The 72,089-nt window shown below is 29.1% G+C and overlaps 2 protein-coding genes across 3 annotated transcripts; one reads left to right on the top strand and one right to left on the bottom strand.

The window, feature by feature from the left end:
- Positions 1 to 14,091: 14,091 nt before the first annotated feature.
- Positions 14,092 to 34,211, bottom strand: LOC107439984 (twist-related protein). Its single transcript, XM_043043528.2, has 4 exons — positions 33,012 to 34,211; positions 21,957 to 22,182; positions 20,766 to 20,926; positions 14,092 to 17,483 (listed from the first exon to the last, which is right to left on the bottom strand). Exons 1-3 carry the CDS (start codon positions 33,269 to 33,271, stop codon positions 20,792 to 20,794), a joined length of 621 nt encoding a protein of 206 aa, XP_042899462.1. The 5' UTR covers positions 33,272 to 34,211; the 3' UTR covers positions 14,092 to 17,483; positions 20,766 to 20,791.
- Positions 34,134 to 70,944, top strand: LOC107438508 (zinc finger protein 271). Of its 2 annotated transcripts, none has more exons than XM_071186098.1 (2): positions 34,134 to 34,254; positions 68,479 to 70,944. In XM_071186098.1, the coding sequence occupies exon 2, from the start codon at positions 69,287 to 69,289 to the stop codon at positions 70,433 to 70,435; it is 1,149 nt and encodes a 382-aa protein (XP_071042199.1). In that variant the 5' UTR covers positions 34,134 to 34,254; positions 68,479 to 69,286; the 3' UTR covers positions 70,436 to 70,944. The 2 variants fall into 2 exon arrangements, with proteins under 2 accessions (XP_071042199.1, XP_015906303.2); XM_016050817.3 differs by lacking the exon at positions 34,134 to 34,254 and adding an exon at positions 64,165 to 64,341.
- Positions 70,945 to 72,089: the final 1,145 nt, after the last annotated feature.

The raw sequence follows: 72,089 nt of genomic DNA, 5'->3' as shown, positions 1-72,089 counted from the left end.
CATGCTACTGAAACAGAGGTCCCCTCTCCAGATCTGCAGGCCCCCTCTGCATCTACAGATACTCGAGAATCAAAATTGTAATAGTGTGTCTTCGGATCATCTTCAAGGATGTTTCCGTGGGTGACCACTTAGATCAGTCTGCGTAGGGACCGAGGGTGTGCGGTATTGGTCCTCGTTGAACTGTGCTACCGTAAAGTGCTCGACTTCGCGCGCAGGTCGTCGGGCTACCGAAGCGGGGGTGCCATCCCCTCCGCAGAGGATCAAAATTGTTTTGGCATGTCTTCGGATCATCCTCCGGGATGTTTCCCAGACCGTCGCCAATAGCCCATTGTGCAGCTCTAGTGCGACGTAAATTAACAACAACAACAACGATCAAGGATGTTTCCCAGACCGTCGCCAATAGCTCATTGTACAGCTCTAGTGCGACGTAAGTACAGCTACAACATAAGCTGAATTAGTCAACAAATTAAGTCAAAACAAATGAAAAAAATGCTAATTAAGTCAGCTGAATGAATTAAGTCAAAACAAAGACAATAATATTAAATATAGTTTGAGGCACTTCTCTAGACAACAATGCCAAAAGCATGAATGAGTGAAGAATCAAAAATTAAATGATAATATAAGTTCTGAGCTATTGATTCAATTTGGTTTTGATTTAATTAAATAAACAATTGTTAAGGACATCGCTTCTTTATATCGAAACTTCAGACGGTAATAGGTAGTAGTACATATCTGTACTGTTTATATACTTAAAACTATGAGCCCTTTCGACCTTATTGTAGTCTCACGTAATTAAGAGCAAAAAATACGTAGGAAACAGTATTTCTCTGGCCAGGATCTCAATGCCTGATGTGCAAATAAGTATAAGTAAAAATCTGTACTATTCATACATCACAACTATTTTCTGATTTTGGTCTTGTTGGATTCAGAGCTGAAAATACATTGAAAGCATAAGCAATATTTCACTTGTCCATATAGATCCCCCTTTTACCCTCCCACTTCCCCTTCCCTCTCTTTAGTTGCAGGTTCCAGATATCCTTATTTTACAAAAAAAAAAAAAAAAAAAAAAAAAAAAAAAAAAAAAAAAAAAAAAAAAAGAAAAAAGAAAAAAACGTGAGAATTCACTTTTTAACTGAACAATAAATTCTTTAGGATAATGGAAACATCCATACTTTCCAATGAAACTTATTTAAAAAATAACTGGCCTTAGAAATTTTATTTAGCTGCCTTTTGTGTCATTTGTATTCTCAAAATGGGAAATGGGGAAATTTAATGGGAAAATTTTTTTCGTTTAAATTTTCGAAATTATAATTATTTAAATATTAGTTGATTGCTAGGTATCCATGCATTCAAATAAAACCGGTTTGAAAAAATATCTGTCTATTCGAAGTAGATAAAACAAAATTCATTTATCACATTATGCCTCAATTTCTTCAAAACTAAAAATTTTTCAGTTAAGCAATTTACGTGTTAATAAATTTTAAATAAATTCAGAGTTCGAACAATTGAATACTTAACATAATTCAAGCAACAGACAATTGAATAATATTTAAAAAAAATATTCAATTGTCTGTTACTTGAATTATGTGCTTGATAGAACAACAAAAGAGGTATTTTTGATATTTTAGTTTTAGCAACCCCCATTAGATGGCAGCACTAAAACATAAATAATTTCTTTGTAAAAAAAAAACTTTATTTTTCTCACAGGGAAAAAAAAAAAAAATTTAAGAGGAAATAAAATTGTCAATGGACATTCGGCATAATTTCTAATTATTTTCTTGGACAAATGAGTGCATAATTAATTAATAATAAGAAAAATCACTTTCATGACTGTTATGAGAAATAATTTTTGATGTACAAGTTTATTTGTAATTTTTGATTCGTTAGGGAATAGTGTTTTTCTTTCTTTTCTTTTTATTTCTTTTTAAAAATACTTCTAAGGGCACAGAAGATGAGGTATAAAAAATTATAAAAGGTAATAAATACAACTTTGTTCAGAATTAGATTTCTTAAAGCATATTGCACAAATATTTACAATCATTATTGCCTACAGCAAGAATTTATAAGGAAATATTGCTTTCGTAGTAATAGAATCGCTCAGAAAAATACAATGGAACAGATGTTTTAGTTTTTCGTAACATATTAGGGGGACCGGAAAGTAATGTCGTTTCGGCGCATTTAATATTTGTTATCAATATTTTATTTTTAGTCGATGATGTATTCACCCTCATAAGCAACAATCTTTCAATGCCAGATCGAAAATGAATCGAAATGGATAGAAAAAAAGGAATTAGTTTTTAAGACTAAGAATATTTATTGCGCTGAAATGACATTACTTTCCGGTACTAAACTAATAGTCGAACTAATAGTAACAATATTATAAACCAAAAAATCATAAATTAATAGTAAAAATAAAACATTTTTCAATATTCACATTATTTTCCATTTTTCATATGTTAAAGGATATTAGACAAAACGGCAATCATAAGAATATTAAAGTATATTAGACAAATCTGCAATCATTTTATGTAAGGAATAATTACTAAAAAATATTGCTTTTAAATATTGTAATATAATTGAGACGAATATTCCTGTGAAATAATTCGTTAGTTGTTTACTTACAAGTGTTTGTTAGGACACAAAAGATGGAGTATAGAAAAACTTAAAGTAAAAAATGAGAGTATTTTCATCTGTAGATTTTTTCATGTTATCTACTAGACAAATCTTTAATCATTATTTTGTGTGAGAAAGTTTTATAAAAATATTGTTTTTGAATATTTCTATAGAATCAAAAAAAATATTGCTTTTTATTTATTAATTAATTTTATTTTATTTATTTTTGTACTTGAGGTAAATTTTAATTCATTTCCAAAAAACAGTTTTTATTCGAAAATTTGAAAACGAATGATCCAGTCATTTTTCGAAGAGCATGTTAAAAAAAAAAATTTTTTTTCACAATATTTTTAATGAATAATTTAATAGTATTTTTGATAATTCATTATTTCCTATATGAATGGTTAGTCAAACTTTGTTTTAAAATATTGCTAAAAATGGCATTATTATTTATTTTCTCTTTGTTCTTGAGATGAATTTTAATTCATTTCAAAAATTAGTTTTCATTCACAACTTCGAAAACGAAAAAAAAAAAAAAGTTCAGTTTTCGAAGAGTTTGTTCAAAAAATCGTGTTTCTTTTTCACGATTTTTTTTCTTTTTTTCAATTATTAACTTCGCACTGATAATGAAATTATGAACTGAAGACACTTTTAGACAAAAAAAAATTTTGTCACATGAAGTCTGACGTGGCGGTTCCATTTAACATAGGGTTCCACGGGGGGGGGGCGACAAAGGTTCCGAGAGTTAAGATTATTTTTAACCAGATATAACTTTATTTATATCCAATGAATAATTCATAATTTCTTTAACCCTTTGCTTACGCCTGGTACAATAAGCGGGCCAGAATGGCGTCCTCAAATTCATCCAATTCGCTTAAAGAATTCTCCACATATGGTGAAATGCGCAAAAAGTCAAAATAAAATTAAGGCGGCAACTCTCCTGACAAAACTATGGGGACCATATATGCCAAATTTCGGCTACTTCCTATATGTTGAGGGGACAAAATTCTGAATCCCTCGAATAAAAAATATGCTTATTCAGAGATAGTACGTTTTGTGTCTGAATTCGTAACTAAAAATATCGTCAGCACAAATTAATTTGCATATTTGAGGTAATCACCTCAAACCATTAAGATTGAGTCCTAAAACACGAAGATCCGATCATTAGATCACAAGTTATTCCGGTTGGTTCGTTTATTTTCGATTTATTTATTTATTGCGCTTTCTAATATTTTTTCTTACATTTGATCAAGGCAAATCTCATGAATGGCTTATAAGATTTGTTCACGTTCATGAATATAATTCTCAGGACATCGAAATAAGTACAAAAAAAAGTTGTTTATAAAGTATAAGTGTTTTTTAATTCTAGGAAAAAAATAAGACTATTTTGTTGTTTTTTTGTTGTTGAAATAATTGATTTTTTTTTATACCATAAAGAATAATATCTCCCTTAATTCACAAAAAGAAGAAGAAGAAATAGTTTTAAGACATTGTTTTAAATTTGTTAAATCATTCATCTTTCAATTTTTTTTTTTTTTTTTAGACGGGTTTAACAATAAAAAAAACGGCTTTTTGTAGCGATTCAGAAAACCGGAAAAATCAGTTATCCGGAATAGCATTAGTCCCGATCGTTCCGGATAATCGGTTCCCTACTGTATTTCGTGAAACNAAAAAAAAAAAAAAAAAAAAAAAAAAAAAAAAAAAAAAAAAAAAAAAAAAAAAAAAAACATTATAATGAACAGGGTGTAAGTGCCCTCCAAATTTTAACTATGCAATATTGAAGAGTACTTAATTACAATTTTGCCGTCATTTTTGGCAGATAGTCCATAAATTATATTCTTCTTCTGTGGCACGATAGCCGTGGGTGGGCCTTAGCCTTTTCGGGAAGTCTTTTCCAGGCTTTCCTCCGTTTGGGAGACTGGCAAATATATAATAAGGTGGTTATTATGGAGTATCTTGCATATTGTTCTTCCCCTACCCTTATACTCCCCCTACCCCTACAATATCTTCCCTTATATTGTACAGTCTATATAGAATTTATTTCTTATTTTATTACGTAATATGGATAAGATAAGACAAAAATCAATTTGACTGCAGATGGAAACTGAGAGGAAATATTAAGTGCAATCAATCTGTAAATTTTAAGGCAATCAATCTGGAATGGATGTCTTTTATCATGCTTTCCTCAATTGTGATTCGTCAAATTTCATTAAAGTATTAGGTTTCTGACAATGGATGCAGAGAGAAATTTTACCTCCTAAAAATCGTTTAAAAGTTTTAATTAGTAACTTTGGCAAGGATGTTTTGAAAACAAATATTTCTCATAGATGAAGTATTAGTCATTGTTGTAAATTAAACTGCAGGCAAAATCATTTATCGTCCCCCTTCAATTATTTAAAAGAAAACATCAGTTTTGTTTGTTAGCTCTTAGCTCTATTCAATCGAAAATGGAATCAATCGAAATCACCGGGACTTTATTGAATGCTCTTTAAAAATTAGTATTTATTTTTTAATCCTTATATCCGATGAGAAAAAAAATAAAAAAAATCGACGTGTGTGGCATCTGTTGACTACGACCCCGAATCAGTATTCTTAGAGTTATTTGAAACCTCGAGGGTGTTTTGTTTAAAGTTGCACTTTTGAAATGTAATTCTATAAAACTAAATTTAAAACCAATGGTCATTTATATAAAACAAAATTTAAATTTTTCACAAGAAAGGAAAATTGCTTGTTTGTGGTAAATTTTTTTTATCATGTCGAATGATACTTTATTTTGATAAGTAAAACGTCTAACTAAAAACGTGTTTTTGCCTAATTTAATAATATAAAAAACACGTTTTTATTTAGACGTTTTACTTATCAAAATAAAGTCATTTGACATGATAATAAAAATTTGCCACAAGCAAGCAATTTACCTTTTTAGTGGAAAACTTGATTTTTGTTTTATGTGTGCTCAGAAGATAGACTGCTCGCCTCCTAATGAGGTGGCGAACGGGATTCGAATCCCGGCAATGACTGGTGGATTCGAATTCCACTTCAGTTCGCACCGACCACAGTGCTGACGTAAAAATATCCTCAGTGGTAGACGGATCATGGGTTAGAAATCCCTTACCGTCAGCCTAACCGTGGGAGGTTTTCGTGGTTTTCCTCTCCATTTGACGCAATTGCGGGTTAGTTCCATCAAAAAGTCTTCCAAGAAGGAAATTTCTCCCAATACTTGTTACAGGAGTTGGACATTGTGTTTACAGAGTGGAACATTGGTAATAGTAAACTGAAAATTCGATCGGCTGTTTAACGATTGTTATGAAATATAAAATAAAGTATAATAACGTAAAACCACGGCGAAATTCACCAAACTGTAATGATAAATGGAATTAGTTTTTTCCACCTTTTTAATTTTATTGGTTTAAGCCTATTCAAGTTCGTATATAATTGCGTAGCGTTAATTTATGCTGATATATAGCTTATTTAAGTATCCTTTATTTTTTTTCTAACATCCTCCGCATATTTTAACAAGTTATTATTAAAGAATAATAATCGATATCTACGTTGTTTTTTTTTTGTCTTAAAATTAATCACGAAAACAAACGTTTCGAATTCTAGCCATTACCACTGAATAAATTAACAATCGTACAATCATTTTCAAACAGAACGAATTTAAAAGGAATTTTTCTGCATGTAAAAAGACGTTCTATTTACATATTTAAATTGCAATTACACTTTTCAATCCTACGCCTTTGCATATTCTGATCCTTTTTATTTATCATAATTTAAACTAAAAAAAAAATTAAAATTTTTTTTCTTCCTCAATCTTATGACGATTTAAGAATTCAGATTCTGATTCTGAATTTTTAATATCTTCAGACTTTCCCCCTCCTCCCTATTCACGATATCGACTCTGCTGAGTATGTGGCGGCTCAATTAGATGCTATACTACCACTTCCGAGAAATCTAAACTACTATTCTCTCTGAAGAAGCATTCCAATTGCTTTAGTCATGCATTGCGGGGGCAGCAACATGGTGTCATTTTATTGAAAATACGTGCTTTCTAATTATGGCTTACTTACAATTTGTGAGAAGAACTCTCCTAAGTCACATGATGTAAGGTAGACTGCTTTCGGGAAGGTAATATGTTTTATTATTTCACATTGCGTCTTCCGAATGGATCGCGTTTTATGGATGTATTGCTGAATTAAACCCTTATGACTTTAAAGAAGGGGTTATAAAAATATTTTATTTCAATTATCTTTTATTTATAATACTATTTATTTATTTTAATATTTCTTTATAATATTAATTTTTTATTTTGTTCTAATATTATAAAAAGTATTTATACTTACTGGCTTAATTTTTTTTAAATGTTTTTTCTGGTACTGTTGTGATTTTATTAAAAAAGAACTGCTTCATAAACATGAAAAAATCAGTTAACAATATTTTTTATTTATTTATTTTGGCATAGATTCAATAATTAAAAAATAACAGTGAAAGTTTATATTTCTGTCTCAGATATACTTGATTGACTCGACTCGATTCAGAAATTTTAGAACCCAAATTTAGTATGCTGTTGTGCCGTTCGAGCGTTTTCTGCTACTGTTGTGCCGTTTGAGCGATTTTATTAAAAAGCAACTGCTTTATAAACATTAAAAAATTCGGTACACTATATTTATTTATTTTGGAATTGATTCAATAATTAAAAAATAATAGCGAAAGTTTAGATTCTGTTTCAGATATACTTGATTGACGCGACTCGATTCAGAAATTTTGGAACCCAAATTTAGTATGCTGTTGTGCCGTTCGAGCGTTTTCTGCTACTGTTGTGCCGTTTGAAAGATTTTATTAAAAAGCAACTGCTTCATAAACATTAAAAAATTAGGTACACTATATTTTTTTATTTATTTTTGGCATTGATTCAATAATTAAAAAATAATACTGAAAGTTTAGATTCTGTCTCAGATATACTTGATTGACTCGACTCGATTCAAAAATTTTGGTACTCAAATTTTGTACGCTAAAACCTTAATAAGGTATGAACCGTAATAATTATTCCTAAACTTGATTACACCATACTATGGTTTAACTTGTACAGAAAAATGGTTAAATTTAAAATGTTTAGATTAGTAAAGGAGTTAAGATTCAAGATATTAAAATTGAAATAACTTTGCACAGTACTAAGATTCAAGATATTGAGATATAAATAAATTTGTAGAGTATTAAGGTTCAAGATTGAAGTAAACTTGCACACACCATACTATAGTTTAACTTGGACAGAAAAATGGTTAAATTTAAAATGTTAAGATTAGTAAAGGTGTTAAGATTCAAGATATTAAAATTGAAATAACTTTGCACAGTATTAAGATTCAAGATATTGATATATAAATAAATTTGTAGAGTATTAAGGTTCAAGATATTAAGAATGAAGTAAATTTGCACACACCATACTAAGTTTAACTTGGACGGAAAAATGGTTAAATATAAAATGCTAAGATTAGTAAAGGTATTCACCTATATTAAGATTTAAGTAAATTTGAACGACATTAAGGTTCAGGATATTAAGAGTGAAGTAAATTTGCACCATACTAAGGTTTAAACAGTATAATGGATTGATGATTTTTTTTGAGGGTAATAAAACCAATGATTGTTAAAATTAATTTGATCATACCATTTGTATGTTTTGAATACGCTGAAAATATAGTTATATGAATTACGCTTCGCAATAATTTGATTGCATATTGATTCATTTAAATTCAAACCTCCTTCGATGTAAAAGTTTGGTTACTGCTCATAATTTTATAGAAATGATTCGGCATGTAACTTATAAAAAAAAAGTATTGATGAATTGACTTTTTATTTTGTCTCAAATTCAATCATTGAAAAATGCAGTGAAAGTTTAAATTTCTGCCACAAATTGGTCTTGATATAAAACTCTTAAATGGCGCATTAAAGTTGTTGTTTTTTGTTGTTGTTTTACATCCGTCGAAAGGGTAGTTATATTAATTTATAGTTCGCAATTAATTGACCCAGGCTTACTTACAGATATAAATTTAAAACCCTTTACGAAATAAAAGTTTGGATACGACTTGAGATTTCGTAGAAATGATTCTTACGATACGGTTGGGACGCGATTTTCACCAGAGGTACCCTTGCCTCGCCAAACAGGTAAAAGCCCCCTCAATGTCGGACCCCTCTGAACTTTGACCCGGGGAGCGAACAATAGGCCAGGTAGCTTTCTCCATCTATATATTTGATCTTACGTTTTACCTGTAGTGGTCATCATTACCGAGTTGGCAAGGGCACGTCTCTAGTAACCTGAAGATTCGGAGTTCGGTCCCAGAACCAAGACGTTTGTGATACTTTGGCCTGATAAGCCTGCTCTTGCCAGGTCGGGGTGATTGGCAGTATTGTATATGATGCAACTAATATTGCACTCGTCCCGGCCTAACAAGGGAGGCGCATGCGCCTTTTAAAACAATAATTCACATGCAATGCCCCAGCGTCTTTTAAACAATGAATCGGATTTGTAAAAACCGGGACTCTTTAAACAATGAATCAGTTTTAGGAACTGCGTGTTTCTGTACTCTGCCTTGAGAATATATGGCCGTGTAGTGAAAATTATCTTGAGTTAAACAACGTCATTACAATAAATACTTTAACCTTAGTCACGTAAATTATGTAATTTATTTTTTTTTATGTAAAAATCATTCATTAATTTTAAGTTAATAATAACAATTTATTTTTGCATTTCCTTTAAAAATACTACTTTATTATTAATAATATTACTATCTTTACTTATTTTTTTTTATCTTTATTTATTTATTATTTATTCATTTATTTATTATTTATTTATTTGTTTTTCACAATGTCATTACAATAAATACTTTAACCTTAGCCACATAAATTATATAATTTGTTTTTTTTTTTATTTAAAAATCATTCATTAATTTTAAGTTAATAATAACAAATTATTTTTGCATTTCCTTTAAAAAGACTACTTTATTTATTAATAATATTACTATCTTTACTTATTTTTTTTATCTTATTTATTTTTTATTTATTCATTTATTATTTATTTATTTATTTGTTTTTATTAATTTAATTGTTATTATTAAAATTTGCTTTTTTGTCAATTGAATTTTTATGCTTTCATTGTATAAGAATAAAATTATCGCTAATTAAATTAAAGTTATCGTTAAATGAGTAGTAATGAATAATTAAATTTTCTTAGTGTGGTTTTTTTCCCTTCCTTTTTTATTTTCAGAATATCCTAATTAAAAATTTTTAACATATGAATAAAAAATATTTAATCTTGTTTTTTTTATTATTAAATATTACGAAATTTAATGTAGTTTTACTTTTTACTTTTATTAAAATGTTATTTCCTTTTAATATTTTTGTTTTCTGTTTAAAAAAACTGTACGTAGGGGATTTTTTATTGTGAATTTTTAGAAAAAATTTTCTACAAAATTTATTAATACATTCTTAAAATATTTTAGTGCTTTTTAAAATATTTTAATATTTTTTAAAAATATTATAATATTTTTTAAAAAGTATTTTAATAATTTCTTTTAAAAAATATTTTTTTAAACTATTATAATATTGAAATAAATCCATAAAGAATTTTTTTAATGTCATTTTATTTTTAAGAATAGTTTATTATATTTTAAAAATATTTTATTACTATTTTAAAAGTAATAAATACGTTGCTTCCAATATTTTTGTATTAGGATGGTCTTATAATAAGTTCTCATTTGAGATGATGAACCAGCGACACCTTGTGCTATTCAGAGTAACTAAGTCGGATGAACTAGAGACATCTTGTGCGATCCAGAGTAACTAAGCGCTTCCTCATAAGAGTGTTGGTTAAGTGACCCTTGTTGGCTTCTATAATTTTTGGTATTTGGTAAGTGTCGAACAAAAAAATATGCGGTGGAATTAAATTCCTAAAATTAAAAAAAAAAAAAAAAATTAAAGGAAATTGTTTGTGTAAAAACTATTATTTTTTGTGAAAGTGAAAATTTTTTCAGAAATTTTTTTTTATCTTACTTTTCTTCTTTCATACAAGTAAATTTTTAATTTTATTAAATTTTTATTAGAGGAAGAAAAACTCTCCAAAATGTATATTTATAATTATTTTTTAACGAACGTTTAACGCATCGTTTGGCGGAACACAAAATTAATAAATAAAATTAGTAGCTGTGGATATTAACAATAATAATATTAATAAACTGTAAATCATTTTGATTATGGTTAATATGAAGAAGGAAATTTATTCATTCATTGTTTTATAAATAATAGACTGAAAATTGAAGTTTTATTTTAACAGTTAAACTCGTAAGTCTGAAATGGCATCTAGATTAGTTCTAAATTTATTTTTAGTGTAAACATAACCTAACGAATAAAATACGTTGAATTATAGTTTTCAAAGAGGTAACGTTGAGAATGGTTATCAGAGCAGCATAATTCTTTATTCTATCTAAATGAGCATTTGCAATTGAATGCTTAGAAATGCTTATAGTATCTGCTTATAGTAGCAGTTGAATGACTTTAACATGAGAAATAATATACAAGGCATGTTAACTAAGCTATATTTTGAGGTATTATTTGATAGATGAAGGTTGACATGGTCGATAATTATATCTCCATGTTGGTGACCTCCGGTCGAGATATGAACTCGCCAATTTCGATGAATGGTCAACATTGAATAGTTGATTGGCTCACTAAAAATTGCGCTAAAAAATCCGGCAGAGAAAATACAATTTTCCCGGATAATAAATAGATAATGAGCGAAAATACATAAGAATTAAATTAAAGAAACTAAACTAAACTAAACTCAGTGGAAAGAAAAACAGTTCTAATTTACTAGTAGCATTCGTTCGTCGAAATCTATCAAAAATAAAATTCTAGAAAGGGGAGTAATGTGGCGTAACTACCACTATAAATATTTATTACCAATGCACTGTATATAAAACATTTATAACTCCCTGGTTAGAGGGAATAAGCCTCTTAACCCGTTGACGTAGATGAGACACCAGTGACCATTATATATATATATATTTTTTCTACTTCTCTACTTATAAGCAAAAAAATATTTTGGTATTTCTTTTAATTATGAAAAACAGTCTAATAGTTATTTAAAAAATTTGCTAGATTATCGGAATTACATTTGTACTTAAATATAAAATCAAAAAAAAAAAAAAGTTCTATGAAATAATTTTTTTTTATTCATATTCAAAAATTATCAATAATTGATTTTGTAAAAATTAACGAAATTTTAATAATGAATAATTGTTTCTTTTAGATCTAATTTAAAAAAAAAAGTTTTAAAAAAAAGTATCGTTTGGAAGTGAGTCATGTTTGGGAGACCTTTAAATAATAATAATAAAATACCGGTGTTTCATGCTGTATTTCATAACTATAATTTATTAAAATAATTGATTTTGTAAATTAACGATATTTTAATAATGAATAATTGTTTCTTTTAGATCTAAATAAGGGCAAATTTAAAAAAAAAATATCGTTTGGAAGTGAGTCATGTTTGGAAGACCTTTAAATAATAATAAATAAAAAATACTGGTGTTTCATGCTGCATTTCATAACCCTAATTTATTAAAATAATTGATTTTGTAAATTAACGAAATTTTAATAATGAATAATTGTTTCTTTTAGATCTAAATAAGGGCAAATTTTAAAAAAATATATATCGTTTGGAAGTGAGTCATGTTTGGAAGACTTTTAAATAATAATATAAAAAAATACCGGTGTTTCATGCTGCATTTCTTAACCATAATTTATTAAAATGCAAAATATAATATTTTTCGTTTATTTTGATCTAAATTAATACAAAATAATGAAAAAAGTAAGAAAAATATGTTTATTTAAAATTCTACGTCAAGAGGTTAAGAGATCCTTACTCTAATAATTTTTTTTTTGCTTGTGTTTTAAAGCTTTGTTTCGTGTGATTCATTATTAATTTTTTTCTTTTCTTTTTCATCGGAGTAAAACGGTAGCGCTCTGGGGAGACGTGTCGCCACAGAAAGTGACAGTATTATTTGACCTTCTTGACTGAAGTGGAAGGGGGGTGAGGGTTCCCTCTAGGGAAAAAGATGATGAGCTGCTCGAATTCCCTCTTGGAGTGCTTTCTGAGGCAGAAAGATGAGGAAAGGGGGGAGGGAAGGCAAGAAGGAAAATAAAAGTGAAAAATAATGAGACCAAAGGAAGTGTCTTTTTTTTTTTTTTAACTTCATTTATGAATTTTTGTGGTCTACTCGAGAATGTTATCTGAAGGGTATGAGCAACCAAAAGTATATAACTTGATGAATCAAAATCGCCTTTTAATTTTATTTATTTATATTGTTCATGTACAGCATTCACCTCAGATTCTCGATTCTCAAAGAGGGCCTAATCCTGGCTCTCATACAACTGACCTTCATGCATCTGTATTGAGAAAAAATAATAAAAAAAATTATTAAATAAATAATGAAAATAGAAGTCGCGATTGTATTTGTTCTAATCTCAATGTAAGAAATTGATAAATCCAAATCATCTCACATATATTTTTATTTACAATATTTCCAAAAGGCTGAGATATCTAACTCGATTCTCTAAGAAGGTTGAACCATGTTCCTAGTACAGGTTACAATTTAGATATTTAATAATTATCCAGGTAAGTCAGGAGTGATTATCCAGTAATGTGTTTCTAATTAGATTATAAAGAAAAACTAAAATGATTTTATATTTCGTAATTATCCTAACTGACAGCAATGGACGATTTTGTAGTCCCCGATTTTGAACAACGTGTTTCTTATTAGATTATAAAGAAAAACTGAAACATTTTACAACTAAAATTTTATATTTGCACTAATTAACAGTAATGTTAACTAGAGTGTTTCCATCTAGATCGAAGTCACCAAATTTGGACTATGTGTTCCGTATTACATAGTAAAGAAAAACATTAACTTCTGCTTAATTTAGGACAATTTATTAAACATTTTATTTAGATATTTGATAATTATCTCAGTAATTAGCCAAATTCACAGTTATGCTAAATATTATTTTTGCATTAATTAAAGTTATGTGTTGGCACAGCATAGCCGATTCCGGCTTTTGTGCCATTTGGCAGCGAAGAGGTAAGCTCGTGCTCGGTTATCTGAAAACGTGAAGAGATAAGATTTTGTAAACAGACCAATTGAAATCCCTCTAAATTGCAAGCCCTCTGATTTGCACTAATACCAAGGATTTGGAACAGTATTGCCGAAGGCATAAGCAACTAATGAGGAGTCGCGATGATGTGAGTTAATGTAGGCCGAACAACTAATCGCCGCAGTCGGCTAATTCTTAAATAAAAAAGAATTCATGTATGTGCTTGTAGTCGTCAGCACGTAAGAACCTTTTAAACTGATTGGCAGTTTTAATGTAATTCTTTATTTTCTTGTTAATTATTCTCCACATTTTGTAACAGTAATGAAATAATTGACTAGCATATACAATTATTTAAAATATTACTTTATTTAAGCAACTTTACATGCAGATTCATAAGCATAAATAAAAATATAAGTATATGTATATCATAATATTGTGAAAAAATATTATTTCGTATAAAATTCGTAATTTTTACTAACTAATATATTCCAAAATAGTATAGTTTGATATTCATGTATATCATAGTATTGTGAATATGTATATGTATATCATAATATTGTGAAAAAAAATATTATTTAGTATAAAATTCATAATTTTTACTAACTAATATGTTCCAAAATTGTATAGTTTGATATTCATGTATATCATAATATTGTGAATATGTATATCATAATATTGTGAAAAAAAATATTATTTCGTATAAAATTCATAATTTTTACTAACTAATATATTCCAAAATAGTATAGTTTGATATTCATATGTTGGATGCTCCAAAAATGACTGATGTGCAAAATTTATTAAAGAAAACCGGAATTCAGTAAGAAACTACGATCGTAGTTTCTTACTGAATTCCGGTTTTTGTTTCTTGTATATATAATATACAAAAATTATATTCTTGTATATTATATATACAAGAAACTACGATCGTAGTTTCTTACTGTACTACGTAGTTTCTTAGTCGTACGGTCGGAAACAACAATCGTAGGAAACTTAGAAGCTTACTTAATAGCAATCAAAATTCACTTACTCAATAGAAAATTCAAAATTAGCAATCAAATTTGTCAACAGATGGCGTATTCGCCTAGTAAAAAATCAATCTTTTCGGCTGCATGGTAAGCTAGTTCAATTGACTGATTTGCATGAATGTCTACTAAATATGCCATCATACTGCAAACTATTGCTTTTGCAATTAGTCGTTATTTTTAGAGCTTTGTTTATATAGATTATCAGTTAAGGTATCCGACTACCTTAAAAACGAGGATTTTCACAAAAAATCACTTTTTTATTTTATTGCTTTATAATAATGCCCAATTTTTCTAGTTTTCAAAACTGTTTTGTTTTTGAATGCACGTCAAGCAGAACTTTAGTTATAGCTATTTTAGTAACAGATGACAGCTGTCCAACTTACCGGAAATTACAAAAATGAAGCCGGTAGTAGGTAATAGTTTCGGTTCCATTTCTATTTGTGTGTTTATTTTTCTTAGATATTTAATTTTTAAAAGCTCTTAAACTCACGGCTAATAATCTGAATTATATTTTAATTAGATTTTACGTTTCGTGGTTACTGTTTGTGGGTAACATGAAAAGTTAGCATATTTTCTTATAGTTTGTTTACATTTGAAGCGTACTTTCTATGTCTTGATTTGTTTTGAAGAAATTTATTGATTTCTTTCAAAAAAATTTGTTATTTATTTTGATGAATTTATTGAAATGGGTAAAGGACGTACTTCTCGATCTAAGAAACGTAAATATTGCGGTAATCAACATGCCAACGAAAGCGATGATTTGAGTAAAGTTGATTATACCATTTCTTCAAAATTGTGTAAAGCAGATGAATCTATTACTTCAAGCTCTTCAAAATTATCGATTTCTATGGATGTCAATAAAGAACTGATCCTTTTGGATAAAAACAATCTGTGTGGCAATCGAATAATTGATATTGAGATCCTGATGATGATATTAGCTTCATTATGTTGTCCGGTTTGCTATGATAACAAATGGCATTTAGAAGAAAATTCTAGATTTGGGCTATTATAAATATTATAAAAAATATTTTTTACTTCTAATTATTAATAAAAACTATATTTAGACATATATATTAAAGTGTGAAAATACAGTAAGATGGTTGTTTAATAAAAAATTGTTCCTGTGTTAAATGCTTTATAAGTAGTAGACTTATGATGTTATTCACTAAATACTTTAAAATATCGCTAAATAATACGTTAAAATATCGCTACGTTAAATAAAACTAAGAAAATGTGTGAATGAATGTGCCCCCTATAAAATATAATAGCTTCCAACTGACAAACATTCATAGTTTTTAGGAAATATGTAATTATAAACTTTAATTGTGTTTTTCTCAAAATGAAACTTTTGCTGTTTTTTGTCTACGGAAAACAAGATAACTCAACTAATTATAATAAATTTGTCTTCAAACTTTCAGAGATTGTTTCTTGTATTGGTGGTTATATAACAGACCTCCAGAATTCAGATAACTGTATTTTTTGTTTTATGAGATATTTTACAGTAGATAATGTGAAGAAAATGTGAAAAAAAATGAAAAAATATGCTTAACACTCCATAAATTTTTTTAATTTCATGATATCATTTAAGTTGAGGTTCATAACACTTCAGAGGGTTATACGAAACGGCTCAAAAAGTTTGATAGCTGTATGTACAATAGTTTTTTGTGTAGTGTGTTTTCCGTTAATGAGTTATTTTCATTAAAATTATCTAAAAAATACTCTTTAAACAAAAAATTTCCTGTATATTTAAATTTTCTCTATTAAATATGTTGATTTAAATTAATATACAATATAAATTGCAATAATGTTGGGGAAAATATTTATTTTTCAAAAATTTTGTCCCGAAGGTAGTCGGATACCTTAACAAGGCAATCTGATCACTAAATTCGATTAAAATTTAAAGTGTAATGAGTAAAATCTGGTTACCTAAGCTGACAGCAGCAAATCAAACATTTCTTTTTCCACCAGTTTTTTTAAAAATGATATTTCAAATTGTAGGACAAACTCGTAAATAATGGAATAAATTATAAATAGAACTAAAGTTCTTTTATTTTAGAGACTATTTAATACTCTTATAAATAATACATTTCTTATTCTTATATACAAAAAAGAAACTTTATATAAATATTATTTTACATCTAAGCAGGCAGTACCTGTAAAAATAGTGTTAGAAAATAATTTATTTAGAAATTTCAGAGCATTAAAAACTTCTTCATTAAGACTATGTGTGTTTTTTTTTATATTAAAAACAAATTTTTAAAAAATACAATTGTAAATAATTGATTTTGTTAAGAATTTGCACGTTAAAATTTTATAAAAGAGAAAAAAAAAGGTTTCTAAACAGAAAAACAAAACAATTTAGGAAAATTTAGAGATGATCCAAGTCTTTATAAAATAATATTTTCGAATTTAAGATTAAATTAAAAAGAAACACTTGCATACAAACGTAAAATACATTTCTGAGAGAATTACTAAACTGAGGAAAAGAAAACTATACATAAATAACATTTTGTATGTTTCTAAATATATAAATAGTATAAAAAATTCAAGTATTAATTGTAAATTTTTTACAAAAATAATTTCGTCGGACATGTATTGATTATTCATCCATTGTATATTCAAACGTCCAGCGCTGTGAGACATGGATAAGTACGTATACTGTAACATAAATGGCTTTAACATTTAACTTGGGTCCCAATTTCTAAGGAGCTGGAAAAGAAATAAATACTAAGTTTAGAAAACATTTTAAGACATTAAAATTTTTTGTCAAAAATATTGAATTTATTCTTTTGAAGAAAGAAGAAATATTTAACAAGATATCCCAAAATTCACGCAAGATAATAATTTTATGCCATTTATGCATTAAAATATTGGATTAGCTGACAATGAGTCAACTGTCAAGACAAACGTCCGCTACAAGAAAGAACAACGTGTTTTTATTGGTGAATAATGTTTAGTCAAGTAATTTCTAGTTTAAATGATCAGATTTGGTCACCGTCACCATACGCTCAAACTTCGTGTGACTTTTTTCTTTAAATTTAATCTACAAAATTTATGCCTACCAATTCTTTTTTTTTTTCTTCTTTTTTAAAAAAAAAAGAAATTACCGTATGAAGATCACCCTCTTATTCATTTAACCTCAGACAGGTTTATCTAACATGTCAGTGGGCAGGACGCCGCCTGTTTGCATACTTACGAAGTTTTCATATTAATCGGTTAATAAAAGATATTTTTTCCGAATGAATGTTATATTCTTAGAAAGAATTTTATTTATAAGCTAACAGATGGCAGCACTAACTTGGTGTCATTTTATATAATTAATAATAGACAACTCATTATGAGCAAAGCCCCTTAACCTGTTTTGTTTTCATTGTAAATATTGGCTCAACTTTTGTTGATCTTTGAAGCCAGGAAATAGGTTCTACAGATTCTGTTACATAACGAGCTCTGCTTGTTTGTGCATGTACAAGGAAAGGAACCAGCATGCTTCAAATGCGGTACTTGTTTTGATATGGGACAAAGGTGAGTAAAAACTTTCTATAAAGCTGTGAGCTCGGTTAACAGTTAACTTGCTACGTTGCAAAATTAAAAGATCACACGTTGTCCATTACTTTCTTAGAAATGTCTACAGAATGCTTTCCGCCGAAAAAATGCCTTTCTCCTGAAGTTCTTGAATATACTTATTGTTTTGCTCTCTAGTATTGTTATCTTTTAAATTTAAATTATTAAAAAATATTATTTTGATTTTTAATATACTAACAATATTTACGTTTTTTTTCGCTCTATTTTTTGGTTAGTGCAAATTTAGTTGTCATAATATGACGTAACAGCAGGGTTAAAATTGTGAGAAATTCTTACTCCACACCGAGAATTGACGACATTGTCTACTGTACCGCTGTGTGCAAAAAATCCCCAAATATGCTTATTTTTTTCCACGACTAGGTTGGCCTAATCTTTTATTTATTTAAATATTAGGCCTTTATACAACGTCTTAAACTATTTAAAGGAATCATTTAATTATTTAAAGAATTTAGAAGTTTTTAGTTTAAAGTATGGATTCTCAAATAGCTTTCTGGTATTTTAATACAAAAGATTTAATTAGATTATATTTCTACTTAGCTTTTCGAATTATTTTCAACAAATAAATCTCTCCAATTATTTTTGTTACGAACTGAGATAGCAATATTCAAATTTATTTTTCGAAATTACTATTAAACTTAAAAAAGATAAGACTATCTCATAAAGCTTACAAGAAACTACGAAAACACACTTAAACATTTCATGACTGCAGAAACGATGAGGAAGCTGTGAAAAGGTAGGTGGGGGAGGGGTTCATCCCCATGCTCCGTGACGCGTGTCTTGCGGGGGGTGGATATGGGAGGGAACAAGAAGGGATTGTTGATGGGGATGCGCAAGAGGGGATGAGAAGGACTGAAGCAGGTGCCGAGAACGGTCCTCTGTTTCCTGTGTGATTGCCGCAAAATCTTATGATCTTGCACCGTGAAACTAAGGGATGACGACGGGGATTGTGATGTAAGTCCTTTTGACAGGTGCTACATTCATCTTGGCCGCTCACCTTGAAAAAAAGGGGGTCCAGCTTGACGACAAAATTCCTCAACTGATTGCTTATTCCGTGAATGTTTCTTTTTGTCTCTAAAAAAATGCTTCTAATTTTTTTCTTCTTTACTTTGACACACATTTATCCAACCATATCGTTGCAAACTTGAGATGAGCTCGGGCTCGCTTTTTGAGGTCCGAGCCCGAGATTACGTAGAGTTCGAGATATACCAAAAGAGCAAAGAAAAACCAAATCGGATGAAAACTAAATTTCGGGGTCTCGTCTCTTAGCCTTTAAACAAGAGAATTAGTAAATTAAAATCTTTTCTAACGCTAACTTGTAAAAGAAAACGCGGAAACTAAAATTGAACCAAATTAAAATCCAACAAAAATTAAAATAGAAAATCAAAGGCTGACGCAAAATAAAAGTCAATTTGATAATATCGCTGTTAAATTTTTATGCCATTTAAATTTTAAATTTTTTTTAGCATTCAATAACTGAACCAAACGTTTATTTAAAAGTAGTAAAAAAGTTCATGAAAATTTTACGATGAATTTGAGCGTAACCGAGCTCGAAATCATATTTTCAGTAAACGAGACCCAGTCCTCGTCTGGCTCGGGGTGAGCCCGTCTCATCTCTATTGCAAACATAGAGACCACAATAATTTATATTGCAGAAATAATTTGCTGCACAAAGAGGGAAAATGTCGTCTATTCAACTATCGAAATTTCTCCGTTTGGTAACAAAATTTAAATTTGATAATTTTCAAATCATCATTAAAAGATTATTTTTAGAGCAAATTTTGTATTTTTGTAATAAAATTTTTTCTACGTCCATTGCAGTAGTTGTAGTGAATAGAAAAAAAAATGGTGAATTCGTACCAAATTAAAAATCCTAACAAAAATTCCAAAATATTCTTAATTGCAGGAAAGATTATGAGCAAAAACGAAAACAGTTCAGTGGTCTGAAAATCTCCGTTATGTCACTAAATTAAATTTTGATGATTTTTGCTAATTTTTAATTTTTATGCTAATTTTTAATTTGCTAATTTTTATGAAGGTTTTAATTTTTTCGTATATTTTAAATTTATTGAACAAAAATTTTACTGGAATCTGGAAAAATCTAGAAATATAAAATTTCCTAAATACATATAAAATATTAATTTCTAATTTTTTGTGATTAACTAAAAACAAAATGTTTACTGGCTTATATTTTTATCAATATGTACTAAGTGAGAAACTTTTTGCAACTAAAATGGTGGAGTAGCGCACAAACATGTTAAATTTAAAAAAAAAAAAAAAAAATTGAGAATTTGAATAAAAATGAGAAAATTCGTAGAAAGTGTATGGGAGTACAGAGATATTTTTTTTTAATATGAGTATCAGTAACTTTCGAATCCAAAATAGATAAAGTATTTATAAAAATGTTAATACCTTTACAGTGTTAATTAGACGTAGACTCACTGTGTTGACCAGGCTCCTTCCATTCTCCAAACAGAGAATGCGTAACTCAGCCTTTCGTGGGCCAAATAACTTCCTTTAGACAGACTTTGTTGCTGTTGAGAACTATCTTCCTCTTCGCCATAATGCAGAACCTGCAAAAAAATTATACAATAATTGACAAAATAAAAATTTAAATTTTTTGCAACAATCTGAGAATATGCAGGCTGATGTAAAAGGTTATAATCATGATATATATTTTAAAAAATGTTCTAGAATAATGTGTTTGTTCTTTTTTTCAATGCCCACCCGATTGACATTCGTCATTCAGGTATCAGTAGGGCAAATTTGTAGGTCATTCTTTCTGGGGTGCCATATTAGATGGGCCAGCGTTGCTCTCACTGATAGTACAGAGAATGAAAGAGCATCCCTGTCTAGTCTGGGATTCGAAGCCAGGACTTTCTGACAATAACGTAAACTATGGAATATAATAATTCAACTTATGTGGTAAAATTTGTCAAGAATACTTTACTTTCATTTTAATTTTTTTTTAATGTTCAAATAATATTTGGAAACAATGTAGAAATATATTTTCGTAGTTAAATGCGTACCCTATCCAGTCTACATTTATATTTGTAATGCAGCAGCTATTATAGATTTTTAAAAATAAATGTACTACCACTTTTTATTCTTTGGTAATATGTTGCCCATATTGTCTTGCAAGCTCGATCCAAAAGGATTATACCTCTTAAAATTAAACCTCAATACTTGGAACTATATTTCATAAATATAGGTCAAATTTATTTTTCTGTGCTTTCATTAGTTTTATATATTTTCTTAAATTAATTTTTGATCTCCCTCTCCGTTCTGCTCTTTAATAAGCCAATATTTTTTTTTTTTGGAAAGACAAAAATAGTAACCTTTTGTTCTTATAAGACATCATTGTAATTTTAAATCTATGAAAGTTTAATGTGTTCATAGTAACATTTGCAGCTTTTTAACTTAACTATTTACTATAGAACACATTTTAAAATAGCTCTACCAAACCTTTTCCTAAATTAGATATTAATGAATATCAAAATTGGAGGTAATTTTTGTTCTTTTATGCATTTGTACTTATCCAACTAAGTTTCATTAAACTAAAATTAGAAAACATAAATGTTATAAAATAATTCGATGGTATACCTGGTAGAGAAAATCTATGTAACGAGTGGCCAGCCTCAGCGTCTGGATTTTGCTCAATTTGTCAGATGGTAAAGTGGGTATGATGCGTCGCAAGGCGGAGAAAGCGTCGTTCAAACTCTGCGTCCGCTGCCGTTCTCTGACATTGGCCAGCACTCTCTGCGTTTGTAGTTCTTCCACGCTGTGGCAGACGCGTCGATTTCGGTGCCTCTGAACTTTGGAGTTAATTCTGTTAAAAGATATGTCCAAATTATTAAAAACAAACTGAAATATAGATTATATAAATAAATAAAAATGGAGAAATATAATTTTCACGGGGTTGCTAGTGCTCCGCGAAAATAACAGTGGGGAATATTTTCTCTTCTGATGCTTGATATTATTGAACAGATCTTAGATATTTATGTGTCACTTATTTCAAATCTGCAATCAATTTCTCAGTGCAAATCTTCAGTTTTAATGCAATTTAACTCTTTCAGAAATAGCAATTTTCGATTGTTAATTTTGATCAAACTGGACATTAGCAAGTTCGACCTAAGACAGTAAACTAGAGCGATATATTTAGTTCTTTGTTGCTTAATGAGTTCGTTCGTTCGTTGTAGTGGAACTGGACGCCTGAGACCATTACGGCCCTTTTCCCATTTATCCTGAGATTAGACTAAGAAACATACATGACAAAAATAAATGTTACTTAATGAGTAGTGGCTGCTACATATTTAATAACAATACGTTTTATATTTCTATTGGTTTGTAACATTTGCTGATTTGGAATTGCTAGACTGGGCTTCACTGCACCTGAAAGGGTTTATAATATGTCCCTAACAATTATGTTATAAAATTCACTTGAGTGAATTCTATGTGTCCTCACTGCTCTGCTACGTAGGGAGTGATTGGAAGAAGGCAATAATACATTTCAGTTTATGATGCGATTGATTTGATTATGATTTGATTGATTATGTTTGGTGTCCTTTCTGGAACTCTAAATTTCGATAGAAAATTATAGTCAGCAGCAGGATAATAGCAAAAGCTACCTTAAAAAATACATTCTAAGTGAAGTAACATATTTGAGTTGAAGATAGGAAGTTGAGTTGAGGATAAAGAGTTGATGATGATGAAGAAGTCATGATACAAGATGATCGTGGAGAAGAAACTTCAAACTAATTCGATGCAAAATTTGCAAGTTTTCTGAGAATTAAAAATACAAAATTTTGTGGTTCCACCACTTTTGGAGAGGTTGAGTAGATGATGATGTCGAAATGAAGATACAAGATGATCGTGAAGAAGGAGCATTAATCTAATTCGATGCAACTTTTGCAGAGTTCAGAGAATTCAAAAGACAAATTTGTGGTTCCAACAGTTTTGGAAAGACAGACACCGACAGGGGAAGAACCTTTAACAGGAACCCTCTTTTTCCTAAGCGATCAGGGGGGCCATTACAGACCAGATTTCAAAATTGGAAAGATTGGTCTCAAGAATAGTGGTTGCTATAAGCTTAAAAGCAATTAGTTTTACATTTCTTGTGGTTCGTAACATTTGTTGAATTGGTGTTGGCACACTGGCTGCACTACACCTAAGAGGGTTAAGGTTATGTGTTTTTTGTCTTAAATGTTATTTTCTAAAAAAGAGACAAATGTATATGCATGTATGCTAATCTATGCGTTCTTTATAAACTCCAGACAAAAAATAAACTAAACTAAAAATATCAGTTAGAAATAATATATTGCACTGCGAACAAAACTAATTTAAGATTTGAAATCCCTACACCAGAATCATCGCTGCAGTAGTCTTTTTGAAACATCTTGCCTCAGATATTCCAAATGAAAAATTTCGTTGAAGTCAGTGACATCACACTTGGATGCCTTTACAAAAAAGTTAGAATTCAATTTGGCAATCGGATCAATTTTGAAGTCTTGATGGATTTTTTCGTTACGGACAAACCATTGGCAGGGATGCCAACTACTCCGCTTTCTGTAGAAGTTTTAATAAATTGGTAACTAATTGAATAGTAAAACACGTAGAATAAGGATAAATACGCCTACTTTTTAAAAGAGTAACCACGAGTAATGTATAATTAAGTTGCATTTCATATGATATATAGAATTTTCGATATGTAGTGGTGTAAAAATTATTTAAAATGAAACTAAACCAAAAATTACTTGAATTTTGATACCACTAGAAAATACTTTTTATAAAGCGGCGCGAGTTGGCACTTTTTCATTGAGCTCCGGTGAGTTGGATGCTGGATATTGGGGTTATCTCGGCGTTTGGCGCGAAGCGCCACTAACCGATTCATCGATTCTGTTTTGTTGTATTCTGGGAGGTCCTATATATCTTTGAAGTTGTAGTATGTTGTAACAACAAGTCAAGTCCTTAAGGAGTAAATCTTTAGTTTTGAAGGGAAAATCATCTTTGAATTGGGGAGATCCCCTTGAGTAGAGTTGTATGATAAAGTTAATAGTATTTTGATAGTATGCAGTCTGAGCATAAAAAGGCGGTAATTGGGCTGAAATTCGAATTATCACTGATTATATCAATATCGAACAATTTATTGAAATCCGATGTGGTGCATGTCTTTGCGTCGCTGTAAAATTTTGTGGTCAATTTAGCTATAAAGCAATTGATATCATCAATGTTTAAGTCTTTTCTGAGCAATCTATTGCTAATCGCCCTTGGGGCGCCAGTCATTGTGCGTAAAAATTTACCTTCAGTTGTAGATAGCTTCTTTTTTAGGTTGTTGCTTATGGTAGTGAGGGCTGGGCAAGCATACGTAAGAATTGGTCGAATCGCTTGTATATAGATAGTTCTTTTATTTGCTAGATCAAGCTTTGAATTCCTATGCAGGAGGACTTTGAGCGCAAAAAACGCTCCTCTGGCTCTTTTGATTATGTCGTTTATGTGAGTACAGCTCAAATTATATGAGATCGTGACGCCGAGGTATTTAACGTGTTTCACTGGTTTGATCTCAGTATTGAAGAGATAGATATGGGGAGTATTTTGTTGTTTTTTCTTACTATTTATGATTAATAATTGACTTTTGTCGGGGTGTAGTTTTGTGCGCCATTTGCTGCACCATGTTTCAACTACTTGTAGTTTATCTAGCTCCGGTGAGTTACGTAATTCAATTTTATGTAAGGCTTTTTTTAAAAAATATAGTGGTAGTGAAAATGCAAAAAAATAAAAAGCTTGCCCTACGATTATTTTATCAATGCAAGTGGGGTAAGAAGGACACCATTTCTAACTTGCATAGATAAAAAGGATACCATTTCTAAAAGCTTCAATCGTGATCTTTTAAACTGTGCCAACAGTTTTGCCAAGTATAATTTTTCAAAATATTTGCTGTTCAAAGAAGAATTGCTTACCTAGAGTGAGTGTAGAAGTACTTCCATATTTTTGTCCAACCCCTGTATGTTAGTATTGCGAACGGGCTTGTTTATTGGAGAGGAAAAAAAAGTTGAGGGCTCGAATTCATGATAAAATGTTCATGAACTTCTTACAACTTTTAAACAAACGTTTGGTTCCGTTATTAAATATAAAAAAGTGTAAAATTTATAAGGTATAAAAATCTCAACGATTTGCTTTTCTTGTTCAGTGCTTTTGCTTTATGAGGCGAGTACTAATTGTCAGATGACTTTTATTTGCTTAATATTTTGATTTCCTTTTTTAACTTTTGTTTTTGTCATCCTGGAGTACCAGTTGTTCTATGTACTTTGCGCTCTGGTGGGGTCGGATTAAAATGTTTCATGCTTTGGGCTGGCGCGGACCTCCAAAAGCGAGCCCGATCCTATCTCTACTGTTTACCCAAATAAGTAATGGAAAATGAAAAAGCATTGATTGATATTAATGGCAACAATTGATTTTTAAACGTTTCAAATTTCAAGATCCTGTTCTTTCAATTGGAAACCTGAGGTCCTTTGCAGGGTAAATTGCATGAAAGTAATTATGCTAAAATTAAAGTGTACTTTTCAAAAACTTTGTTTGGTAACTATTATAATAATCAATTAATTATTATTTTTTTATTATTCGTGTAATTTATTTGAATAGTAAAGATTATGAAATAATGATTGTTATTCATTGGCTTATATTATTTGTCTACAGGCTTACTAGCTTCCTGACAAATCGTAGAAAATTTTTGTTAGAAACTTCTGTTCTGAAAATTTTAAATTAACAAGGTATTATGGTGGGTTTTAGAATATCTTTTTTATAAACGCAATAGAAAATAATTTAGTTTTTCTAGATGGCTTGTAAGCCTTCTTATGGTTCACAATCCCGATATTACAGCCCCTATAATTCAAATAATATGCACGAAATTTAAAAAAAAAAAAAAAAATTTCCAGTTTTTTCGTAGGACGCAATCTAATCCAGTAAAATCATACTAAACTCACATTTTTACCCACGTAATAAAATGTTTTAAATTTAAAATATAAATGGCAGGGTTCGTGCATTCCGTACAAAAAAAAAACTGGCAAACTGTTTTTTGTTTTGAGAAGTTTTTAATTTTTTTTGTTTCAGCTACCACTTAAAAACTAAAGTTTGAAATACGATAGTTTCTGCATGGAAAGGTTATTACTTTGAGTAATGAAAATATCGTGGTACTTACTTACTAACACAATAGAATACAATTAAGAAATATATATTAGTTTTAAATTTCTTTTGTCAACGTACGAACCCTGCGTAGTTTTAAAATCGGTATTTTGAATGAGAAAGTTATAGGCACGAGAAACAATCTACTCTCTAACCCTTTGACGCAAAATATTTATAAAACATATTTTTTCATACTTTTTTCAATATTTTGTGTAAATTTAGGTCAAAATAAGTGAAAAATATTATAATTATCATTTTAATAATTTAGGTTATGTAATACAGCATGAAACACCGGTTCTTTTCTGAGCTTAAGGTAAAATCCTCTAAACGCTGCTCACTTCTAACCAATAGTTTTTCAAATTTGCACTTATTTAGATTTAAATGAAACATTTTATTTATCTTTGAAATTTCTTTAGTTTACCAAATCAATTATTGACAAACTTTTGAATATTGAACGTTCTTTTCAAAAAAAGAAAAACTTCATGTAATCTAGTCTAAATATATGTATTTAGATCGGGTTACCACTATCACTTTATATAAGGGTTAATTCTCATGCATAAGCAATTTAAGCATTCAACTTCTACATCAAACGCTTATTCAAATAACGAAATTGAAAAATAACTGTTGTAAGTTTGTGATAGACCAAAATTTTTAAATAATGATACAAACGTATTTGTATTTTAAGTGGTAGATTAAAAAAATTTATTTTCTTGCTTTTTTAATTATTTATATTCAGATGAAGTTACTTAAAAATAAGAAACTGGTAGGAATACTATATCATTTTTTATTTATATCTAAAGGTCTGAATAAATCGCGTTAGGTGACAGAATTTTTTGTATTTCTCTTCTGGAGTAGCTGTAAAAAAGGATTCCATAAAATCGATACTAAAATACTATAGAAAAATTTAAGAACTGCGTTTTTCAAGTAGATCAAAAAAATGAGAAAATAACTCTGCATCTGTCAGGTAAAAAATGTAGGGCGCACAAGGCTGCCAACTTTCTGTAAAAATTTATTTTAATGGTAGCTAAGTTAACGTTTTAATGTATTAATTTTTATTCCTTTAAACTTCTTTTCCACACCATTACAGATAAATGATTTAAAACTTCACGAAGCTTTTAAAATGATGGTGAAATTGCAAAAAATTTTGAAAGCTTTATATTGTAAATGTCTACTACTCTATAAAGTATTTTCACAAAAGCGTAGTAATTGACAGGCCTAGGCACATCACTTTTGAAAGTCGTAATAAGCAAATGTATTGTTATAATCGAAGACTAATACGAAAAAGATGCTTACGTTTTCAATTTTCGGTCTAACAAAAACAGAATTAATTTCTTCTTTTTAGTCCATTTTAAAAATACAGTTTTTGAACTTGTTTTGTTTTGTTTTATTCAGTTAGTCTAATAGTTTGTTTTTGCAAAATTCTCCAGACTTTCAATGGGGCAATAAAATAACAGGCAATTTTGTTTACACCATTTAAGAAGTCATTCAACTTGTATTGCTATCTTTGTGTACAGCTGTCAGACAATCATTAAATTTTGTATTATCATCAGACACAGAAATGCAGATATAAGTTGATCACTTTAAGTGGTCTAATTTTCTATTGGAGATAATTTCTATTTGGCGATATGACTATAAATTCTGCTTGCGGCGTCCATGAAACGATCGGAATTTGTCTAGAACAGCGATCTGAACCCTTAAGCTGATGGGAGAGAAGTCATAATTTTGAATTGACGATAAATTCCATTTGGCGAAAATATGATGATAAATTCATTTTTTAACTGTCCAAGAAAGCATTGAAGCTTGCTCAGACACGGCATAGAATTCCAGTTAAATCACTTACTAGTCGAAAAGTAATCGAAATTTCTATTGATAATAATTTCTACTTAGCGATAAAATGACGATAAATTCCGCTTGCAACCTCCCAGGTAACTTTTGGAACTTGCGCTGTCTACAAACACAAAGGCACAGTTACAATTTGAGCACTTTACAGTACAATGAATTCCATTGACAATGAATTCCATTTGATGATATTATGTCGATTGGCTCATTATTTAGCTACCAGAAAACCATTGAAAATTTGTAACTCCCGTTGCTAGTCGAAAAGGGATTTCACCAGTAAAAGTAGATCAGTTGTACTAGTCAAAAAATTATTGATGTTTCTGTTGATGACAATTTTTGTACGGCGATAGTATGACTATAAATTATGAGCACCAGAATCTGCTTCTAATCACCAGAAAACTCATGACAATTACAATTGACGTAGTTACAATTTGAGTCTCATTGTAAAAAAAAAAAAAAAATAGTCTGAATTTAAACTAACGAAAAGTTCTAATTGGTTATAAAGCCATCTCTTCTTTTCATTACATTTTAACACCTCTTTGTATTTTCTTGAAAACCATTTGATTCGTATTTTCTTTAACGATTTTAAAATTCTTCAATCTCCGGTAACTAAACCTTTGCGTTACATCTCAACTCCTTTTAAGTATTTTTGGAAACTGTTTGATATTTTTTTAAAATGTCTTTGAATTTTATAAATACGTATTTCTTAAATGTATTCAAATTATTTTTAAATTTATATTAATTATTTCAAATATTTCTTCCTTGGAATTAAGCCTCTACGTTTGATCGCACCCTTTTTAAGGCATTTTCTTCTAAGCAGTCTCAAATATATTAAGTCTAAAATATAGTTAAATATTTTAAAACATTTCTTTTTCGAAACTAAGCTGCATGTTAGATCACAACTCTTTTAAATCATTTTCTTCTATATAATTTGACATTCTCTTAAGCGTATATAAATTATTTTAATTGTGTAGAAATTAAGCTAGGTTGCAACTCTTTTAATGCATTTTCTTTAAAACAGTTGGATATTTTCTCAAATATATTCAAATCTATATGCATATAATTAAATAAAGAATTTGTGTCTGTGTGTGGTCCTGCATTACGGATAGTAGAAATACCATAGACACTAAAAATACAACTTTCAACACGAAGAGTTGTATGAGTGCAATTGCAAGCAAATTACTAAGCTCGCCATTCGTTTTTTTTCTTCTTTTTTTTAAAAAAAAAAAAAACTAGATTTTGAATTCGGACAAGTTTTAAAAGTAGAATTTTCTCATTCGTTTTGTTTTAAATTAAACTATACATGATTCAGTTTTGTCAAGTGCTTTGAAGATATCATTGACGTTGGCTAGCTTACAACTTTCAATGTAAGTCGTTCTGTAGTACTTTATTCTTTTTCATTCATAGCGCCAGATATTCTGAATCATCAACATGATTGTGGGAGCATAGACAGACTACCACAATTCTACATCAAATTAGTATTTCTAAAGTAGTCTTTAATCACGCGTTTTTATAGCTCATTTTCTAGCATTCGTGCTAATACGGCAGTTTTCATTTCATCATCCGTTGTTAATTGTCGGATCGATTATTGGCATTATTTGTAATATAAATTAGCTATCATGTTTTAAAAACAAAGTTTCGCTTTTGCATGTATGTGTTATGATATTGTTTCTTGTGAAAAAAACTATTTTTTTAAACCTGTAAATATTTTGTTCTACAGAACATTTTCCTAACTATGTTTATATTATCTCGGATGTTTTAACTTAATCACATTAGTCACATTCCAAAACTTCTTACTCATTAAAACTACTTTATTTATACTAATTAAAAAGCGAGTAAAATCAAAATACAAAATCAAATATACAATATCAAAATTCCTGTAACTGTATGGTTTTTTTTGGGTGGGAGAAAAAAACTAACTCTCCATAAAGCTTCTTTTCTGTGAACTACTTTTTTTTTTTTAGTTATTGTGCATATTTTTTATTAAACTTTTTCTTAAGTAGTTTAAAAAATAAATTGTTTTATTTATTTATTTTTTACCATTTTTTTTTAAAGTAAACCTCACATGGCAAATATGCTTTTCTCTCAACAGTTGTTTTCATCTATAAACAGCGTGCAGGAATTCATTAAATGTTGTTTTTAAAGTAACGTGTGAAATTTTGTAGTTAATTTCAATACATTTTCTCGGAAACAAGGAATAAAGGAAAGGACAAAAGGGACAAGTATATAAGGACTCGTCCTAGATCCTAGAGAGTCCGAGTATTTCGAATCAAAATTTTAAAATATTGATTTTTTAATTTTTATTTTTTAAAAATTTTTCTTAAATTGTACCGTCAGGTAACAAGACTTTAATTGTTAACACAAATTGTTAATGCAAAAGTCTTCGAGATATAACTATTTTTTAATTAGCAATCTATTCCTTATTCCGTATAATCCAATTCAGCAGAGGTGGTTTTATTTTAAATAATATAAAAATCAAGTAATGTAAAAATAATTGATAAATGTAGTATAAGCTAAAAAAAAAAGGGGGGGGGCTCGACTCTGGAAAATGGACCCTGTTCTAATATGCTGTTTGATATAATGAATGAAAATGACTAAGTTGAGCGAGTTTATATAAGATATGGGGAATAACAACATTAAAAAAATACGGCAGACTTATTATTAATTTAAGTTCAATTTTATTTAGTTTGTTTGTATAACTTACTACTTATTTTATATTTCAATGTTTTTAAATTAGAAATACTGCCTTACAATTATTTAGGATTCTATTAAATTGAAGTTCATGATATGCTTACTTCATGACAAAAAATAATGAAAATAAATGACTTTAAATATATAGAGCCGTGATGGCTTCTGCGGTTAAGACACAGGGTTGGGTTATCACTGTGAAAAACTGGGGCTCGATCCTAAGCTGCAGCTTGAAGCTTACCCAGAATTAGATAGATGGGTGTAAAGGTGGTTGGTGCGCAATGTTGACCACATTGCTATCATCATGACGTTGATTACAAAATGGTTAAACCTTAATCTCCATGACCCCCTTGGACCACATTCGTCTGTTTTAGGAGTAAATGAATAAATAATAATTCAAACAGGGCAAATTTTCCTTCTCAAGAAACTGTGATTCGCTCTTGGTTAGAATTCAAATATTTAATATTAGGCTGAAAATCCAGCTTCATACTGAATATAAAGGCACACCAGGCATGTTGCATATTTTTCGTTAGTTTTAAATTTTATTTTTTTTAAAAAATAGATTCTTTTTATAGATTATTTTTATTTTTTAAAAAATAGATTATTTTTATTTTTTATGTGTTATGCTATATTGATATAAAAATATTGATTAATACTATATTTTAATAATTCAACCTGTAATAATAGGGAAAAATAACCTTACAACTATTTATTAAGAAGATAATAAACAAATTGACGAAACATGATTAATGCTTAATAAAAGCTCTTAATGCAATAACATGCGACAGATTTTTAAAATTGAGTAAGTTTGCTTCACTTTGAATGTGCTATTTATCATGAAGCTTACACATTTTGTTAGTTTCAAATTTGTAAAAAAATAAATAGTGTAGGAGTTTCCATGTATTCTAATCATTCAACCTAAGAATTAAATTGATGAAATATGATTGATACTGAATAAAAGAGCTTAGTGGAATAACGTGTGAAATATTTCTGAAATTGAATAAATCAGATTCACATTGAATTTTCATGCATAAAAAGAAGTTTACACAGTTTCTTAGTTTTAAATTTTTAAAAAAATAAATAATGCTAGAGTTTTTCTATTGTTTGATAATTCAACTTTTAACAATAGGCGGGAACCTTACAATTTACATTTCAAGAAAAGAAAAAACAGGTTGACAAAAAACGATTGAAATAAAAAAGCTTATAAAAGAGCTTAGTGGAAGAACATGAGACAAATGATTCAAATTGAGCACACATCAGGAAATGGCTTGCACTTTTTGTTAGTAATAAAATGTTTTTAATAAACTATGTTTTTCTATGCTTTAACAATTAAAACTTTGATAATGTATAGAAATCAACTTTACATTATTAAAAAGATCCAAAAAAAAAAATTGAAGAGAAAAAATTTTTGGAGCTTAGTGAAAAAACGTGTGAAATTTTAGTGAATATGATGAAATCACCTAAATATTAAATGTGTGGTCATATAAAAAAGTTTACACACGTTTTTTATTTTTTATATTTTTGAAAAAAAATGTGAAAGGTTTACTACAATTTAACTTTTAATAATTGAGGAAAAAACACCTTAAGTTTAAAATAAATATAAAAAACTAATTAATGAAAAAATATTACTATCACAGCACTTAGTGGAAAAATATGTGATATTTTAATGAAATTGAGAAAATCATCTTTACTTTGAGGATGTATTCATATTGGGAAGCTGTTTACAAAACAAGTTTCTTTTCGTTATTTATTTTATTTTATTCATTTGTTTATTATTATTTTTGAAGACACCCGTTTTGATTGAAATAATAACTTAAATGCTGCTTGCAACCAACCGTTCAAATGCCTCTGAACCAGGAGAAAATAACATTTTCAAAATGTCAGGTATCATATTTTTCCATTAAGTAATTAAAATAATGTGATGATTTAAAGATACATAAGATATATACTTACTTTGATCGAGAAGACCTCTTCTTTTTCTGACTAATGCTTTGATTCCCCATATTAAAAGTTAAAAGATTATGATTATCATAATCGAATGGCAAATAGCACAGAGGACTTACAAAAGGCAAAGTTCCAATTTGTGCATCAGTCAATAAATCTGGATCAGTTTTTGGAATAATATTATCACAAATATCATCAGAAGATGTTGTGTCAGTCATGAATTGACTGAGGCTGTTTTCATTGTCAGATTGTGGAGCTAAATCTTTCATTTTTAAATTCTAATTCGGTCCAGAAGGAATAGTCCTCACATATGGAATAACTAAATAACGTGGCTTTAATGATAATCTTTCTCACTCTATTTTCAGATTACCATTATTTAAATAATCAAAAATAGCAATTAGTGCAATTGAAAAATGCATTTATTTACAGTTACAGATCTCAACTTCTTAATTTGTATGCGTTTCAATCACAAATACAGATCTCAACTTCTTAATTTGTATGCGTTTCAATCACAAATAAATGATTTATTGCAATCGTTTGAATGAATTCGACTCTTTAATAGCGGCTTCAAGAAATAAGTTGTCTTGTTTTCAAATATTCGAATACTTTAAAACTTTATAATGAAATATAAAATAAATCAACAAATCTTAACATTAATTTTCAGATTTAGTAAAAAAATATTGTCTAATGCTAAAATTCTAAACACAAATAGACAGTAGAATGGCCGTTTCGATGTTAACATTTAAAAATAATCGTTTGCGGTAAATTTTTTGCGATTTCGCTCAAAAATCGTTTGCTTGTTTTAATGAAATGAAGTAAAAATCGTCTGTTTCGCCAAGCATCTGCGAGTTTTCATTGCATAAAATTTCAAAGACGTAAAGTCAATATGATTCTATTAATGATGTAAATGCTTAGAATATGTATGGAAATTGAACATTCAACTGAAGAAAATATTTTAGGACAGAATGAAATTCCAGAAAGATATCTACATTTCAGATATCAAGTTCATAATGGAAGAATGTGAATGGAAAAAACACAGCACGAATCTTGGCGATCAAAAGATGTTTGACATATCTGAAGCATTCTCATCAGAGGAATTACGGTGGAGATTTTGGAAGATGTAAGGAGCAAATCTCCAGTCCAATGAATGGGCCTCCTTGTGAGGGAGTGTTGTCTCAAGTAACCAATGCGGGCACAAGAGATTCCCAGAGTACACCTGCTCCAAACGATCTCATTTTAGAAGCATCCTCAAGTTCGTTTTTTCTTCTTTACATATATTTTTTTTAAATTTAATTTTTTTAATATAATACGAAAAGGGAGACAATTTTAAGTTTGTATTATTTTAAGTCATTTTTCTCAAAAAGAAAAAAAAAAACTTTTAAAATACCTAAACGTTGAAAATTTTTGTTTTTCATATGATTAGTTTAAAATGTATTTATGATGAAGAAGTATACATTTTTTATTTCATTAAGAGGACCCTATACCGTGGGTTAAATTATTCATGGCAAATTCTGTTTCACCTCCATTGGTATTAAAAACCCTAAAGTTTAGAGATAAGTGAGTTCAAGTAAACCTTGCGTAAACCATGAAGTTTTAAATGCTGAAAAAATGTTTTCGAAATATCAATATGCAAACGAATTATTGCACTATTGATTCACCACTGCGTAATCCTGAGTTATCCATAATTAGTTTGCATTGTGGTATTTTGAAAAAATTTTCATCGTTTGAAACTTTATGATTTACACTAGGTTTAACTGAACAAACATTTCGCCTAACTTTAAATTATTTATGTAGATGAAAGAGAATTTGCCTTGAATGGTTTCTCCCGTGGCATAGCGTCCTCATAAGAAGGAATTATACCTGATGAGAAAAAACAAATCAAATCTCACAGCAAATTTTGTTTCACTCTCATTGGTTATATAAAATTTAAATTATACAAAAAGTGAGTTTAGATAACCCAACGGTAGAGTATGTAGCTTTAAATGCTGAAATTTTTTTCTCTCCAAAATATCAACTTGTTTAAAAACCAGAATTATTTCCTCACAGCCTAATCCAGAGTTATCCTGCCATAATTTATTTTATTTAATATTTTGAAAAAAAAATTAAATCATTTGGGGGGGGGGGGAACTTCATGTTTTATTCTTTGTTGGTCTGGATGAACTTACTTTTCCTATACTTCAAATTTTAAATTACTAATATAACTGAAAGACAACTTATAATTATTGTTATCACTTAAGTCTCTGAATTATTTTTTTTACTGGAATATTTTCTTATAAATTGAGAAAACAAGTAATTGCAAGACTTAAAATTCCTCTTTAATCTAAAAAGCTAACAGCTACACACCTTTTTCATTATCTTGTTTTTTTTCTTTTTTTCATAAATGATCACATGATCTGTGCTCGCAACTTCAAAGTTCTTCTAGTCTTTTTAGTGGTAATTAAATGTTTACTTTAGTATTAATATTTTAATTTGATGAATATGAATTTGAAATATTTTGACCTTTTGAATAATTTAATCTAGCTAAATTAAGAAAAGCAATTATGGATATTTATTTCCAACTTATTTCTATTAAAAATATCAAATGAAGGGTAATAAGTCTAATATTTCTATCTAGTTCTCTCTAGGGACGGGAGGGGGGCTCGGTTATATATTTCTCGAATTCTCTCTGTTCGGTTGGATTATTTTTCTACTTAACATCGAAGACACAATGAATCATTTATAAATGCGAAATAAGAATTTTGTGTGTTAACCATCAATGGAAAAGTTAAAAAAAAGCGGCTTTGGGGAACCCTAGAGTTCCGTAGAAGAGTTAAAGGGGTTCCGCGAAAAAGCTAGCGTAGAGATTTTAAATTATTGGCTAAGTAATCGTCTGCTTTAAGAAGCTATTTGGGTATTTTTGCTCCATGTACTAACTGGTTGGTGCTGGTAAAAGCAGCTGTTTCAAAAAGCATGTGAAGTGAATATCGGTCTATTTTTTTAAAGGGTAAAAATGCTTGTTGATTTATAATTAAGACTTCCGTTAATGGCACCCCTCTCCTGGAATGTACTCGTCCATAAGTTTGGTTTTTCTAAACAAGATCGTTTTCAATTTCGGTTTTTTTTAAAATTTTTTATTCATTAGGATTTGTTTATTCGACATTTTTTTTCTTTGGTTGTTTATTTTTAGTCTTTTAAAGTTTATATTTATTTATGTAGTGCACATTTGTATATGAAAGCGTAAATTTAAAATTGTTTGGGAAATAACTGTTTTGAGAAAGGCTCGAAAATTTAATTACCTGACATGCCAGTGATATGCATTTTTCACCCGTTTATGCCATACCAGACATGAAAATATTTTGTGATATCGTAAAATACTGATTCATCTCCCCTCAAATTTGACGAAATCCTTGTAAAGGGCGGATCAAAGACACTGAAGGAAAAGATAATGAATAAAATCAATTATATTGGATTAGAACTAAATGTAACTAAATTTAATTATCAAAATTGGAATTTAATAAATAAAATTTTTTTGAAAAAGTTTATAGTTACATTATTTAAATGCACACATTTCCTTATGTTTAAGTATTTGGTAAATAGTCCCTTATGTTTAAGTATTTGGTATATTTTTGAATAATTTGATTTTTATGCGCGTAAATGTCAGTTATCATAATTGTCGAGAAATCAAATTAAATAATAGTATTCTTTTTGAAGTTTATCTTTAAATAAATTCTTTCGTTTTGAAATGCCTTTATTCTTAATTTAGAATATTTTATTTTTGCATTGCATGACTTAATATCACTTACTTTTATTCATTCATATTAATGAAAATTATATAAAAATTACTGTCTTCTTTTAAAATAAACTTTTCTTACATCTTTTGCTAGATTAAAAGAATGATAATAAGACATCAAAAATAAAGTTTCCTTCTTTTCGAAACTAAAAAAGTCTATAATTTCATGTAATATGTAACAACAATGTTTTCAAATCTATTTTTTGCATCAAATCTGAACTAGCTCTAATGAATAAAGAGCAAGAATAACGAAACAATAACTGAAACCTGAAGGACTCAAAATGTTGATCTATCATTTTGACTAATCTTCAAGTCGAATGATTTTAGTCTAGGCTGTTTTCTTGTATCAAAGCATTAAATAAGGGCTGAAATGTATGTTTAGTGTTTAATATAAGCAAAATTAGCTTTATAACTCCTTCAAAATCTAGCAATCTTTTTTAGAATGTAAACTGAAATAACTCCCTTTATTTCTTTTTTGCGTACTTTATTCAAACAGTTCACTTTTTTACAGGCTTGAGAATTTTATGCATTTTGGTTTCGGTATAAATAATTGTGTTTGTATATTGACTGCAATTTTAGTTATTACTCTCGCTTGCAAAATTTTTAGTAGTTATTTTTTAACAAACTTTGCAGTAATAAATAGTTTTGTCTTAAAAGTTCAATAAATATATATTTAGATTAATTTTTTTTCATTTGATTTCGTAGATATGTTTTGAAATCGTGTCATTTCTTTCGAGTAGGTATTATAAATGTAATAATATAATGGGTATGTTACCTTCATTAAATGAAATATTTGCCTAATTATTACATTTTCTGATTCACTGTTTAATTCTTAATAAACTTTTAATAAAAAATTTTCAAATTTTATTTTGTTTTTGAAGTTTTTATTGTCAATTTATCATTGTAAAATAAAAATATTACTGAAATCAAGAGGTGACCCATTAATATAAATTTTTTTAAAAAAAAATATTGCAGATTCTTAAAGTAAATTCTTGTGCCCCCCTCCCCTAGTTTTTCTTCACGCTACGCCTATGTTCCCTAATGACTATTTTTAACGCTTATAGCAGTTTTTTAAGTTTTCAATTCGAAGTAAACCATAATTCGGCATATTTTACTCATTTTAAATTATGTATTTACACAAAAAATAAATTCATAACTAGATTAGAAGCACAAGGACTGCAAATTTAAATATCGGACATAAAACCTAATTTAAGATTATTAATGATAAAACAATGAAAAATCTTCATTCTTCTAATTATAAATTTCAAATATAGTTTTCCATAGGTATTGACGTTTACAATTACCTTAATAAATTTCATTTATGAAATCGGGATTTTGACTAAAGAACGTTGATCATTTAGGATTCTGTAGATGAAAAAAATTGGTAACCGCTGGCTAAGAACTTTAATTTTTTTCTTATGGTGGCGCCACCTATACGTTTAACTTTGTGGTTATTTGTCTAAAAATTTATTTTAATATGTACTAAAATTATTTATTTGCTAAAGACTTGTGCGTTTTCGTAAATTATGACGCCTACTCTTTCAAATGAAATCAAATTCAAATAAATATTACCGTGCAAGACATTACAAACAATTTCTGTTTTATCCTCCAGATTTTATTAAATAGTCATACACCATTAATAATATGCGTGCCTCAAACTTTCGTCTCGAGTTACAAATTACATCTAATATCTATTTATTTTTACTTTATTATGCTTGTTTTTAACTAAATTTAAAATAGTTGATGAAAAATTTTCACGGAATGAAACGCCGTTTGGTTGATGATGTCATTTTTTTATTTTTAAGAGATTATCTAATTTAACTAGTACCTGTATTTGATGCAATTTGTGTCACACGTAAGATTAATTTCTCAAATTTAACAAAATGGCGCTTAATTGAATAAAAAGTGTCCTAAAAATCAGGGTTCGACATCTGTTTGATCAAAACTCATAAACGCAAAAAAAAAGAAGAAAAAAAGAAAAGGAAATAAATAATTAAAATAAAATAAATAATTAAAATAAAATAAATAATTAAAATAAAATAAATTAAAAAAAAAAGTCCGCCTCAGGTGGAAACATATATTAACTCAGCAAGGAGACAGCTTTGATTTTTTCCTTCTGACATCCGTTTACTGCTAGACTATTACTACTAGGCTATTACTACTTAGAAACGTGCAGCTGAGAAAAAAGTACTATCATTGTTGAAAGTGATAAAATATTTTTTTCTTTGAAAAAGTTCAATAGGTTGAAATTAATTAACTTTTTAAAGTTATTTTTAATGATTTCATAAAAAAAAATCATAAATTTTAATTTTTTGCCTACTGTATTTTATATCGTATTTCTTCAAATTTTGGTCGTAAATCGAAATCCGTTAGACTGGTATTTATAAGAAATAAAACTATTAAAAAGTTACTTAAATGGAATTTCTTACATTTCTTATAATTTTTCGCGGATAAATCCACATTTATTTTTATATTGACAATCACTTTGTGAGGCTATGCGAATAGAAACACCGAAATCTCTGAAACTGAATTTCATGTAACTATTATTTCATTGTATTGTGTATTATTTATTTTATTCATCAGAATATTTTAATACATTCAAGTAATTATAGCATTTTTTAATTGCATTTTTTATTTTAAAGCCAAAGCTAAAACATTTTCATCTACTTTCTTACAAAATACAAGTTTTTAGTTTTCCTCCAGATGCATATGAATCATTGTTAATGATAATGCTTAAAATGATTGTGATAATTAAGCTGTAATGAGCCATGGTGACTCAGGGGATAGAGCGTTCGCCTTCGTATGAGGCGAACCGGGATCGAATCCCAAGGATGGCTAGTCGATACGAATCCCGCATCCGGCTCGCACTACCACAATACTGACGTAAAAATACGTTTTGTGGTAAACGGATCATGGGTTAGTGTCCCCTTGCCACCGGGTTAACCATAGTTTTCCTCGCTATGTAATGCAAATGAGGGTTAGTTTCTATAAAAAAAATCTTCCACGGAGACAAAATTTCCCCCAATACTTAATCCAGATGTTCCCTTGTCTTCTGGATTGGGTTCAAAATTACAAGGCTACGGAGTTGAACATTTTTGGGCGTAAATTCAAAATTAGGTCGGCTATTCAACGACGGATGTAACATTAAGAAGTCATCATAATTTAAAGTTACACGCAGCTCCTTTATTGAATGATGATATAGGCCGGGATGACCTGGTTGGTCGGGATAGGGCTGGGCCCATGTCATAGAGCTCGTGGGTTCGATTCCCGCCGGTCGAAGACTCCCCGTGTAGTAAATGGTGACTGATGCACGTTAAATCTGTCAAGTTCCCTCCATGTTCCCATGACAAATCAATACTGATCCAGTAGTTTCCTTGTCTTCTGGATTGGTTCACAATTACAAGGCTACGGAGTTGAACAGTAATAGTCATAAAACCAAAATCGGGTCGGCTGTTCAACGACGGATAAAATAAATGAATGATAACAAAAAAAGGGTTTGAACGTTAATTGCAAGAGTCGTAATCATAAATTAAAATTACTCTCAACTCTTTTAATAGACAAAGAACATTTAGGTATAAAGTTGAAATGTGAGATTATGATAATTAAGTTGGTATTCATAATTTAAAATTACCAACAGAGACTTTAATAGAGAAATGATAAAGCACAATAAGCATAAACGTCACGATCGAGATTAAGACAATTAAGTTGGTAATAATAATTTAAAAGTACACTCAGCTCCTTTAATGAACGATAATCCACAAGGGTTTAAGTGTTAAGTGCAAAAGTTGGTAATAGTAATTTTTAAATTACACTCAGCTTCTTTAATGAATGAATGATAATGCACTATAGGTGTAAACGTCAAGAGCGAGATTATGACTCAGTAATCATAAATTCAAAATTACAATTACAAGTCCTTTAATAGACGAATGATACTGCACAAAGACGCAAACTTTACCATCAAGATAATGATAATTAAGGTGATAATTCTAATTTAAAATTTCCCTCCGTTTTTAATGCATGATAATGCACAGATGTATAAATGTTAACTGCAAGATATGGTAATTTAGTTGGTCATTAAATTTCAAACTTTTTCCTCTTCAAACAGTTTTCCTCGGTAACTTATCACTCTATGGGAATAACGAATGGAGTATATTAGGATGGTGATGTAGCTTATCTCCTTTTATTTCCATGGAGATAACACTTAGTCGTAAGTCTACTAAGGGGATTAAATAACTATGTGAAATGAATCGTCACAGATGTGCAGACTGTATTTCCAACCAACCATGGGAAATTTTTAGATTTTTTTAAAGTGAGCACGATTAAAAATTTATTAAATTACACCAACAGTTGCAATATAATTTACTGTATGTCAAATCTTTAGATTTGATAAACCTGCCGATTGCATTGTTAAATATCTTTTCCTTATTATGTCGATAATATTATTATGTTAAATATATTATAGACAGAGACGTAAGATATTGTTTATTACTTAGCAGTAAAATGTGGAAATTTTTTTATTTTTGCTGCCCTTTTTTGTATAGAAACTATACCGAGTGTTTTAGTTTTCATTACTTTAGCAGATTTTAATGAAAGTGCTGAGTGACACGAAATATCGTTGACATACTATAACATTTTATACTTATTAAAATATCGCAACCAAACTTTCAAATAAACAAGAAAATACAACTACGTGTAAATAATTAAAAAAAAATTCAAAGAGACTATTCTTGGCCTTTATAGTGAGGTGTAAGCTAGTGAAAAAAAATTTCCGTTATGAGCCGCAACTCACATACAAAATCTTGTGAGCATACGTTTCCAAAACAAACCAAACTGAAAAATTCACTGGATTCTAGTTCGGTGAATATGGTGGATATTCTTCTGCTGTAAAAAATTATAACAATAATAATAATAATTACTTAAAGTATTCCTTGTATTATTATTAAATGCAATTCTATGAGCTGAAACAGGATCCTGTTGTAATCTTAGCTCAAGTTTGAAAAGAAGTTATTGGCGCCTTGGCGAATTGGCATCAATCCTTTCGGCCACTCATCAGGTAATTTTTGAATTTTATCGTGAATCAATTTATTACGTTTTATCGAAACCATTAATTTTTTTTTGATACTTACTTCTGAGCGAAAGTGTTTGATGGAAACTATAGTTATTGATATATGATGTAATGTTAATTTTTACTTTATCCACTCAAAATTTATATTTCATTATCGTTAATTAATTTAATTAACTATTATTTGTTCATGAATTCTCGTTAATTGAAACAAACATTATTGTCATAAATTAAATTAGCATTGAAATCAACATTATTATCAAAAAACGAATTTTAATTAGAATCATGGACTAAACAGAATTTTTGTGAGTAAAAAAGCATAAAGTAGTCTCTTTTTTACAGTGATTCAGAAGTTACAATTTTTAATTGATCTTACCTCTTAATTAATGTTTTTTATTCATTAATATTTTTTTTTTAAATAAGTGATATTTTCTTTAACGTATAAACGATATTCTGGGATTGATTTTCTGACGCTGGAGCTCTGAAGCGCCAACATTATTTTACGCTTTTTATTTTACATAATCGAACAATTTTAAAACAAGTTTTGTTTCGTAGAATTTTTATTTTTAAATAAATAAATATAATGTAACAACAGTTCACGAAACAGACATTAAACCTATAATCGTGGGAAAAAATAAATAAACAGATAAATAAATAAGTCTAATGTAATAGCAGTTTACGAAACAGTCATTGAACCTTGCCATTTGAGGAGATTTTTGAAAAACAATAAATGTAACATAAAACAGTTTACGAAATAGGCACTGAGTCTATCATCTCCAATTTTTTTTAAAAAAATAATGTATCGAAACATATATTAAAACTATCATCTGAGGATTTTTTTTTGTAAAAGAAAACTAATATGATGGAATACAAAACAGATATGGAACCTGTCATCTGATAATAAAATAAATAAGTAAATCTAATCTAATAATAGTTTACGAAACAGCCATTAGACCTGTCATTTGAGGAGTTTTTAAAAAAAATAAATGCAACATAAAACAATTTACAAAACAGACATTGAGACTGTCATCTGCAAATTTTTTAAAAATAAATAAATAAATATAATGTAGCAAAAAAGTTTAAAAACAGACAATAAACCTGTCATTTGAGAATAAACAAGTATAAAGCAATAATGTTTTCCACAACAGACATTGAACCTGTCATTTGAGGAGAACTTTTTAAAAAATAAATAAATATAGCGTAATAAAACAATTTTTGAAATAGACATTGAGCCTGTCATCTGCAAATTTTTTTAAAAATAAATAAATATAATGTAGCGAAACAGATATTAAAACTTTCATCTAAAGATTTTTTTAATTTTTTTTGTTAAAGAGACTAATGTAATAGAATAACAGTTTACGAAACAGACATTGAACCTGTCATCTGAAAATTTAAAAATAAATAAATATTATGTACTAAAAGAGTTTACGAAACAGACATTAAACCTTTCATTTGAGGGTATCTAATAGGTGCAGGATGTTGGGCACAAGCCGCCTCGAATGCTCTTTCTTAAATCTGTCAGTAATGAAATTTATTCTACGTTTGTGTCATAGGTTAGAAATGAATCTAAAAAGCTACTTTTAATAATAATAAAACAGCTTTTTTTGGTTTTTCATTTGATAGCTTTTTATGAGTGCTTATATGTGATTACATTAATGAGTGAGCAAATCAGTGAGTGAATGAATTAATTTGTGAGAAAATAAATGAGTGAGTGAGTTAATGTGAGAGTAAATAAGTGAGTGAATGAGGTCATGCGTGAGAAAATAAATAATTAGTTAATGTGTGAGCAAATAAGTGAGTGAATAAGTTAACGTTAAAATTAATGAGTTAGCGAGTGAATTAGTAAGCTGTTAAAAAATGCTTTTCTTTATGAGTTAAAAGACGATAGTTTAAAAGAAACGGCTGCATAAACGAACCAAATACTTCGTCGTTGAGCTGATTTTAGACGTTTTATAATTAAATGCTGCTAAAAAAATATAAATAACATAAATTAATGGGTAAACTTACTAAAAATAAAACTAAAAAAGTTAAAACTTGTTGTAATGAACAAGCTAAAAATGAATAAGTAATAATCTTTGCGAAAATATTTTGCAATGACCTACTTTGTACTTTACCTAAATGCGGAAGATAAAAAAAAAGTAATAATAATAAAGAAAATAAAATGCTCGTAAACCATATCGTTTTCTTTAAAGTATAAGCTAAATAAAGAAAACGAAATCCGAAAAAATGAGAATTATGAAATATTTCCTTCATAGGTAAGAAAGCCCCTTATCTCAAAATGAAAAATAGCTTGCGGTGCACTTTAACTCTACCCCGACATGCATCTAGAAAATTTTTTTAATCACCCCACTTCCCACGGGCTTGGGGAAACCCGGTGACGTTTATCGACGACATATTTTTGACCCCCCCCCCACCTCTCATAATGTAGAAAGGGGATGTTTTCATACTTTTTTTGTTTCACTAGCTTCAAGGGGAGAGAAATTTGAGACGCTTAGCTTCCGTTATACTCTTCTAATTATAACTTTACATAAAAAGAAATGATTCTCCTTAATGAATTCTGGTGTCGCCATCTACTGGAGTAGAGGCGAACTGTGACCTTAGGGTTCATCTCCGGGAACTTTTTTTTCTTTTATGGTTTTTGCTTTTTTTATTATTTTAGTTTGTTATTTTTTCTCTTATAAGGGGCTGATGTGTATTTTTTTCTTGATCTTGATATTGAACAGTCGGTGTATAAAATGCAAAAGCAGGTATGTTTTGAGATAAAGAAAGTTGTTAAAATGAATATCGTAAAATGTTTCTGTAATTGAGTAACTTGAAACTGCAGAAAAAGAAAACGCCAGAAAGAAAAGAAAGAGAAACGGGGAAAAAATAAAATAAAAAGATAAACCACAATCTTAAATATGAACTTGAAGACTCGAGTAATTTTTTGGTGTTCAGATTAAATATCAAGATTTTCTTTTTAAATAACTCTTGCTTTGGAAAGTGCTAAAAAATAAAAAAATAAATGCAACGCTAATTATTTTTCAATTGAAATAATAGAAATTGATTAAAATTGTATCATATGAAAAAAAAAGAAAAAATAAGAATAAAAAGAGGAACTGCTATGTTAAAAATATTCTTAAAGACTTCTTAAGTCTTTTTATTCTCAAATTAAGAGTCAAATTTTTTTTTTTTTAAATTCCTTTCTTGCTTCCTCCCTAGCGAGCAAAAGATAAGCTAAGATAATGTGTTAATCATGAATTCATTAATTAAATTAATAGAAATTGATAAAATTGATATCAAATAAAGTTTAATTTGTTCGTTTTCAGATTAAAAATTTAAGCTTTCTTTTCGAAAATGTTAAAAAATAAAAGATTAATACTACCCTAACTATCTATAAATTAAGTGGAAAAAAATCATAGTAATCAAGCTCAAAATATTGAGAAAACAAGGAAAAATTACGAAATAATGATAAGAGAAGAAAAAAACTTTTAATATCAAAAAACATAATACATAAATAAGTAAAAAATAATAATAATTTTTTTGAGTGCTCCTCCCACTATTGTATTGATATTTTTTGTTTTGGCTATATTGATTAGAAAGCATTCCTTTTTGTGAATATAATCGTGCGAGCTGACTTTTTTTTTCTTTCTGATTTTAAAATTTTTTTTTGTTATATATACTTTTTATTTATTATGTTATTTTATTTTAATAATTTTCTTCTTCTCTTTTTATTATTCTGTAATTTTTTTCATGTTTTCTCGATATTTTGAACTTATTTCATGAGTTCTACATTTTTAGTTTTAAATTTTTTTCAGATTGATGTAATGTGATTTCGACTTTTTAAGTGCCGGTAAAATTTAAGAACGATATGTAGAACTTAAAAAATAAAGAACGTTTAAAAAGAAATTTAGAAATCATAAGACCCTGTACACGAAACTCTAAATAACTTAGGAACCTTTATGCAGAACTTCAGAAGTATTAAGAACTTGTAGAAGAAATTTGAAGAACCTGTACGAGTATTGGTGAACAGAATACTATCGCTGGTGCCATCCTTTGTAAATTGAGATGACTACCAATCTCTTCGATCTTGGCTGAACTAGATTAGTTCAATCTTTCCAGTAACTGGAAGATTAAACGAACGCTCCATATTACATGGTTCAAGACTTCTTAAGAAGATCTCAGCTAAAACGCACCCTCAGTTTAAGTTTTTTTTCTTCCCCCGTTTCTTTCTTTTGCTTTAAATTTCTTACACCATCTGTGTTTAAAATAAACATTTTTTTCAATTTAATTGACTTCGCTAATTGAACGATCTCTATAAGAGCGAAGACACGCCCATCAGGAAGTTTATTTTTCGAACAAAAATGTTGAAGTTAAAGTTTCCTAGTGTAAACTAATACACTTTATAAACCTCATAAATTCTTTTGGAATTATTTAATCCTATTTAGCTCGCAACAGATGCCGCATCATTCATGCAAGCGACCAAGTTTAAGCAATAATAACTTAACAAAAAACTCACAGCTAATATTTATATAGGATTTAAAGGTCGAACTTTCCAAACGGATTTAACTTGTTTTGACGATCTAAATGACACTATTCTTCCTTATATCTTCTATGCAAAAAATGTTCCATATCTTAATCTATTTGCTCCGCTCTTTTTTGTCTTTGTCAGAGTGGCAGCAGTGTTCGCATTCATCATTTTCGGTATCCTTCCACCAGCTGTTGCCATTTGTTTCATTTATTTTTTATGCTCTTTTTCATCTTTGTTCTATTCACCAAAAAAAGAAAAAAAAAAAAAAAAANAATCAAAAAAAAAAAAAAAAAAAAAAAAAAAAATGGGGGAAGAAAGGAAAAATGAAAATTTCTGAAAAAAAAGTATCTCTACTGTTGATATAAACGTTCTCGTTTTAGCAGCATTGTTTTGAATTCCAAAATTGAATCATCGTTTTCGTCCATAGATTCAAAAATGACTCAATCAAATTAATCACTAGAGCTATCATAGTTTAAAGACTACTTTTTACTACTCAAAATCTTGCATTTGAAATTTATATCACTTTCTTACTTGCAAGAGCACTTGAATATCTGAAGTTTCATGCTTGGTGAAACTGCAGGTGAGCGCAATTAGCAGAATTTATCTCTAATTTGACTAGATTATTGACCGTAAAAATTCCACCCCATTTTTTTTCTAGCTAGAGAGCTTAAATTTTAACTTGAGTTGGAATTTATGTCAATACAAATTACTGTTGGTTCTTAAATGGTACAAGTATAGCTTATAGCATTTTTTTGTCAAATGAAATTTATACCACTTCCTGATATGAACAAACTGACTGACACAGAAGTAAAAGGAATAATTTAAAAACTTATAAGATTTACACACAAAATTAAAAAGAATATCAAAATTAAAAAGAATAATACAAAAATTCAGATTAATAATTGATAAATAATATTAACATTTTAAAAAAGTATGTTTTTCGAGTTAACTAAGAAAGAGAAATTAATTTTATTTTTGCCCTACAAAAAATTTCTATCATTAACAAAAATCCCCCTATGTTATTCGAAAATGGGGAGCGACCTATGTTTTTTGTTTCAGTGCTGACAGTAAGAAAATTATTTCTCCTTTTTAATTTTATTAAGAAAAACAAGGATTTTAAAATTTTTATTTTATTCCATTACAAGCTGAATACCCGTTCTCCGTACTGAGTATCAAAAAGTAAACAATAAATAAATTAGCACTGAGAAACACGACGAAATGATGCTCAAAACTGAGAAACATATACCAATACATTTACTAAAGCTGAAATTATTCCATTTTTTTAAAAAAAAAATTATTATTATTATTCGTCAATGATGATGGCTTTACGTTATCAGATTAACCAAACACGTTTACAGTACTACATCCCATCAGAATAAAGATAAATTGTATTCAGTATCATTTCAGATGATGCTGTTGCACCAGGCGAACTCATGATGGTCAAAATTTATTACAATTAAGCAATTTTCTCTGGTACTTGCCACTTTCGAAGACCCATAAAATCCATTCTCCATGATAAAACTGCGCAGTTTTGACGCAGTTACAATATGTATAAAATATATTATTTGTACTTAAGAGTATTTGGTACCTATTAAAACTGCACCAATCACCATAATACCAAAAGTACCTTTTACCAAAACTGATTAAGCATCATTGACGTCAGTAATACGTAGTTAGGAGATTTTTTAAGCTCTTTTAAACGAATTAGTACCATTTTCCCATTAATTTCGATTTTTAGTACGTATCTTATTTTTTACCTTATTACTAAAACTAATTAAGCACTCATTGACGTCAATAGCACTAAGGCGATTTTTTACGGTTCTCTCAACGAATAAGTACTTTTACTCCACTAACTTTGCTTTTTAGTACAGAGATTATTTTTTTAAAATTTCATTTAGAACTTATTATCGAAATTACACATCATTGGCGTTAATAATAGCATGGCAAATTTTTACTCTTCTCCTAAATAACTTGGTACTATTTCTTCATTAATTTTGTTTTTATTACGTAGCTTTTTTTATTTCAATAAGTACCCAGTACCTGAATAAATCAAGTATCATTAGCGTCACTAATAGTATGGCATTTTTCTTCGACATTCGTTTATTTGATATTTTTCTTCGAGATACTTTTAAAAATAACATACATATATATATGTTACTAATTTAAAATAACAAAAGCGCTGTTTTTACGAAAAAACATAATTGTTTTTAATCGAGCGTGTAATAATTTTTAATTCTAATATTATGAGTGATATTCTCGCACTTTGTTCGGGGAAGGGACTCACAAATCATTTCTTTCTTCGCATTTTGTGAATAATTAATCACAATAAAAAAAAAATTAAAAATCATCAAATCTGTAGTAGTAATTGCCGAAAAAAAGAGCGACGACGAAATCTCGCGAATCGGTTTCCTCAAATGCTTGTTTTGTTTCGAGACTAGGTTGTTCTAATAAATAATATAGTATCAAAAATATCGGATTTAAAAACTATGGAGAAACCAGTAGCAATAACTGCCGAAAATTCGATAGAATTATTGCATTAAAAAGTAAATGCTCAAAAGCACAATACGAGTTTTTCCTATCGTTTAAAATATATCGGGGATATTTAAAATCCACGTGAAAATCATCTGCCGAAAATAAAATCGAAACATTGCATCGATTTACGATACTATCGGCATAAATTGAGAGTTCCAGAAAGTGTTTATCTAAATACATGATTCAAATATTACGTGTGAATTTGTGTGGAAAAGAAAAGTAAATTTCTTGTTACTTTTCAAAAGAAAAATCTTTCTGCAAGAACTCTGTAACGCTCTGCGACGATGTTGCCGTGTCACTGCAATTCTGCCGTGGGGATCCTTTACCGCTGGGGATATTTTACGCCGGCACTGTGGTCGGTGTGAACCGGGTGCAGAATTTATATCGACCAGCCATCACTAGGATTCGAACTTGGGGCACCTCAGTGGGAGGTGAGTGCTCTATTCCCCGAGCCACTACTGCGACCCTTCCATCATAATGACCGATGCATAAAGCCTCGTTTCTTATAGGCAGTTACATAACAATACACTGGATTGTTAAGTGATAAATTAAAAGATACAAGGTTTTTAACCCCTTCCTTCTCGCTCCCATGAAAATGACGGGGTGAGGTTTCGCCCTCTATTTCTCACTCCCGTGATATTCCCGGGCTGGAGTTTTTAGTAGTAACGCACCTATAAGAATGAAACTAATTCATTTGTTTTTCCCGGAAAACCTTTTATTTCTCGTTTTACACACCAGATGGCAGTACCAGGATATTTTTAAGGTAATTGTAGATAGCTAGTTTATTTCAAACTAGATGTCAGTAGTAATCAAATACGTGTATGAAAAAATAGGCACTTTTATGACCGTTTTCTTGAAAGTTAACCGATCGTTAAGGGGTTAATGTCGAAAGGTAATTTCTTAATTTTGTATTTAATTTCCACTTATAATTTTTATTTTTTTTTGTTTATCATTTTTAAGAATAAGAAATATTATTTTAAAAATACCTGTTAAAATATATAATTGCATATTTCAAAAGACACTTATGTTTATTAATTTTTGTAAAGAATTTCATTTATTCTAAACTTTATTTATTTAATTTGATTAGTTCGAGCACAGTGGAATTGATTTAATGATTGGATCTTAATATTCCAGGTCTCAATATCAATGCTTCAAGGGGGTGACCTCAAATATATATGCCAATTAATTAGTGTAGACGATATTTAAGTTATTATTATTTTTTATTTGTTGTAATTCCTTATGGATCTGTGCTTTTACACTCCAACGAATGATGTACACGTCAAATGCTGCTGCTAAAAATAAAGGAATAAAAATATTTAAGTTACAAAAGCAGAAATAAAAGCTTACTTTTTTTATCGACGGATTCAGATTACTGATCTCCAAATATAGGGGTTAGCAGCAATTTGGGAAATATGGTCTCAATCAATACTTTGGTCAGACGAGCTGTCAAAAGAGCGGTCAAAAGTGTAAACACCTTAAGGTGATTATTTATTTATTTATTTTTGTGGTTTTCTCATTATCTCCAGAACTTTTCAAGTGAATTGAAAATTTTTTGCACACAATTACAAAAATCGTTTATCCCAAAATCCATGCAAAAATAACTTTTAGTAAGTATTTATTATTTTTAATTATTCTCTTTAACAATAGTCGAAAAAATTTTGAGTCGTAAGGTATACAATTTTATGCATTATTTCCAAGAATGTAAATTTATTTGGCAGAGCAAAACATGCGAGCGAAAATAGTCGAATAGTTTCGGAGAAATTGAATTTTTTGCACGGAATTACCTTAGGATAAACGAATTTTATATATGTGTGCAAAAATTTTTCCTTAAAATGGTGCGTTTATGCACCTTTGACAGAAAATAGTTCCATTTTAATTTTTCTTTTTCTATTTGTTTTTCGAAGTAACATTTAGATAAAAGTGTTTAATTTTATGAAAGAGCGCCTTCAAGTTTTATTAATGTTTCAAAAACAGGAAAAACGGTTATTTAATAATAATAATAAAAAATACTGGGTTCGTTCAAAAGTATATTTAATAATTTTTTATAAAAATATTTATAAAAACCAACCCCTTTATCTCCTAACTATTTTTTTCTCCTACAAATAGCTTAAGAATGAAAATGTTGATACTGAAACGGTGAGATGAAAGATTAAAATTTTCACATCTGTCAACACAGACCAAAATTTAACAACTGACAGCCTTCGTGACGTCAGAAAGGATCCGGGATTCCAACTTATCGTCTGCTGTTGTCATTCAACGCACCCTTCTTTTGGTGAATCGTTCATCAAAAGACTTGACACGTTCTAAAAGAGTTCCATTCCATTTCTGAAGTTTTTTAATAGTGAATATTTCATGACAAATGAGAAAAAAAAAGAGAGGCAAAAAGAACATAAATAAAAATTTGGAATGGGTTTTCCAGTTATTATACTTAAACAAAAAATAATTTATAAATAAATAAATAATAGAAGCATATTTTGATTGTTCTATTATAAAATTTATTCCTAAAATTTGATTATTGCATTATGAAAATTATTTCACAGAGTGTCTAATGAATTCTTATAGAATTCATAAGAACATACATACTATAAACGTGCGTTCATAATAAATATTCTAGTGTCTATGAGTTTTAACATAACATTTTATGAAGTATCAGATGCTTATGTAAATGGAAAAAAGTTTGATAAAGTAATCCAATTAATATCTAAATAGTAACGTAATCAAATAAGCATGTACATATTTCCAGATAGATGAGAAAATGAAAAGAGAGAAAAAAAGAATATAAATAAAAATTTAGATTAGGTTTCCCAGTTATCATATTTAGCAAGCAAAAAAAAATAAATAAATAATAGAATTATATTTTGATTGTTGGATTATAAAATTTAGTTCAAAATAAGTAAACAGAGTGTCTTATGAATTCTTATAGAATTCATAAAGCACTCGAAACGTGCGTTCATAATAAATATTCTAGTGTCTATTAGCTTTAGCATAACATTTTCTGAAGTATCAGATGCTTATGTAAAGGAAAAAAGTTTGATAAAGTAATCTAATTAATATCTAAATAGTAGCGTAATCAAATAAGCATGCATATATATTTCATAACAGATGAGAAAATGAAAAGAGAGAAAAAAAGAATATCAATAAAAATTTGGAATGAGTTTTACAGTTATCATATTTATCAAGCGAAAAAAATAAATAAATAATAGAATCTTATTTTGATTGTTGTATTATAAAATTTAGTTCAAAATAAGTAAACGTAGCGTCTTATGAATTCTTATAGAATTCATAAGACACTCGAAACGTGCGTTCATAATAAATATTCTAGTGTCTATTAGTTTTAACATAACATTTTATGATGTATCAAATGCTTATGCAAATGGAAAAAAAAATTATAAAGTAGTAAAATAAATATCTAAATCGTAACGTAATCAAATAAATATTCTTTAGTGACTATTATTTTAACACAAAACTTTAGAAAGTATTAAAAGCTTATGTTATGGAAGAAATAAATTGATGGAAAGCTGGAAACGGACGCTTAAAATAAAATTTTACTGTACATTAATCTTAACATAACATTATGAAATATCAGAAGCCTATGAAAGTTAAAGAAAACTTGATATTGTAATCAAATAAATATCTAAATCGTAACCTTATCAAATAAAATCAAATAAATATTCTATTGTGCCCATTAATTTAAACACAAAACTTTATGAAGTAGTAGAAGCTTATGAATATGAAAGAAATAACTGGAAGAAATGCTGGAAACGTACGCTTAGACTAAATATTCTAGTTCATATTAATTTAGAACAAAACTTTATAAAGTGGTAGAAGCATACTGAAATTAAAAACAAGATGGAAACGTACCCTTAAAATAAATATTCTAGTATTAATTAGTTTTAATATAAAACTTTATGAAGTAGTAAAAGCTTTCGAAAATGAAATAAAAGCTTGAAGCGTGCACTAAATATAAATATTCTTGCTTCACTTAATTTTAACGTACAATTTTAGGAAGTTTCCGTAGCACGTGGAACAAAAAGACTAAATAAACTCAAAACTGAATGTTAAATATCTAAAAAACATTAGATTCTTTTTAAAACTAAAATCCCATAACATTTGGTTAGATATCTTTCAAAAAAAGGATATACTTCAAAATAAAAATTATCCATCAGAAAAAGAAAGTTTCAAATGTTTGGAAGGAAGTTATTTTTCAGACTATTGGATATGAAACTGAATGCTTCATTTTCCATATTAGAGCCAATTATTCACTTAAATCTTGTCCAGTACCTGCTGAAAATATAAAATTTAGATACGCATATAAACCTCCTTATGCCACGATTCCTGTTTACAACATCCTGGTATCAAAACAAGTTCATATTCCACAACAGAAATAATGAAACAAAAATAAAGACCCCTGCCATATTTTAATGACCCATAACGGTGTCCCCGAGTCTAATAGACCCTATTAGGAGCATCTCTTGACAGGACAGGGGGTGGGGAGTCGTTGTCATTTATGTCCCAGAAGACACGTCCCTGTCGAGTTATTGACGTCCCAGGATCGTTGTGGGTCAAATGTTTCCCATCGCCGCCTCATTTATTCTGGGGAATGGGCACGCTTCTGATTGCTGGGACTAAAATTTAAATTATTTCAAAAATTACACGTAAATAAATAATTAACGAATGAAACAGCAAATAAATAAATGAATTATTTCCACCTTACATAAAAAAGGTTACGCGTAAATTGGACAAAAAAAAAAAAAACTGACGAAATTTCTTTTTTTGAGTTAGCATCAAAGATGTTAAGAAAGAAGCGAATGAGCAGTCAGAACTAACCCGCATTTGCATTACACGAAGGGGAAAACCTCCTATGGTTAGCCTGACGGCAAAGGGACTCTAACCCATGATTCGTCTACCACTGAAGATAATTTACGTCAGTACTGTGATCGGTGCGAGCGTCGGCAAAAAAATGCGTAGTTATGAGTATTGTTTTCATTGTGTTTAATATGCAGAATACAGTTAAAAAAGATATTTAAATTTAGAGCTTTTTATAGAAAGTTACTATTAGAGATTATCCTACGGTATTCGGTCACTGATGTTTAAAATCTTAACTTCTTTCATTTGTTGAAACTAGATGAATAGAATGAATAACTAAAAGAGCTATTGTATAATTTTATTCTTTTCTATTTTAGTATTTTTTACATATTCCCGAACGAATATTTATGCAACCAAGTTAAAACTTTTGGATTCCAATTTCACAGTTTTGGCTGATCCATTTTCAAAGTTTTGGCATGATAAATTTATAATATAAAAAAAAACAATTTTTTTCAAGATATAATACAAAAAGAAGATACTTGCCAATTAGGAAGACATGAAGACACTAACATTAATGTAACCCTTTCTTAACAGTTGCAGCCACAGAAAATATTTTTACTGGACTTTTCTTCATATTGAAACAACGAATGAAATTGTTTTTTTGAAATAAAAAGAGGATTAATTTTAAATCTCAATAATATATTTAAATTATATCAATCTCATTTGACTTTCTTCATCATACTAAATCCGTGTGCTATAGGGTCTCTAAAAGATCTTCTTACGAAAGAAAAAGATTGCTAAGAAAAGATAATTTTACGAAAGATTGAATAAACCATATAAATCTGATTTTATTTACATTTTTTGTCAATTTCTAATAATTTCTCCGATAAGGTAACAAAGACTTTAACAACTATATTACTTGAACCATTTTACGATAGTTTACAATTAAAAATACTTTAAAAAATTGATTTCACTGGAAGGATTATCAAAAAATACTTGTATATTTTGGTCAATTAGTTTTGCTAAGAAGTTTGAAATATTAAGTTCAGATTTGTGTTTCTACCACCAACTGTTTGAACTTTGGAGCATAAAATGCACTTTTTTTTGTGAAAAGTCATGTTCTTTTTTTTTTTTTCATTTTTTTTTTTTTTTTCAAATTTTGACAATCGGCGTTAGGTCTAAATATTATTTCACTGAGCCGAAACTTTATAAACATTAGTTTCATATCGAACGGCACCTTTTTAGGGGGTGCCGTGAAAGATTCAATGAGGAATGACATTTCCCCATGTTAATAAAACCCACCCTAGTATACATAGACGAATTTTATGAATTATTTGTTATGAATTCTATAACTATGAATTCCCAAGATGCATAGGCAGATAAACCGAACCGTAACGCACTTAAATTGAATGAAATATTTATAAATGAAAGGTTTCACAAAATGAATATGTTGCGTTCTTTTAATACTTTATTTTAAGTGAAGTACTATCATGTATACAAAGCTAAGACTCATAATTTTCTACTGAGTTTGCAAAGCAATCTGTAAGGAATAGAGGAAGCAGTTCTAGGGGTTGGCTAGTGTTAACCTTTAATGTCAGTATTAAAAGATCACTCTGAAGTAAGTAGCTTTAAAAAAGAATTAAATTTATTTAAATAATTATCGTTTCTGAACTCAAAGTTAATGCTATTGAAGTCCAAATAATCGCTCTACACTAAGAAAAACTCCAGATGACGGTAAAAAATCCCGGTACTTAGAGAGCCGGTACTTTTTTTCTGTAAAATCCATTTTTACCGGTACTTGTTAAAACAAAAAAAAAATCTGACATTCCGTAATTCTTACAGTAACAATTACTATAAATTTACTGTATCACTCTATTTAGATAAAAATTATTGTAACGTTTATAGTATTATATTTTTGGGTAAAAATGAATTTTACGAACGAAAGTACTCGTACTTTACGAAGTGCTGGTACTTTATATCGGAATTTTATTCCATCGGAATATGGTACCTATATCGGAACTTTTATTTCAATACGAGTGCAATTCAGTGTAACGGCAAACATCAAAATTTATTTTTTAATTTTACTTTCTTTAAGCTGCTTTATTCTTTTACCACAAAAATGTTTCGGCTGCAGGGCTATATTTAATATTAAAGGTGTTTTTGGTGATTAAATTAGGATCAGATCATTTAACATTAATACCGTATCCAAAACAACCTCGCGTTGCTTTATTATGGCTGTATTATTTATCGATAACTCGCATTTACTAGCAATTTGACATTTCTGCAATGAGGACTGGATGTTGTTTCGGCTTGCCATGTCTCCTCAATCCAATCGTTGGATTTTTTAAAAATACAATTATAATTGGGTACTTGCATTCGAAGAAGACAACCATGTGATCTATGACGTCAGCACCAGCTGATCTTTATCAGCAATATGACGATAGGCAAATAAAAGGGTAAAGTATCAATGTATTCACAACAAGTTTTATTTTTTACCCTTGAAGAGTGTTTAATTCAAGAGAACTAAACGTTACACCAACTAGCTCCTAAATTACTATGAATGAAAAGTAATGATTGCGTTATGCTCATAGCTATGAAGATGTAAAATTAACTAATAAAAGTAACGCCTAGTTTCCCCTAAAAGGTTATTTTTCTTTCTCGGAGAAAACATAACAGCATGTCGCTACCGGAATAAGTGTAAAATCCAAAGATCCCAATTTAACCTAACAGAAAGTGCAAGCATCATCAATGAATGGTATCATTTTTCTAGCTACGTAATTTCAGGTCAAGAATCTGAAATCACAACTACTTATAATTTATAATACATAAAAAGAGAACTCTCAATTCCCTAACACAGTTAATTGGTCAGAGATGCCAACTGCTCCGGTCACACCAAAATAATTAATAAAACTGTAAATAACTACAAACTAAATGTTGGAAATCTTTGACCATTTTTGCTTCTTTTTAAAAGGTATAGCACAGGATTTTCCAACATCCGGCCCGCGAAACCTTTTTTGTGGCCCGCAAACTAAAATATATTAGCTGTCATTTTTTTTTTGAGGAAAATTTTCGTAAAAAATCTAGATGAGTTTAAAATACTTTTCTCGTTAATAAAAACCTAATTTCTTCGTTTCTGTGAAATTTAACATACCAACTGTGCAAATAAATTTATTTTTCAGGTTTTGCATCCTGGAAAATATTTATTCAAATACAAAAATAATCGTGTATGTTGCTCTTTTTAAATTTTTTTTTTCTTTTCTTTTTTTTGTGAATATAACTTAGCATGTGCGTATCAGAAATTTTCTCGAAGAAATTCTCCGATTTAACTTTTTGAAACCACTCATTTTGGACGAAAATATTTTCACACACGTTTGTACATTTTAAATTTAAATTGCAAATATCTATTCTCTGGTGGTTGCAGCAGACAAACCTCAATTTTCTCATTGAATATTTCGTGTGCTACTATGTCAGTTTTAATACCTTAACAATTAGATATCTGTTGCACATTAATTGTTTAATACATAGGTGCACATTAAGTTATTGTATATAGTCCGAATTTTTATTATTTGTTTAATATTTTTTAAAATGTTATTAATAACAATTAAATATTTTTAAAAATCTACTTCCTATTTCAATTTGTAAATCAATACTTTTGTTTTGTACAACTTGGTAAAACTCTGACAGTAATATTTAATGTTCTGATTTGTGTTTCGAATTGTGGCCCCCGGCCTCATGTAAGTTGGAAACCCCTGGTATAACATGACATAACTATCTTAAGGAGGTGATTTATATAAGCCTACGAATTATTTAGAAATAATGGTGGATAAAAATCTACTAAATTGAATTTATTAAACCAAGAATCACAATTGATAAACTACCACTTTAAAACATATATTTGCTCTCCGGAGCAAGTTGGCATCTCTGATTGGTTAATTAGTACTCTTTAACAAAACCATCCCAATAGTCAACAAAGCCAAATATTTTGTTTTAACTGTTAACTTAAATTCAACTGGAATGATCATGTACAGAATATTACAAACAAAGCTCAGCCTGTAACAAACTACAAAGCTTACTATACAATACAACTCTAATATGCAATTTAAACTAAAACGTTTACTATACCTGTCTATGATCAGATCAATTTTAAAATATGCATTCCCGTGCTAATGTGTCTCTATCTCTAATTAAACAAGATTAGTATATGCCAAGACAAAATCCTATGTAAAATCACTAAGGCTCAATGGTTTATCCGTAACAAAGGAATAGATCCTATCAGTCAGTATATTATCAAATTAAATTTTAACATTTTTGTTCAGGCACCCGAGTGCGAGGCCGCCAATTTCAAGGAAATTTTTCGTTTCGAAAATGAGAGAAGACTTCTCAATAAGACCCATAGCAGCTTTCTACTGCAGTGACGCCTCCTTTTCTAAGTACCAAAATATGTAAATGTGTCTGTCTATCACCTGTATTTATCACATATTATTACTTTTTCTCCTCAATTCAAACATGTGACACATTACGGACATAGAAACATTCTTCAAATATTTTGCTTTTATTACACTGTGAATTTTACAGGCAAAAACAAACTTTACATCATTTATTAAACTTTATTTGAAACATTGTGCGGCGATTATTGTCCCTCTTCTTTTCTTCCGTAACATTCTTTAAATTGACCAAATTGTTTTTGACACCTGCTTGTATTTTCAAGATGAATGGGAAAAGGGCTGAGTTTTCCGATTAATAAATTCAGTTCAGTTCGGTAGCATTTTAAAAAATGAAATACCTGCTATCGTTTAAGTTGAATTTAATATCAGAATTAAATTTTTCTAAGGAACCATGGAAACCATAATAACATAAGCCTGTCCACACTGTTAAAAAAAAAAAAAACAATCTAAAGTCCAGTAAAACTTTTTTTAAAATTTGCTTCTTAATAATTTAGCCCTCGAAGTATCAAGTAATCGACTAGTTGCTATGTCGATTTACCCGAGCAATTCTGTCCCATAACTCATAAAAGAATTTACGATGTGATTATGCTATGCAATCGCCTTGTCAATAGTACAAGACGCACGAGATCACATATTTTATTTTTCCTTATTTTTAAATCAATCTAATGCAGTCGCCAAATTTTCAGCGACCGCACTTCTGATTTTAAATGTCTTTTTGTGACGCTCAGGATGACGATATGCATGTGTTTTATATTATAATAACTTTTTTATTATTTTAAGAGTGGTAGTATATAATTTTCAACTAATTATTATAGATGTGATTAGTATCTATAGCTACGAATAAAGATTAACTGAAATGTTACGGTTTTATAATTTTTCATAAAAACACTTTTTCTTTTTAAACCAATGTATATAATTGTTGAAAAAACGAATCTCTACTAACTTTGTTCAACAATCAATGCAAAATTCAGTCACAGGAGCAGCATTGGCAGTATAATGGCGGTCTAACGCTACAATATTAATCATACAGCAAAAATGCAGTCGCCATTCATTTTAGGCGTCTGCACTACTGCACTTAAGCATTGATTTTTTACAGTACTAACTACAAATCGTCTTCTGGACAGCAACATTTGATCTTTAATTATAGTTGAACTACTTTTGTTTTTTTTAAAAATGGTACAATGTTTTTCTCAATTTATTATTGTAGGTGTGATAAGGATTCTATAGCTTTTTAAAAGCATATGAGTCGATGTCTCTTGTAAATGGTAAACTTTTATCAGGCATTAGGATTAACTTAAATGTCGCGGTTTTTAAATAATTTCCATAAAAATGTACTTTTTTTTAACCCAATTTTTTGGAAGGTATTTCGAAGTACATATTTATAATGAGATGAAAAATAAATATAAAGGTAAATGATTTTAGTAAAGTTATTTCATGATTTCTTTTTCATTTAAAATGAATTAACGGTTACTTTTTTCCTCGCATCAAAATATATATTTTTAAGTATAGGTTTAGAATTGCTTTCAGGCAAGCATACATTTTGCTGAAAACGCATATTCCATTTAAATGTAAATACGTTACCAGTTTCTGCATCATTAGGTCAGTTTTAATTTAAATGAACTGGAAAAATAAAAGGTTAATTAGTAATTATAATAAAATGATTCCGCTTATTCAATGCAGAACCTGGTAAGCTACCCAACCGTTACGCCTACCAATTTTTGAATTAAAATCCTGGTATCAAAATATCAATAATTTAATACAAATATCCTGAAAATTACATTTAAATTTAAGTCGCCAAAATATGATACATATAATAAATGTATTTTATTTACTAAAAGTTTTATCTTTCGCTCTCGCAAGTATGTTTATCAACGGCAATCCAAAAGTTACGCCTACTAGTCTCCTAATAACGATAATAAGTAACGCCTACTTTATATTTACTGCTAAGAAAAGACTGAAAAGTAGCACTTACTTTTTCCGCAAAGTTGCTATGAAAGTTATGAAACGATATAGATAAACAGTAGAGTGCCGATAATCCGGATAAATGGGGACTTAGGCTGATAAGGATAACGAATAATCTGGATAATTGGGCAAAAATCGGCTTAAAAAATGGTTTTTAATTAACTAACCTTTACATTTTTTTAAGACTTAGGATTGGCAATTGTAGTCAGTGGCGTACGCAAGGTAGGGGTTTAGGGGTTTAAACACCCCCCTTGAGCTCAGACAAAAGGACAAAAATAAAAATTTTAGTAGAAATTATGCGAGCTTTTATTATTTGAGACTATATATTTTTACCTGCCTTATGCATACTTTTTTTTACTCACGGTATTTCTCAGAATACTGAAAAAACATTTACTATAATAGGGTTGTACTTTTGAAACCAAATTCACGTGATACTGTTACGGACTGGTTCCTTTCTGTCCTGCCAGCGTAGTTTTCGAGACTATCTGTCACTCGCGAGGTTTTTACGCGATGATTCTGGAATCCTAGACGTTCTGTCGTCTTTGAGACAGTTGGAGAATTTTGGAGATGCAGTGAAAAATTATCTATCCATATATATTATATATGGATATATAATTGAATATATGGATATTTCTGTACCAATCCATATATATATTTATATATTTGCTGTTCTTGGATCTTTAGGATGTCGAAACGCAAGAATTTAACAATTTTTAATTATTTTGAGAAAAAACCGCGACCTGAAATTAGGGAGGTGACAGCATCTAGTACCAATGTAAGTTTTTCTGCTGTACAGAAATGTGATACTTCCGTTGAAGAAAACGTTTCTAGCATAAAAAAATCTGATGAATGTGAAAGTGGCCCTCAAACTGTTACTTCCCACCCATATGACATTGGATTTTTTTTAGAAGATATTACATTATGTTCTTAAACTTAAAAAATCAAATCAAAATTTAAATAAACAATGTTGTCTAAATAAAAAGTCAAAATTGTTTAGCTGTCTAAAATAGGGAAATAATAGTGCTTTATTACAGACTCGAATTTCTTTTAGTAGTTTCAGAAAATTATGAACACCCCCACTTGAAAAAATTCTGCGTACGCCACTTATTGTAGTAGTGCCTGTTAGAGCATATTATAAGTTATAAAATTTTTAATTTTTTTTTACCAGAAACCTGTTCCTTTATTTAGAAGCTATTTGCTACATACAGTGAAACTGGGCAAAATAAACATGGGGACAAAGAAGGCCATTTTTTGAGAGGAATGAAATTAAAACACTAAGTCACAATAGTTCTCTTGCATGAGAAAAACACTTCTCATATTTGTTGAAAAGATTAAATTGTTTTTCTTTCTTTCTCGTTCTTACTTTGATGAATTTAAATCTATAGTGGGTCAGGAATTTTTTGTTTATTGGTTAGGATTATTGAGGGACACATATAACCACCGTTCCCTCCACGCTTATGCATGCAACAAACTTCTTCATCCAATCAAAATGAGAGGAGCCGTCAGTATTCTAGAATGTCAACAGATTTTTTTTTCCTTACAAAATTATACAAATATAATACTTTTAGATAGGTTATAATTATAAATATGTCAGATATAATTTAGTTTCAAAAATAATTCAGATGTTCTGAAGCCTTCACGCAAAAAAAATTTTTTTTTTCGGAGAAGGACCTAGTTGGTATGGCGTTGGGCCCCTGCCTGAGAGATCATGAGTTCGATACCCAAGACCAAAGATTCCCCGTGTAGTAAATGGTGACTGGTGCACTTTCAATCTGCCGGGTCACAGAGTCTTCCGTGTTCCCATAATTATTCATACTTCTAGGGGAACTGAATTGGAGATTGTTTTTCCAACTTCAAACGACAGTTTTTTTTTTTGCCTGAGAAATTGCTTTCGTCATTAAATATGAAATAGAAGCTATTTCATGAAATATTATTACTCTTAGAAGCAATGTTCTAAATTAAGGAGATTGCAACAAGTGGGTAAAGGAATTTGGGAAACTTACAATAGAACTTCGAAACCTCAAGGAGAAATATTTGTCTCTTGGTAAGTAACTAGTTTAGTTATTGTTAGAAAAATTTTGCATTTAATTTTTATGGGAAGAACTTTTTTGGTTAAATTTCTGATTATCGCAGGCATGAATTCTTATGAAGCTGATATCACTCAAGTTTATTGAATAACATTAAAATCGAAGTTTAATTGCCTTGTTCAATTCTTATATCTGCTATAAAAGAAAGACTCAATAGTTTTAACTTGATATATATTGAATTAATGTTTATCAAATTACATTAATATTTTATTTATTTCCTGCAGATTACTAAAATTAAATTAATAAGTTTTTATTTAACATTTTTATTAGTGGCGCTACCTATTTTTATAAAATAAAACTAAATGATCTGCATTATATCTTCTTATTTATAACTTATTTTTTATGCTTTCTTTAAATTGTTAAATGTTTTATAATACCGAAAAACTATTATTTGACATTTAAGAAATCATGCAAGCAATTGTTTTTTAAGGTGCTTATTTCATTATTTTTTTTACGCATCATTCCCATTAAAATCAAAGTGAATGAATATGAATTGTCCATTGAATTAATACCATGATTAATGAAAGAATAAATTACCAAAAAATTTTATATTTTAATTATTATACATTTCTATTGGATTGCAAATAGTTTTTTATTATTATTAAACTGCAGGTTTGCCTCTACGGTGCGTTCATGAAAGTGCAATAGGAAAAATGTGAAAGAAGTTTCTCAAAAAATTCTAATTGTCAAGCAACAATGTCTATAAGAGTGAAATTGAACAAAAAATCAACAAGGAAATCAGATTCCTTTAAAAAAAATATTTTCCTCTGAAATATAATAAAATCTTTTTTAAAAAGTCAAACATAATTTCACAAAAATATTTATATACATTTTAAAATATCATTTAATAAATACAAACTGAACTGAATGGTTTTGCAAAATATTTAATTTAGTTAATACTTGAATTAAAGTAAGAGATTTTAATTTCTATAAGTGCATAAGGAGGTTCATAATTATATTCAATTTATATATTAATCAATTTTAATATTTATCATATAAAAGCAAGCTAATAAAGCTTTAATTTATGTTAATAATTATTATTGTACTATTTGGATGTTTTACCAGAACATGGTTGTTTAATTTGCATTTGCCTATTTCACAACATTAAAATTAAAAAATATTATGCTGAAATATTTTAAACAAGTAAAGAAAAATCTGAAAATAAAATTTAAAGAAAATTATGTAAATAAATTTTAAAGCAAATTAGATTTAAATAAATGTGTTACCATTGAAAGACCCTTGATGACGCTATTTCATATTTTGAACAAACGTAAACTTTTTCAAATTAGTATGAGATATATACTGGATCTGATTAATGATTTATTTACATTTTGTGAACAAACTACGGGAAAATGATAATGGGGAGGAGCTACAAACAGACATAACAGAAGGTAATACCGAGAAATCCAATCAGAGAGCTCAAAATCTCTTGGTGATACTGTAGATGTAAAGGTAGTTTAAATGAATCGGGGCTCTCTCTTTCTCATCACTCATGGATACTTCAGACAGTCACAGACTTCAATCATTTCTGCAATTCCTAAAAGCTATCCATTTGCTATTGATGATCAAAGTAGGCTACAGGTGGCTTGGAGCAGAACTCTCTATCTATTTTAGCACTTTGCATGCTTTCACCTTTAGCGTGTGGAGAAAAACGGTAGTTTCTCTTGATTTTAAAATAGATAAGAAAAATTTAAATTTGGATACTATATGGAACTGAAAACTGCATTGAATATAGTTCCAAAAGTTGAAAAAAAATAGGAAAAATATAATAAAAATTGTTGTTGAATTGTTGAAAAATATTAGGAAAAGGGAAAATTTTCTAGCACACACATTCCAACGCAACTAAGGAAAGATCGGGTAAGACATGGAGCTGGTTTTCTCCCTAGATGGCGCATTCAAGCGTCGTGATCGCGAATAACCTTCGTTCCTCCCTCCACGTAATTGATAAGCGAGCTATAAGATAGATACTGTAAGGAGCATCAATTTTTATTTTAAAATTTCTAAATGAATTATGTGTTAAATGTGTGTATGCTGTGTTAAAAACGAATTTTCATAAATTAATAAATAATTTTATCTTCTTCGTGCAGAAAGAAAACCTTATTAATGTGTTAAGAAAAAAAGCAAATAAAATAAGAAAACAATATCGTCTACATAATAAAATTAAAGGCGAGTATTCATACCTGATAATTCAATATATTAAAAAACTCAGTTTAAGAGTTTTTTTTTAAACATTTAAGTTGTGACAAGTTATTTATGCAGTGTGTTTAAACTGTTTTAAATGCTCTCTTCTTGAAAATTAGGCGTCTGATTCTCTCTTTTCCAAGTTTGCTTGTGATTATTTAGTATTGTCTTTTGCTAGTGATATATGCACATTATGTGTCAAGTAAAAAGAAAATTTTCTGACATCNTATGTGTGTACATTGTTAGAATAATTTTTAAGTTTATAAATTAGCTTAGTATAAATATGGTGAGAAATTATTAGCCTAAAAAGGATACTAAGCTTCTAGAAAGCAAAATTAGAGAATTTCTTTTAATGATTGAAAATGAAAATTTCAATGTGAGAGCTGCTGCCAGAGCTGTTGAGTTAACATACCTTACTTTACTTTACACTTTCACTTAATGAATTTAAAAAATCCAGCAAAAGTAACCCATAAGGGAACTCTCTTATATTTCAGCAGAACATGAGAATGAGTTGGCTGATTGCCTAAAATGTATGGCATGATGCAAAGAATTTTGGAAAATTTAAAGTGTTAATCCTTCTTCTTGCTTTTAAATAAATAGTTTTATTAGCTGCTTAAACATATCTTTTTGGTTTTTTTGTTTGATCTTGATGTCTTATTTGTTAATTACCATTATATAATTATTTTTAAACAGCCCCTTTACAATAAAAACTGGTGATCAGTACTTACCCCAGAAGTGATCAGGAATTACCCCAGAAATGATCAAGACCAGGGATAATTCCTGATCACTATAAATTTAAAATCTCTTCAATTCTAATTAGATTTTCAAACAAAAGAAGGAGGCATAGGACTCATCTCATATAGCCTCAAACTTCCAGTAAATATTAAAATTCTATCTTGAATAGTTTTTTCACAAAATAGATGTTTGCATTTTTTGATCAGTAATTACCCCAGGTCACCCTACATGAAGAATACTTGTAGGTCATTGACTTTTATCGCATGAATGCTACTTAAGTAGTATAAAATGATAAGAAATATTCAAACTAAAGCAACAAACTATGAAATAAAGTCTGTTTCTTTACTTTTTAGAGAAAAGGAGGAGAAAGAAAAATTTGAGTTTCGATTCATGAGTCTGATTAGATTGATATAGAATCGTTTAGCTTTGGTCAATAAGAGATAAACCATATTTTTGAAAGAGTAGACAGCAATACCAAATAATTAAAAAGTATCCATCGAAAAATTCAGATTTTTTTGAAAAAACATTTTGTGAGATTCTTAAAATATATTTATGTTGCATACGCCTTGCAGCGCCATCTGTAGTATAGCAGGCTCTCTTCACACACTTACTCACGAGACGGCAACGGGGAGAGAGCTCCGAAAGATGTTCTAACTATAATTGTTTTGTCTTGTCTTTTAGTGTTTCCTTAATAAAAGCTTTAAATGTAACACTTCTAGATTACTTTGAGGCTAATCCTTGACACTCCCCGTCCGTAAAATTTATTTTAATCATATTCAACCAAATTTGTTTTTATTCAACTTCTTAATACCTTAATTCATAAAAAATCAACTAAAAAGTATTATTTGCTACTGTATTTGTGAAAAATTGAAAAAAAAAATAAGCGTATAAAAGAGATTAAACTAATTTTTCTAATGTATTATCTCTGTCGTAAATGTATCTTTGCTAAGGTTTCTTAAATCCTAGCAAAGGGATGCACAACCTATAGCTTATGGGTCAAAGTTTATGTCTTGGTTCTGTACAGTTTCAATTATTTATTGGAAAATATAAAAATTTCATTAAAAAGACTTTTTTTTGTTCTGTCTTTAAAAAAATACAGTTGTGGAAGAAAGTTGTTTTTTTTTAAAGGTCATCCTTTTTTTTTTTTAATTCTCTTTTTCTAACAGTGCAAGCCTAAACCATTAGTTTTTAGGGAAATGTAATTGCTTACTAATTAGAGCTAATACATATTATTTTTCATAAGAATCTAAATCGAAATTTTTACGATTGCAGTTTTGTGTTACTTATAGTTGTCCCAGAAATAAAGTTTTTTAAATTTTTAACACCATCTATCAACAACAACAAAAAAAGGATGTGTATCTATGCTCGAGCTAATGGAATTAGTATCATAAAGAAAAGCAAATAAGATTTAAATAAATTAAATTCTTATGATTTATTAATTATCCCTTTTTTATTTCAAAAACTAATCTTAACGGTATGTTTCTTTATAAAGTCTGTAGTAATATTAATATCTATCTGTAACTTTTTTTCTTGTGTTATATTTTGAAGAATAATGTCAAAAGAGGCAAAAATTTGAATTTTTATTGAAATGATCAGCCTAAAGCGTAAAAATAAAATTTTCAAATTTAATCTTGTTTGTTTAGAGATGCTCAGATCAGAATATTTAAAAGTTGAAACTAGAAAAGAATAAAATGATATTTCTTTTTTATTCATCATTTCATATAATTTTAGTCTAAAGAAGTTAAGAGTTTAAACTTCTGTGGGCAAGTACCATAAGATAAATTCAAATTGTATATTGTTATAAACTTTCTAAATTTAGTTAGTTTATAATTTTATTTTACTCTACTAAACACATTGCTGAAATGCTAAGATTGATAAATTCTTTGCCTTATACAAAAAAATTTCTGTTTTTAAGTTAAATAGACAAAAAAGCATAATTTTTTTTAAAAAAATAAATTTTTTAATGAGAGTTTAGATTTCTTCAGATTCAAGTCTAAGTTATAGTTCGAAAGATAATTTTTGCCTACATGATTGTATACATATGAATATCCCCCATCAAATTTACAGTTAGCAGTTAGCTTTCTAAGTGACAAGTTTTGCATAGTTTTTTCTAAATCAAGCATCAAGTAAATTTTGAAACAAGGGTTTCCAAATAAGCTCACAATCCAAAAAATGTTCATTTTTTTAGTAAAGCAAAAATTGCATTAATTTTTAGTGCTGACCTCCTGAAAATGTTTAGGGAAAACACCGAACATTGGAAACATAACTGGCACAAACCATATTATGGCGAATGCTATACTGTAAAGCAAGGGCCGGGATAGCCTGTTTGGTAGGTCACTGGGCCCATGTCCAAGAGTTTGTGGGTTTGATCCCAGGCCGGCCAAAGACTTCCCATGTAATAAATGGTGACTGATGCATGTAAAATCTGCCGAGTTGCAAAGTCCTCAATGTTCCCATAACAAATCAATACCTCTGGGGCTACTGATCCAGGGGTTTCCTTGTCTCTTGGATTGGTTCAAAATCATAAGACTACGGAGTTGAACATTAGTAGTCGTAAACCCGAAATTTGATCGGCTGTTCAACGGCGGATATAAAATATAAAATGAAATATATTGTAAAACTGTGTTAACTTTTCACTTACTTAATGTATATCGCTAATTATAAATGTAGCTGCTTTTGTGAATTCTCTTTCAAGCATCTCTGCTTAAATTAATAGTTTTTCAATCCTAGCTAATAAGAATAGGTGCTTTGAGGTTTATTCATTTTGTGATGTAGTAAAACTGTTAACTGGCCTTATTGCTCAAATAAAAATATTTACCTCCAACTTGCTGAACTTGTAAAAATAATCTGTTTATCACATGTTATTTTGTCTATTCTTATTGTCATAATATATATATATATATACACCATGGAAATTTGATCAGATCTATGATATCACCAGAGATCCCTCATAGTCGGAATCAGAGTAAAGGAGTGGCATTTGCTTTTGATTTTTGCTTTTATCTGTATTTTTGTGACAAAGTAGCATACTGCAGCATAATTATAATCTTGTTCATTTTTTTTTTGTAATTTAATTTTTCATTTAAATTCACTTAACATTTTTAAAGCAAATCTTATAAAAGCATGGGAAAAGACCAGTAAAAATGTGAATGGGCTAGTATTATATCTTTTCAGTTACTGGTCTTTCTAATTAGTGGTTTGCATTTTTTAATATCTACTCTTGAATGAGCTTAAGCTATTTAATACTCTTTTTTTCATTGCAGCGTAATAGTATGCTTACAGAATATTGTTGTATTTGTTGACATGATTTAAATATTTTGCTTTAATACTTATAAAAGAATATATGCAATGAAGTTAATAAGAAATATTTCTATTTTTTCCCCAAAGGTTGTTATTTGAATTGGGAGGCATTGCTTTGAGTTTCATGGTCCTTGAAGATAACGAAATATATTAGCCAATTAAAGGTGATCTTAAAATTTATTTCCACTGCCTGCGTGAATGAAGACATTTTTATTATCTCATCGGTCTATAATAATTCTCCATTGTATTTTAAATGCCATTATTCCTTGATATTCTTTATTAACACCATTGTATAACTTTCATGTATTTGTAATAACTTTACTTCTGTTCTTTGTTTCCACGCCCTTTTAATAGATTGGCTGGCAATATTAGAACCTAACAGTAACTCTATAACTCACTTTACAGAGAAACATTCTTGTGAAATTATAATTAATTATTACAAAAAATCAATTTTTAACTAAGCACAAGTCAGTTTGACTTTAATGTGAATATAATGTAATATAATGTGAGATTATATAGAATGAAAGCTTTTAAGTAGACAGTGACTTGCTTTGGTCTAAGATTTATGCTGTTTAGAAAGCTTACTTTTCTAGAAATAAGAGTTCTACACGAAAAGTTGAAGTTACACATTCATGTTCATACTGATAAGAGACCTTATTTTTGTAGTACTTGAATTAAAGACTTATCACAAAAGTAGCACAATCTTTTTCTTACAGGGACAAATTTGTATTTTTCTTTATTATAAAAGCTTTTTCTCGTGTTCAGCCTGGGGAGAAACCTTTTTATATAGTTTATGTTAAAGTTTTTCAATAAATGAAAATTTAACGGCACACTATCTTACCCATACTGTTGAAAAATTTTATTCATATAGTTAAAGCTATAAAAGTTTTTTCAAATGAGTTTTCTGACAGAACTTCATCATATTCATACTGGTGAGAAACCTTCTAGGCACAGTCGTGTTCATATGGGTGAAAAACTTTATTCCTGTGGTATATGTCAAAAGAGTTTTTCTCAGAGAAATAATCTAATTGTGCATAGTCTTATTCATACTGGCGAGAAACTTTATTCATGTAGTATATGTAATAAAAGTTTTTCTCAGAGAAGTACTCTAAATGTGCACAGTCGCATTCATACTGGTGAGAAACCTTATTCTTGTAGTACATGTGATAAAAGTTTTTCACAGAAGACTCACTTGACACAGCACATACTAGTTCATACTAGGGAGAAACTTTATTCGTGTAGTATATGTCATAAGAGTTTTTCTCAGAGAAGTACTCTATACGTGCACAGTCGTATTCATACTGGTGAGAAACATTATTCTTGTAGTATATGTAATAAAAGTTTTTCAGAGAAGAGTTATCTGACAAAACACCATCGTATTCATACTGGTGAGAAACCATCTAGGCACAGTCGTGTTCATGTGGGTGAAAAACTTTATTCCTGTAGTATATGTCAAAAGAGTTTTTCTCAGAGATGTAATCTAATTGCTCATAGTCATATTCATACTGGCGAGAAACTTTATTCATGTAGTATATGTCAAAAGAGTTTTTCTCAGAGAAGTACTCTAAACGTGCACAGTCGTATTCATACTGGTGAGAAACCTTATTCTTGTAGTACATGTAATAAAAGTTTTTCAGAGAAGAGTCATCTGACAAAACACCATCGTATTCATACTGGTGAGAAACCTTATTCTTGTAGTATATGTTATAAAAGTTTTACAGAGAAGAGTCATCTGACAAAACACCATCGCATTCATACTGGTGAGAAACCTTATTCTTGTACTATGTGTAATGCAAGTTTTTCACAGAAGACTCACCTGACAAAGCACATAGTTGTTCATACTGGTGAGAAACCTTATTCTTGTAGTATATGTAATAAAAGTTTTTCACAGAAGAAGAATCTAACAAAACATCATTGTATTCATACTGGTGAGAAACCTTATTCTTGTAGTATATGTAGTAAGAGTTTTACAGGGAAGGATAAACTGACCGAGCACAGTCTTGTTCATGCTACAGAAAAACCTTTTTGTTGTAGTAATCTATGAGAATTTTTTTTTAAAAGGGACTAGTCTGACTATGCACAGTCGTGTGCATACTGATGAGTAATTTATTCTTGTAGCATTTGAAATATGAGTTTTTCAACGAAGAGTTGGCTGACAGAGCAAAGTGTTCATATTGTGGAGAAATTTTATTCTTTTAATAAATGTAATAATAGTTTTTCCCACAGATAAGTAGTCTGATTGTGTCCAAGCATGTTCATATTGGTGAGAAACTGTATTCTTGAATGTATAAAGAACTTTTCAAGACAAAAATCTAACTGAATAGAGTCATCATATCGGTGGGAAACTTTAATCTTGTAACTTAGGTAATAAAATATTTCCTTGAGATTTACCCTAAAAACTCTACGAATTTCTGTTCATTTTTTTGAGTAACTTTATTTTTGCAATTAGTTATAATAAAATTGTTTTACAATATAATGATCCAACTGTTCAAAGTTATTTTAATTGAGAAACCTCATTCTTGTACTGCATGTAAATAAAATTTTGTGAAGTAATTTTAATGTCTATTGACTGATTTAAAAATTTTAACTTTTGATGAACCTTATTTTTGCAGTTGACTGAATGTGACTGAGATAATGCAAGGCATTACACGTTTTTCATTTGAAAGCAAAACTGACCGTCAACCTACGACTAATAATAGATTGACGGTCAGTATTCCATTTCGATTGCAAACATTAATACCTTATTGAAACAAAACTGACCATCAAACTATGACTAATAGTAGTTTGAAGGTAAGGTTAATTAGGTCCCCGACCCACCGAAATATGGGTGTGAGGGAAAAATTTCAACTTGTCGCCGTGACTGCCGGAGGTGGACAGAGAGTATCTGGCACACGCACTGACCGAGAGGCCCGGCGAAGCCTCTCCGTGGCATTTATTTAAAAACAAGAAAAAATGGGTCTGGTTCATTTCATCGACAATCACTTCATCGACAGGCCATATCATCGACACCACTTCATCGACAGGCCATTTCATCGACTAGGTCATTTCGACGACAGGGTTGTTTCGCCGACAGGTCATTTCATCGACAGGGTCATTTCGTCGACAGGGTCATTTCGTCGACAAGTCATTTCTTCGACAGGGTCATTTCTTCGACAAGTTATTTCGTCGACAATGTCATTTCGTTGATAGTGTCATGCGTAATTCTGAAACTATTTTAGAGATTTAATCGAAATATTTTTATTATTAATTAGAAAATTGCACTTATTTAATTTTATACTAAAGTAAAATTCCTTATGGCTGTTTATTGTTTCAACTGCACTAAAAGAAGTTCGCTTTTTAAATTAATTAATTGGTAGTTGAGAAGCCTTTTAAACGGTTGATGTATCGAAATCTACTTTTCTATTTCTAAATCGTAATAACTCGGCACTTATTTTCAGGATAGGTAAGGATTGTCGTCAGAACATTACCAAGCATGATATCCGAACCATGGTCAACACTTAATATAGTGTGACGTTAACAATCAAATTGTTTTTAATATCAAATCAAATTAATAAAATATATTTTTAGAATTAAAAGCAATAAAAATATATTACAATGAAAATTTAGACACTATTTCAAGGAGAGGAAAGCTAAATTTATTGCTGTAAAAATTTTCAACATTTTTACATAAATTTTAACAAAAACATAGACTTCAGTCG

This window comes from Parasteatoda tepidariorum, chromosome 10 (assembly GCF_043381705.1).
Source record: "Parasteatoda tepidariorum isolate YZ-2023 chromosome 10, CAS_Ptep_4.0, whole genome shotgun sequence".
Classification (NCBI taxonomy): domain Eukaryota; kingdom Metazoa; phylum Arthropoda; class Arachnida; order Araneae; family Theridiidae; genus Parasteatoda; species Parasteatoda tepidariorum.
The sequence above is the reverse complement of the archived record's forward strand: the minus strand, read 5'-3'. Positions and strand labels throughout refer to the sequence as shown.

Excerpts from the sequence above, each read along its gene's own strand:
- LOC107439984 (XM_043043528.2), bottom strand. The coding sequence starts at position 33,271 with ATGAAAGATTTAGCTCCACAATCTGACAATGAAAACAGCCTCAGTCAA. Across the intron at positions 22,183-33,011 it reads AAGAGGTCTTCTCGATCAAA|AATTAACTCCAAAGTTCAGA; the intron begins GTAAGTATATAT and ends ATCTTTTAACAG. Across the intron at positions 20,927-21,956 it reads ACATAGATTTTCTCTACCAG|GTTCTGCATTATGGCGAAGA; the intron begins GTATACCATCGA and ends ATTTTTTTGCAG.
- LOC107438508 (XM_071186098.1), top strand. The coding sequence starts at position 69,287 with ATGAGTTTTCTGACAGAACTTCATCATATTCATACTGGTGAGAAACCT.